The 72,089-nt window shown below is 36.8% G+C and overlaps 3 protein-coding genes across 3 annotated transcripts; 2 read left to right on the top strand and 1 right to left on the bottom strand.

The window, feature by feature from the left end:
- Window positions 1-24,272: 24,272 nt before the first annotated feature.
- On the bottom strand, window positions 24,273-25,146 carry LOC142532268 (uncharacterized). Its single transcript, XM_075638586.1, has 2 exons — window positions 25,054-25,146; window positions 24,273-24,974 (listed from the first exon to the last, which is right to left on the bottom strand). The coding sequence occupies exons 1-2, from the start codon at window positions 25,144-25,146 to the stop codon at window positions 24,273-24,275; spliced, it is 795 nt and encodes a 264-aa protein (XP_075494701.1).
- Window positions 25,147-28,844: 3,698 nt separating this feature from the next.
- Window positions 28,845-31,114, top strand: LOC142533918 (uncharacterized). Its single transcript, XM_075640852.1, has 3 exons — window positions 28,845-29,221; window positions 29,738-29,814; window positions 30,839-31,114. The coding sequence occupies exons 1-3, from the start codon at window positions 29,002-29,004 to the stop codon at window positions 30,923-30,925; spliced, it is 384 nt and encodes a 127-aa protein (XP_075496967.1). The 5' UTR covers window positions 28,845-29,001; the 3' UTR covers window positions 30,926-31,114.
- A 22,903-nt stretch (window positions 31,115-54,017) lies between these two features.
- Window positions 54,018-70,925, top strand: LOC142532267 (uncharacterized). The gene is made up of 7 exons (XM_075638585.1): window positions 54,018-54,191; window positions 69,087-69,155; window positions 69,221-69,277; window positions 69,385-69,592; window positions 69,687-69,833; window positions 69,877-70,286; window positions 70,373-70,925. Exons 1-7 carry the CDS (start codon window positions 54,018-54,020, stop codon window positions 70,910-70,912), a joined length of 1,605 nt encoding a protein of 534 aa, XP_075494700.1. The 3' UTR covers window positions 70,913-70,925.
- The last annotated feature ends 1,164 nt before the right edge of the window (window positions 70,926-72,089 follow it).

The following is a 72,089-nucleotide window of genomic DNA, read 5'->3' as shown; positions in this document are numbered from 1 at the left end:
TAAAGGGTTGTGCAACCATCAGCGCCAGAAAGATCAGTCGTCAAGCCTCAAATTGTAATTTTGCATGCTTTATATGATTTTATGATGTTATATGCTTAATTATATGAATATGTTTACGTCACATGTTTAATAGCTCTATGAGGATATATGATTTACATGCTTTAGAATTTTTATACGCGATACGATGTGAAATAAGAAATTATTTGATTTCAACGCATGTGGGCTTCGTGGTGGAATTGGACTATGTTGATTTTTGGGTTTTACTATTGACGTTCTACTTTTTGGGCTATAAGTTAATCGTGAATTTTATGAATGCTTTGGGACATGTAGATCTTCTAAGAAAATATTTATGATTCGTTATTACTAGTTGAATTAATTTTTGGGAATTACTCATAAGAAATAATGATTCGAGGATTACAACGACTTTGGGAATAAGAAAATGTATAAATTGAGATTTTAAGTTTTGATGAAAAGTAAGATTGGTTATATGAATTGTTTTTTTTTGGGTAAATAAGTTTAAATTTATTGAAATTATATTATGGGAAACCTGTAGAAGAAAATTAAGAATGCCAAAAAACTTATAGGTTAATCATATGATTTTTGAAATTAAAGACCAATTAAGATAATTCTTGGGGAAATTAAGAATTAATTTTGAGATTTTAAGGAATTTGGGGACTAATTTAGCAATAAGCGATAATTTGATGGTTTAATTGATAGGAATTTTGAGGATTTAGACTTTTAAGAATATTTGAAACCTTGGGATATATTTGGTTACAATGTTATGAGGAATTTTAATCAAGGGTTTTTAAGAATGAATCGATAATAGGCTTGAAAATCTAAGCGCCAGCGGATGCGTTTGGGATTTTAAGACTGAAATATGATAAGTTGATGAATATTTTGGGTATAAAATAAGGAAAATAATATACGATAAGTATGACCATCCATCTTTTAACTTTGGGAATTTTAAGGAAAATGGAAATTCGAGGTTATAATAGTATAGCACTAAGTCATTATGGGTTTTTCTAATTTACAATTCACGAATAAGGATTTAGAAGGAAAATTTATTTGGGATCAAGCAGACGTAAGGACTTTCTAGAATTTAAGTTTGATCAGAGTGGCGTAGCGGAAGCGTGGATTTTTGGGATACTAGAACTAAGTCTAAACTTTGGGTTATTAAGGGTAAGCGAATTTCGAGGATGAAATTCAATTTAAGGGGGGAAGATTGTAACGCCCCGAAAATTTTAAGGTTCACGCAAACCACATGCATATAAATTATTAAATTCCTTGTGTATTTTAATTAAATGTTTTAATTGCATGAATTATTTATGTTGTGCATATTTGCATGTTTAAAATATATTTTTCTACATGGTTGCATTAAAATACATTTTTAAAAGGTTATTCGAGTTGCGATCGAGGAACGAAGACCGATGGCTAAAAAATGGAAAATAATTTTATTAAATAAATGTTTTTAATTATTTAAAATATGGGTGATGCTTTTTATTAGTTTTGAAAATATGGGGTTTTGAGGTGATTTTATACGCCGGGATATAATTTTTATCGGTGTTGGATTTTCAACAAAAATACGAACGTTTTGGCAACCCGGCTAATAAATTCACAAACTTTATTAAACAAAATTATTTTTAATATTTTAATTAAGTACTAATGAGCTTAATTGGGCTTAATTAACTACCTAATGGGCCTAAGCTTGGTTAGTGCTTTATTTAGCTATTTAAAGTGCAATTTCTCCCCATTATTTCCACAACTATACACGGCCACACAATTTTAATCAACTCAAACTCTCCCCACCCCCCCCCCCCCCCCTTGTACACGATACACACACACAATAATTTGAAGAAAAGTTCAAAAGTTGCAAAGGGTTTCAAGCCATCGTCTTCTCTCCGCCGTTCTTCGATTTGTCAACGTAAAATCGTGCGTTAAAAACGCAAAGGCACGCCATACATCTCCTTTTCTCGTTCATCACATCATATTATTCTTTAAATTATATTTGAATGAAAAGCATGAGGTTTTTATGAATATTTTCGAAATATTGCATGTACATGAGGTAAACTTGTGAATTGTTGTTCCAAAAACATGAATATTATGTTGATTAGGGGCTGCCATGATTAGGATAGGTTGAGGGATGTTTTTACATGTTTTATGGAGTCCTTAATCACCCTAAAACGCTGCAACAAGGAGTAGAGGAAAGCTAGAACCGTAGGATGGGATTAGACAAGAAGGGCCGTGAGTTGTGTGTCTTTCATGGGTGTGGTTTTGATGCATGGGGTCAAGGGACTCGATCAGGGCTGGGTCAGGGTCAGGGGTGGTCTCGATCTAGAGCTGGGTTGGGTCCTAGGATGGCTAGGGTTCGAGTTTAGGCTTGGGGAAGGAGTCCACCCGAAGTGGGACTCCTCCCATAATCACGCACAGGAGCTGTCGAGGAAGAAGAGGGGCACTCGGCTGGCCTGGGGGCGAGCCAGGGTGGTTCATCAGGGTCCAAGGGTCATGGGCATGGGTCGGGCTAGGGTTTGGTGCGGCTGGCTCGCTGCTGGCTCGACCAAAACAAGGAAAACGTGAGGAAACTAGCAAGGGAACGCGCAGGCTGCTTTTCTGGTTCAGAAGCTTCGCTGCTGGGTTGTATGGGTTGGATTGGTCTGGGCATGGTCTGGGTGTGGTCCAGGTAGGGTTAGGGTGTGCTAGGCTCGGTAGTGGCTCAGCTGGTAGAGTCTTAGGATAATTAGGAGTCCTAGAGCAACTATGAAACTCACACACACATGTACAGATTTGGGGTCAAGTTTCAGGAAGGTTTTGAGCGGGCCATGGGTTTTTTTCGGGCTGGGCTTGTTCAATAGGGTCCCTAGATGAGTTGGCTAGGTTTTGGTTCAAGGTGGCTCGGGCGTGGCTCGAGTAAATTAGGAGATGGCTCAGGTGTGTTCGTCGAAGGTTCAAAAAAGAGATTAATTAAGCCAAAATTGATTCCATGGGTCCACGGGGGTGGCTCATGACATAGAAAGGTAGAATAAATAATAAAAAGGCTATGTTAAAAATTTGGGATCAAAATAACGAGTTTTGGATTTATTCGTAATTTAATCGCCGCACGAAACGCTAATTAACGAGTTAATTGAAACGCCTAGTTTTAAGCTTTATAAAATCATGAAAAATTAGGTTTAAGCTTAAATAATTATTAGAAGTCTAATTTTTGAATTTGGTAATTTTATAATAAGTTTTGGTTTAATTCGGGGTTAAAACGCAATAATACGTCTTATTTAAAGATTAATTTAAAAGTTATCGAATTAAGCTAAATAAAAATATGAAAAAATTAATGTAGGCTTAAATAATTATTTGGGACATGTTAGAGTCATGAAATCAAGATAAAAGTCGAAAACGTAAAATGTCGAGTCTAGGGGTAAAACGGTCTTTTTACACCAAAAAAAATAGTAAACGTCATGGCAGTGCCCTGAATGCTGTTTTATGTGCTAATATGATTATTTTTTTATAGTTATGGATGTTTGTGGAATTTTTATGTTAAAACGGGTATTTTAGATGTTTATGAGATTTTATATGTTAAAATGATATTTTAAATGTTTATGGAATTTTAGATGGTTATGATTTAATATGTAAAAATGTTATTTTAAATGTTTTGAGGTTAAAATATCATTTGAAATGTTTATGATTAAATTATGATTTTAAAATGTCTATTTGATTTTTATGATTTAAGGAAGACATTTAAAAGACATGTTGCATGCTTGGTTTCAAAAAAATAAAATGTTATGATATGCATGATTTTTATAAAGTGGTGAGAATATAAGTATTGAAGGAAGTGAAGTGATTGTGACTAATTCGTTAATGATGGCGACGTCGTGAGGGTTATGGTCCCAGTGGGAGCCCGACGATAGTGTTTCCATTATTACGAATATGAGGTTATGAGGTTATGAGGTTTGAGGTAAGAATGGGAATATCATGAGGGGAGAAGGCCTCAGAGGGAGCCCATTCATGGGAGAAGGCCCCAGAGGGAGCCCCGACGATCGTATTTCTATTCGATCATGTTAGGCCAGGGCCCAGTTGACCGGTGAGAGTGTTGCTGGTGTCCCCCGCAGCCCAGTACTGTGGTTTTATGTAGATGGATCCATCGTCATGTCATGTCATGTCAGGAAAGTCACAATTAACGATCTGAATTCAACAAAGGAAAAGGAAAAGGAAAATGTTTATGATCATGTTAAAGGTTTTATGTCATGTTGAGGAAAAAGGAAAAAGATTAAGGTTTATTTATGCATGTCATGAAAATGCTTATGTTTAAAGTTGATGCATCATTATAAAGATATTTTTATTTAAAGTTTTATGCATCATGAAAATGTTTACGAAAATGTTTATGTTTATGCATCTTCATGAAATCGATATTTTAAGTACAAATATTTTTCACCGTTATATGTTGACTGTATTACGTATTATTCGTTATAAAGATTATGGTGTGTTGAGTCTTTAGACTCACTAGGTGTGATGGATGCAGGTGGTATTGAGGGTGGACTTGATGAGTGATTTGACTGGGCTGAAGGCGCACACAACCCGAGGACCAGCGCTTCTACTCTTTCCGCATTATGACTTTTGACTCATGCTTTATGATTAAAGATTTTTAAGATTATTTATTTATGCATTTGAGAGATTTTTGAGAGGTTTAGTATGGGCTATTCTTTTCAAATTATTGCTTTTTAGGTTTGGTAAAATGTTTGACGATTCTATGCTTTAAAATATTTTCCTTTGGATTTTTAAATAGCAGTTGGATGTTTATTTTTAAAATGATGTCAAAAATATTTTATGGTTCGGCCGATGTTAAGTGAGGTTTAAAAAAAAAATTTCTAGTACTTTTAAAGCAATAAAAAGGGCAGGACGTTTCATATGTACTTTTGGTTGGACTTTTCACTTGAATTGGAATTCTGTCGCTGTCTCAGCATTGCAAATTGAGCCGAACTTGATATCGAAAATAAGAAAGGCCCAACGAAGCGATGGTCAGATCCAAAAGTCGAAAGAACTTGTATCTGCAGGACATCAGTCTGGATTTCAGATTTCGTCTGATGGTTCTTTACGACTTAATGGTCGGCTGGTAGTTCCTGACGACTCTGAGTTGAAATCTGCCCTTCTTCGAGAAGCACATTGTAGCAAATACAGTATTCACCCTGGAGGTCGGAAGATATATTTGACATTGAGACCTCAATTCTGGTGGAAACGTATGAAGAAGGACATTGCTGAGTTTATTTCGAAATGTCTTGTCTGCCAGCAAGTAAAAGCCGAGAGAATGAAACCGGGAGGATTGCTCCATAGTCTTGAAATCCCGAAATGGAATTGGGAACATATCGCTATGGATTTTGTGACTCATTAACCTCGTTCGCCCAAGGGCTATGATGCTATTTGGGTTATTATCGATCGGCTTTCCAAATCTGCGCATTTTATTCCGTATGAACGGACTTATCCTTATAAGAGAATGGCTCGTTTATACATTGAGAATGTTGTGAGACTGCATGGTGTGCCAGTCTCGATTGTATCTGATTGTGAACCCAGATTTGCTTCTAAATTCTGGGGTAGTTTTCAGGAGGCGATGGGTACGCGTTTGGCTATGAGTACTGCTTATCATCCTCAAACTGATGGCCAAACTGAGCGTACGATTCAGACTCTAGAGGATATGTTGCGTGCGATTGTGATGGACTTCAGAATGGGATGGCAAGATGCCTTACCATTGGTCGAATTTTCTTATAATAATAGCTTTCAGACGAGTATCGGTATGGCACCGTTTGAAGCTCTATATGGGAGACAATGTAGATCACCGTTATTCTCGGATGAGATTGGTGAGAGACAATTGACTGGACCTGAAATGATACAGGAAATGAACGATAAGGTTAAGTTGATTCGGCAACGGATGAAAGCTGCTCAGGATCATCAAACGAGTTATGCGAATAAACGAAGACGACCCTTGGAATTCCATAAAGGTGACAGAGTGTTTTTGAAAATATCTCCCTTTAGAGGCACTGTTCGATTTGGCATGCGAGGGAAGTTATCACCTCGATATGCTGGTCCATACGAGATCCTTGATCGAGTTGGTGATCTTGCGTATCGATTGGCATTGCCACCAGCTCTATCTGCCATTCACGATGTATTTCATGTTTCTATGTTGAGGAAATATGAACCGGATCCATCACATGTACTTGCACCTGATGAGGTGGAACTTGATCCTTCTCTTTCCTATGTCGAACAACCTGTTCGAATTATGGATCGAAAGGAAAAGATATTGAGAAATAAATCGATTCCTTTAGTACGAGTGCAATGGACACGACATGGTGTTGAAGAATCAACGTGGGAATTGGAGAGCAAGATGCGAGATTCGTATCCGCATTTGTTTGATTCTATGACATCTGTTCCATTGTATTCAATGTATTCTGATCCTTTTACTGATTTTAGTTTTGATATATACTATAACTGGTGACATATGTATGGTTGCCAATCTTAGGTATATAGAGATGTTTGAGATTTCGAGGACGAAATCTTTTAAGAGGGGGAGAAATGTAAGGACCGTGTATCGTATTATCGTAAATCTTATATGATTATCGATAATTCAGGAATTTGATATGTGATTATACATTTGATGTATATTATGAAAATGAAATTGAGAAAATGAATATTGAATATGAATTGACGTTGTAAGAGCTCGAGGGGAGAGGCCGGACGCCAATAAGTACGAAAATTAAATATTTGTACAGAACGTGTGGTGCCCGGGCGGTAGAAAATGACCGCCCGAGCGCCAGGATATGTAAAATGAATATGCGGGCAGAACACTTCGCGTCCGAGCGGTAGTTTGTGACCGCCCGAGCGCGATGTAAGTAATGTTCTCGGACAGAACATGCCGCGCCCGAGCGGTAGTTTGTGACCGCCCGAGCGCGGTACAAGTGAAAGCCGGGGGCAGAATGTCTTGCGCTCGGGCGCGAGAATTCTACCGCCCGAGCGCCTAAGCGGTGAGGATAAGAATGCTTTCTTTTCTTCTTTCTTTCTTCATTTTCTTTCATAGAGTTCGAGGGGCTTCGAGAGAATTCGAAATTCTTTCTTCCAAATCGACTTCGAAACGCTGTCTAGACGCGAAACAAATTATATATTTGTAATCGTCGCGTCGAGGGCTTCTGACTGAGGTAATTTTCTTCTAGTTTCAGCAGCTCTAAATATCAAAGTGCTGGAATAGCATGTATTTGAAGTTGAATTTCCTATATGTAGTAGAATAACCGACAAGAAACTCATATTCGAAGTCGGAATTGAATTATGATATGATTTGGATTTGATATGAATTTTTGGAGTTTCAAATGATATTTGAAACTCATATTAATGATTTTGGAGTATGTTATTGATGTAGATAAAATGTAATATCAATATCTTCAGGCTACATCAACTGGAAACGAAGAATTGAGGTATGTTGCGACCGGGTAACATACGACAGGTATCTGTATTATATGATATATGTCGGATTGATTTGATTGATTGGAATGAGATTATGTGTCTATATGCCTTATTTGTTGATTGATGTGGCATACATGATATTGAGATTGAGATATCGATGTATAAAATAAATGTTTTGTTAACACACATCATTTTATGCATACATCGATACATGACATGCACGTTGAGCTATGATCCTTGGATACCTTGATATGATTGGATTTGATTCCGGGGTTTGTGAACACAATCGCTATGCCGGTATTATATGACCCGTAAAACATAGACAATTGTGGCCCCATATGATTGGATATGAGATTTGGGATTTGATGGCGCTTTGCCGACGCTATCATACGCGTATCCCATATTGGCCGGTGTGCCAGCTCGAGCATTGATTTGATAGCGATTTGATTGATTCTGTCATGTGCTCAGTGGATTGGCATTTGACCTGATACCTCCACGACATACATGCATTGCATACCATATATCATTGTTTAGATACTTGTGGTATATATGATTGGTTGTTCTATACGGAGCTTTGCTCACCCCCAAGGGGGGTTGTTGTTGTCTTTGTGTGTGGACAATGGCAGGTACTCCAGGATATCAGGAGACCGGAGAGGGTACCTCTGGAGGGAGTCACAGTTTGAGTTGAGGTTTATGTTTTGTTCCCAGTATATATGTATATGTATCTATATACCGGGGCATGCCCCGAGGATATGAGTTGTTTGTATGCGATTAGTTTTGATTACGTGTGGGCATGTTTTATGATTTGAGATGAAATACTATTTTCAGTATTCAAATTATAAAAAAGATATTTTTGGGCTCATTGTAAAGAAAATTTAAACTCGTTTTTCGCTGTAATTAGTTAACCCTAATCAGATTGCATTGTAATAACGATTAGGAGCTAAGGGCCCCACAAATTATCTCATTCTATTATCAAATATGTTTATTCTTTTATTTCTTCTTCAGATTTGTTTTTGTTCTATCGTTTTTCATCAGTTTCTTGAATTTTGGTTTTTTTTTCTTGGGATTTTCGAGTTGCACTCAGCATTGTGCAAGAGGGAAAATACAAAAATTTCGAAAATTTGCCATAATTTGGTTTTGATATTTTGTTCTATTTTTTTTTGTGATTCATATTCAATTGCCTCTCGCGGTCAATTATTTTATTTTCAAATTTCTAGTCTCCGCAGTCCAAGTGAGTCGATCACAATTGTTTACGAGTGAACTTGATTGTTTGATACATACAAATACAAAGCTTGAGCACCTTGAGGGAATTCTCGAATTTGAGTTGAAATACTTGACTTCAAGTGAATCTTCTTTGGAGCGACTAGTGAGTATTTGTTGTGAGCAAAAAAAATATAGAGCAGAGACGAGTGCAATTTTATTTGGAGTGACCGTGAGAATTTGTGGTGAGGAATATATTTTGTTTCTACTAATGTTTTTTTGCATGAACAATGTCTGAAAGAAAAATTGAGAAGGAGGTAGGAGATAGTTCAAACCAAGGGTTGTCTAAGGTACAAATTGAGGCGTTGTTCGGTCATTTGAATAGGATGATGAGGACCGAGTTGGAGCCATTACATGAGAGATTGAGTAGGCTTGAAGGTAGTACTGGTGGAAATAAATCTAAGCCAAAAGATTTGGGTAGAAGAGAAGAATAGGAGGAATATGATTTGGAAGGAGAAAAGGAGAGCCAAAACAAAAATTGGGGTAGGAACGGACGAGGTAGAGGATTTGGTAGAGGAAGAAGAGAAGCCGTACGGGGTAGATAAGATGATGGTAATAGGGGAGATGGTAACAAGGGTAGTATTAAGATGAAAATTCCATCGTTCCATGGGAAATCTGACCCGTAGGCATACTAAGAATGGGAAAAGAGTGTAGAGTTTGAATTTGAATGTCACCACTACTCCGAACAAAAAAAGGTTAGGTTAGAGGAGGTTGAATTTTTAGACAACGCTCTCATTTGGTGGGATCAACTAGTGACCACTTGGAGGAGATATAATGAGAGAACCATTGAAACTTGGGATGAGATGAAGAGGGTCATGAGGAAGAGGTTTGTGCCCAATCACTACAATAGAGAGATGTTTAAGAGACTACAGACTTTGAAACAAGGGGTAAAGAGTGTCGATGACTACTATAAAGAGTTGGAAGTAGTCATGATTAGGGAAAATATAGAGGAGGATAGTGAGGCGATGATGGCTCGTTTTCTTTGTGGTTTGAACAGGGAGATTCAAGATCAAGTGGAGTTTAGACACTACTTGGATCTAGACGAGATGGTGTAAATGGCCATAAAGGTGGAGCAACACTCAAGAGGTGAGGAGTTGGCCGCACCAATCAAATTGGGAGTTCATCATCTTCTTGGCGACCGAATGTTGTGAAACATGAGGAGAGTATGGTGATGTCCAAGCTCAAGATTAAGACAAAGAAAGAGACGCCTAAACAAGGGGTGCAAGATAAATTTGAAACTTCTCTTAATCGTTCTAGAGATATTAAATGTTTTAGGTGTCAAGGGGTTGTTCATATTGCTAGCCAATGTCCTACTAATAGGGTAATGATATTGAATGGCTATGGTGAATATGAGTCTCAAAGTTAGGGTGGTGACGAGGGTGATGATGATGAGATGCCCGCGTTAGAAGATCCTGATGAGGTATATGAGGCGGTTGTAGGTGAAGCACTAGTGACTAGGCGTATTCATGAGCGCCCAAGTCGAGGAGGAGGATACTAACCAAAGAGAGAACTTATTCCATACTAGGTGTTTCGTAAATCAAAAGGTTTGCAACCTTATCATAGATGTGGGAAGTTGTACTAGTGTGGCTAGTGTTGAGATGGTGGAGAAGTTGGGTTTAGCTACCTTGAAGCACCCTAAACCATATAGGCTTCAATGGTTGAATGATTGTGCGGAAATGAAAGTTAACATGCAAGTTTTAGTTGCATTTTCAATTGGGAAGCATGTTGATGAGGTATTGTGTGATGTGGTGACAATGCATTCTTGTTATATTTTGCTAGGTAGACCATGACAATATGATAGCCAAGTGACTCACGACAGGTTCAAGAATAGGTATTCATTTGTATTGAAGAAGGAACCCATTGTATTGCTTCCATTGTCCCCAAAGCAAGTGTTGGAGGACCAATTGAAAAAAAAAAGAGATGAGGCCGAAAAAAAGATTGAACGAAAAAGTGAGATGGCCTTTGAGAGCAAAAATGAAATTGCTGAATAAAAAGAGAGATCAAAGAGTGAGATGGCCATACAAAAGAAAAAAGAAAGTGAGAAGAAAGAAAATGAGAGGAAAGAGGCCAAAAAGAAAACATATATGGCCCAAAAGAGTGAGTTGAAGCAAATTTTTTACACACATGAACCACTTGTGTTGATTCTTTACAAGGAGACCCTCCTTAACACAAGTGATATAGTCGGGTCCCTTCCGAGCATTGTTGTTTCACTCTTGCAGGAATTTGAAGATGTATTTCTGGAATAGCTACCTCAAGAACTACCACCATTGAGGGGGATTGAGCACCAAATTGAATTTTTGCCTGAAAGTTCATTGCCAAATCTTCCAGCTTATAGAAGCAATCCGGAGGAGACTAAGGAGCTTCAAAGGCAGGTAAGTGAGTTGTTAGATAAGGGTTTTGTGCGTGAGTCCATGTCTCCTTGTGCTATACCTGTTTTATTAGTTCCTAAGAAAGATGGCTCATGGCGTATGTGTGTGGATTGTAGGGAAATTAATAATATAACCATCAAGTATAGGCATCCCATACCTAGACTAGATGATATGTTAGATGAATTGTATGGTGCATGTATATTTATCAAGATTGACTTGAAGAATGGCTATCACCAAATAAGGATGAGGGAAGGTGATGAGTTAAAAACTGCATTTAAAACCAAATATGGGTTGTATGAGTGGATGGTCATGACTTTGGTTTAACTAACGCTCCTAGCACCTTTATGAGGTTAATGAATCATGTCTTGCATGCACACAAAGGAAAGTTTGTTGTGGTTTATTTTGATGATATCCTTGTGTATAACAAAAATCAAGAAGAGCATGTTGATCACTTGAGAATTGTGCTAATCACACTAAGGGCTGAAAATTTATATGCTAACTTAAAGAAATGTGATTTTTGTACAAGAAAACTTGTCTTTCTTGGTTTCGTTGTAAGTTCACAAGGCATACAAGTGGATGAAGACAAGTTAAGTGATATTCGAGATTGGCCAACGCCTACTAATGTTGGTCAAGTCTGAAGCTTTCATGGCCTTACAAGTTTCTATAGGAGGTTTGTACAGGATTTTAGCACATTGACAACACCGATGACGGCTGTTATAAAGAAGAACGCTCCATTCCATTGGGACGAGGAGCAAGAGAAGTCCTTTAATATTATTAAGCAAAAATTAATTAATGCTCATTTACTTTTTTTGCCTGACTTTGCTAATACCTTTTAAATTGAATGTGATGAATCAGGTACAGGTATTGACAGAGTTTTGATGCAAAGAGGATTGCCGGTGGCGTACTTTAGCGAGAAGCTCAATGGATCAGCGCTGAACTATCCGACGTATGACAAGGAGTTGTACGCACTTGTGAGGATGCTAGAGACGTGGCAGCACTACTTGAGGCCTAGGGAGTTTGTGATTCATACTGATCATGAATCCTTAAAGCATATTAAGGGACAACAAAAGTTTAACAAGAGACATGCCAAGTGGGTGGAATTTGTGGAGACGTTCCGCTACATGATAAAATATAAGCAAGGTAACGAAAACGTAGAGGCCGACATGTTATCACAAAGGTACATACTATTCTCTACTTTGGAATCTAAAATTTTGGGGTTTGAGCATGTCAGGGAGTTATAGGTGCAAGATGACAATTTTAAAAGTGTGTTTGAAACATGTATGCATGGTCCACATGACAAATTTTATTTTCATCGTGGTTTCTTATTCAGAGAAGATAGGTCGTGCATCCATAAATCATCAATTCGTGAATTACTTGTTAGGGAGGCACATGGGGGTGGTTTGATGGGGCATTTTGGTGTGGCTAAAACATTGAGTGCTTTGCAAGAACATTTCCATTGGCCACATATGAAACGTGATGTTGAGCGTGTATGTAAAAAGTGCATAACATGTAGACAAGCTAAGTCTAGAACACAACCACATGGATTGTATACACCACTTCCTGTCCCTAGTGAACCTTGGATTGACATATCTATGGATTTTGTTTTGGGTTTTCCTAGGACTAAGAAGGGGAGGGAATCAATAATTGTTGTTGTTTATAGATTCCCTAAAATGGCACATTTTATTGCTTGTCATAAAACTGATGATGCATCTAACATTGCGGATTTGTTCTTTAGAGAAGTTGTTAGGTTGCATGGCATGCCTAGGACTATTGTTTTTGATCGTGATGTTAAGTTTTTGAGTTATTTCTGGAAAACGTTATGGGTTAAACTTGGCACTAAATTATTGTTTTCTACGACTTGTCATCCTCAAACTGATGGACAAACAGAGGTTGTTAAAAGGACATTAGGAATTTTATTACGTTTTGTTCTTAAAAAAAATTAAAGAATTGGGAAGAATGTTTAACATTTGTTGAGTTTGCTTATAATCGTAGCATGCATTTTACTACAAGTTATTCGCAATTTGAGATCGTGTATGGTTTTAATCCTTCTCTGTCGGATTTGATGTTTTTACCTGTGAGTGAAATGTTAAACATGGATGACAAGAAAAAGGCTGAATTTGTTAGGAGTTTGCACGGGAGGGTCAAGGCAGACATAGGAAAAAAAATGAGCAATACACCAAGCAAACCAACAAGGGGAAGAAAAAAGTGGTGTTTGAAAAGGGTGATTGGGTGTGACTACACTTGCGAAAGGAAAGGTTCCCAGAGAAGAGACGTTCGAAATTATTTCCTAGGAGTGATGGGCCATTTCATGTCCTTGAAAGGATCAATGACAACGCCTACAAGCTCGATTTTCCAGGTGAGTACAACGTGAGTTCTACATTTAATGTTAGTGATCTTTCGTTGTTTGATGTAGGCGATGAAAAAGATTTGTGGACAAATCTTTTTCAAGAAGGGGAGGATGATGAGATCAAGGGAGGCCAAGCTCCGAGGAAGGCATGGGATCCTTTAGAGTTGCCAGAGCGACCAATCACGAGGGGGCGAATGAAAAAATTCAAGTACGCATTGAATGGACTCGTAAGCAATCGGGGAGAGCTTCCAAACAAGGTTATGAGCCCAGGAGGAGTCATGATGCATGGGAGTAATCTTGGAGGCCTAATGGATGTTATTATGTGCAGAGTAATGTGGGTGGAGCAGCGCAACGGCGTCCGATAAGAAGCTCCGTAGCGCTAGGCAAAGCTGCCTAGCGCCTAGGCGGTACATGGTTCTAAACTGTAGCGCCTATGCGCTACTGAGAGGCGCATAGGCGCTGCCTCTGCTGTAGGTTCATCGCCTAGGCACTTCTGGATCAATGCCGCGGCGCTTGGAACGCGGAAAAATATTTTTTTACCTTATTTTTAGCACTAGATTTTACAAGCGAGACACCGTTGCAGATTCTACCACCGAAGCTTAATACATTGCTGCATCTGCTGCAGCCAAAGAGACAGTTTGGATGAGGAATTTTGTCCAAGAGTTGGGCGTTATTCCTAATGGAATTGATCCAGTCCCGGTGTACTGCGACAACACTAGTGCAGTTGTGCAAGAAAAGGAACCAAGGTTTCATCAGCGATCCAAACATGTACTGAGAAAATTCCACATCATCCGGGAGATTGTGGGAAGAGGAGATCTATCTGTAGAAACCGAAAAAAAAAAAACCAATATGCGTAGATATGTGCATATTTTCTATTATTTAATTTTAAATGGTTATTACTTTAAGAAATTGTTGATTTAATTGCATTTAAATCATTTACGTTATTTTTAAGGATTTTAAATCGCGTATTTCAAATTTTAGCTTTTTAGATATATACGCGAGACCGGACCGGAGATAGGAAATCGGAGATGAATTTTATGATCCAAACATATTCCTAAATTTATTCGGAGCTAAGAAATAATTTATTTTAATGAAATCAAGTGGATTTAAGTCTACTTTAATTAATTAATCACCAATTTAATTGTAGGCTTCTTAATTCATCAAGATTATGCTTAATTAACCTTTTAATCAAGCTTATCAAGCCTAGGATTCTACTTAGCAAAACTTAAACAAATCCTACACTAATTGGCAGCCTACTCTCGATCATATTCTACTCCACACAATCCCAACTTGACACCATTTAACTCCCCCAACAAAAAGAAAACAAATGACAACCATTCAACATGCATGTCCCCCCAACTTGACATCAATAACTCACCCATGCACCACCTTATTTGACCACAAGCATTCACCACCTCCTTCATTATCCCTAGCACGAAATATTAGAGATTTAGAAGCTCCCATTCTCACCCAAGACAGCAACAATAGCAAGGTGTCTTCATTTCCGTTGCCGTGTCTCCCGATCCGACGTATTGTGTTGTTTATTGTAAAAACAACTTAAGGCATGTATATATGGTTTCTTTGCTCTTCAATCAAATCATATACTGATTTTTAAACATCACATGTACATGATTTAAAGGTAAAAACCGAAATTATGGCAGCAACATTTCACAAAATTCGGCACAGATTTTCTCGGCTACCTTCATGCTTCACGTTTGATATTGTTTTGTGATTTCAGGGGGCTGGTTTGATTCCAGGCACCCAAGGCTGCATCTAGGCATGTACTAGGGTGAGTTAGGATCATGTTGGTCCATTAGTTTAAGCCCCAAACTCGCTGGATTCAAGATTTGACAGCAACTCCTCCATAGTTGCAAGTTGAGTCTCGAAATTCTGGTTTTTGGTTGTTCAAGGAGGTTCGAATCTTGGTTGGCTTTTGGGCATGTAACCACGGTTAAGACCCTTACTTAGCATGTCTAGGACATGACCAAGATGACCTTTCATGGCTTGGTTCATGGCCCCATCGGTTTTTAAAGCAAAACAACACAAGTGTCCCTCGGTTTCTATTTCTGATTTTTTGTGAGTGAGTTTCGGCTCTTGAAGTTTTGGATGAATCTTGGTTAGCTTTTAGCCCTTAACCTTGGTTCATACAACACTTCATCATGTCTAGATCGAGCCATGGTTGATCATATGACCACTGGAACTACACATGACAGCAAGCGATTCAAACAATCGCATGGTACAGAATTTTTCTTTGTGTTCTCGGTTTGAGCTTTGAGTTGTCCTAGGTGTTTGGGTGGATTGTGGTTGGCCTAGTGCCCTTTTCCATGGTTCAAGCCACTCCTTAGGATGTTGGTAAGAGGCTCTGGTTGGTGGTTCAAGCCCCAATGGCTGATAGCCTCGTTAATGAAGCGATGCAAGCACAAGTGCTGCTGCTGCATTTTTTTGACAGCAACTTGAGCTTCGGTTCAGGAGGCTTGTTTGAGTTCTTGGTTGGCTTTTAGCCCTTAGCCATGGTTCAAGCCATACCTTAGGATGTTGGTAAGAGGTTTTGGTCGGTGATTCAAGCCCCAATGACCATTAGCCTTGTAATCAATGCGAAGCAAGCACAGCTGCTGCCGCTGGAATTTTACAGCAGCTTTGCTGCGGTTCAGAGGTCACGTACGAGTTCTTGGTTGGCTTTTAGCCTATGGCCTTGGACTGAACAGTACCTTATTGAGTTATGAAGGTGAGGTTTTTGGCCGTTTGTTATTTGGTTAAGTTTAGAGGTCGTACGAGAATTTACGGTGCAATGTGCCAAAGTGACTCTCGAAAGAGCGTTTCATGATTTTGGCCTCCATGCACAATTTTCGTATATTACAGCCCTTGGTATATATTTTCCAGTATTTTAGGTGTATTTTAATCATGACTAAATGATGGTTAGATGTTGGTTCGGGTTGGTACGGAGTCATGGTTAGATACTAAGTTTGTTGGGCGTAATTTTCTCGTTTTTAGTTCAATTATGAGATGTTGGTCAAATTGAGATTATTTTCATGTGTCTCATGTTAAAATTATGTCGCAGCGAGCCTGGGAACGATCCAACTCAATTGGTAAATTAAAACAAGATAATAATTATATTAAGTGCATAAAAATATAAATGATTTATTTTTGAGATATATGCGATATGTCTTGTGGCCACCTTACGCTTATGGGATTGCTTCACCCGGTGACTTACGACCGGTTTACGATTATGTATGGGTACGGATATCCAGTCCAAGGGCTGTGATGATCACTACCGCCCAGTATAATGTGGTTTAGTCTAATCAGACGTGCATGTTATGTTATGGGCCACTTGCGTAGAAACATTATCTCTACCAAAAAATTACGATATGATATGTTATGACAGAGCTCTATCGAGCAAAGCTTTTACGTATGATTTTCAGATATGCACATATTTATAATTACTCACGATACGATTTTCACGTTACGCTTTACGATACGATATTTTTACGTTGCATGCGATTTTATAATATATTTACTTGTTATTCACGATATATGCATGCTGGGTCTTTAGACTCACTAGACTTGATTAATGTAGGTACAGACGATGCAGAGGCTGAGGGCGGGGACCAGTGAGTTAGCTCGGATCAGCGGTAGTACGAACCCGAGGACCTCACGTTTAATTATTCAGTTTTATGTTCAAACTCTTGTTATAACTTTTATATATTTTAAGTTATTGTTTAAAACATTATTCAGTTTCCGCTGCTATGTTTATGTTAAACCATTGGGTTATTTTACGAAAGTTTTTATACGTTGCAAGTTTATTTATTTAAAGGGAAAATTTTTAATAAATCCGAAAAAATTATGAATACGAAATACGTGCCCTCACAGTGCATGTGAGGCCCGGGGACGAAGAGGGCGGGGGGTGATCGCCGGTGCCATGAGGTTGCACGGACAATGAGCGACTCCTGGCAGGCTTCTAGGTGGAGGGAACATGAATGAACCGATCCCACACCGGAATGAGAGGGATTCCAAGACTGTTCAATGTAATGGACTGTACAGTTGAAGAAGGCTTAAAAGATTTGATTGGTAATACTCATATCACGAAGGTGCATCTTCTTTTCGGTAGCTCATCTCATAAGAACTCCAAAGTTAAGCGTGCTTGATTTGGGGAAATTTTGGGATGGGTGACCTCCTGGGAAGTTTTCTAGGGTGCGTGTGAGCGAGGACATAAGCACGCTGGAAAGACTCATCTTGGTACAGTGAGGACAGTCGTCGAATCTGGAGCGTTACAGTTGGTATCAGAGCCGACCTCTCTTAGTACGGTGTGGTTCGGGGACGAACCAAGTGGAAGCTGGTGGGCATGTGAGGCCCGGGGCCGAAGAGGGCGGGGGTTGATCGCCGGTGCCATGAGGTTGCACGGACAATGAGCGGCTCCTGGCAGGCTTCTAGGTGAAGGGAACATGAATGAACCGATCCCACACCGGAATGAGAGGGATTCCGAGACTGTTCAATGTAATGGACTGTACAGTTGAAGATGGTACTACTCATATCACGAATGTGCATCTTCTTTTCGATAGCTCATCACATAAGAACTCCAAAGTTAAGCGTGCTTGACTTGTGGAAATTTTGGGATAGGTGACCTCCTGGGAAGTTTTCTAGGGTGCGTGTGAGTGAGGACATAAGCACGCTGGAAAGACTCGTCTTGGTACAGTGAGGACAGTCGTCGAATCTGGGGCGTTACACTATCAGTCGAAAAGAGTCACTTTTGCAGATAACGTTGCTGATCCACTTACAAAGCTCTTGCCAGAACCATTTTTTGAGAAGCATCGCGAAGCAATGAGATTAAAGTTTATGGGTAGTTGGCTCTATGGCAAGTGGGAGATTGTTAGAGTAGATACCCCGTAAGCCAACGGTTGGTTAGGGAATTTATTGAGTCAAGTGAAATAAACAATCTTTATTTTAATATAATTTAACCTTTCATGGTTTCATTTTACTTTATCTGTATACACATGCAATCAGTATAGATAAAGTCCTTGATTATACTTAATGAACAGTAATTCGATCTTGAAACTCATTTGTAAACACTGTATATTCTAAATTCGTTCCTAGTAGATACATCTGCCTAAAAACAAGGATAAAGGCCGCATGAAACTGAGACTTGTATCTGTGATGTTGTGTATCGTGTTTCATGGTAAGGAAATAAAGATGTCCAATCATACAGATGGGTAATCATACAATGATTGTACCGAACAACCCTCCCTCGGACTTTCCAAGTGTTTATCATTCATCGAGAACAAAAGTCTGTGGTTGTGATTGTACATGATTAATCCTTAAGACCCGGGACAATACTGAGGCTCTATATAGTAGGATTGTGCTTTGACTCGTTTACCGACTCCGCGAGGGTCACAAGGTGGCGAGGTTGGATGCAATTGTGAAATGTGTAGGAGCCTTTGAATTGTAGTCAGAAATTCACCGCTCACCTACGGGTGTGGATATCCTATGTGATATAACGAAATTATAGTGTATGAAATATCTGGCCATAGTGTGAGATGTACATTAGGGAAAGGGTTCTCTAGTTGTACATACAATGACACTATGAATATTTCATGATTGTATCACATAGCTATCGAATTTATATGCAACTTTCGATGAACCAATGGTTGAAGATTCTATCGGGATATATGAGATGAAGGGACTGTACTGTACGTTAATCATAAATCGACTGGTTCTTGCAGGCACTATCAGTGATACCTAGGGAATAGTGGGGCGATGCTACTAGATGCTCTTACCATGATTGGATGGGTTTAATCAGAAATTGATTTCAGACATTCTCATAATCAAATGTTGGAGAATGGAATGTGGGCAAATGAGGGTAAGCCCGAATAAAGAAAATTATCCTGAATCACAATGACTTGTAAACCCACGACTAGCTATATCCCTGAACCATTGAGGGTCACACAAGTACTGGTTTACTTGTTCCCGTTGAGATAATGAATTCAATGAGTTGAATTTATAAAAATAAGTTTGATTTGATCAATCGATAAGCTTATAAATAAAGTTTATTAAAGCTTATAGAGATTTTCAGAGCATGACTGCTAAAGACAGTCAAAGGGAGTGCACATGTCCTATTTAGATATTAGTGGTCTCGAAATTATGGTGTGCATCATAATAACAAACACGATAAAATTGTCACATTGATGATATTTGATTGTCAATTGGGATTATGATGAGATTGATGTAATGAGAGCATGGATCATGGGCTTGTAAGAGTATAAGCCCATAATGTTAATTTATTAAATTTCAAATGGGCTTTAATAATCAAATTATATTTTAATTGATTTAAAATATAGCCCATTAAGTTTTTATAAAATATGGTATTAATTTATGTAATATGAAAATATTCATGATACCATAATTTTATAAAACTTGCACACAAAGTAAAATAACATTAATACATGATATTCTCAAATATAAATGTGTATTAAAAAACTGAGATTGGCTATGATATGACAAGAATTTAGAATCTTTAACTAACTTAACTAATTAGATTAATTAAGTAAATTATAAATTAGAAATAAAATAATGATTTTGATTATTATTTAAAGATAGCATCCGAAAGTTTTAAGATTTAGATTGCCTCTTCCCAATTTCAAAAGGGCTGTTCTCGAAATCTCTCTTCTTATGCAAGAAAAATTCGGCTTGTGCTAATTAATAGTATTGAGTCAATTTCATCTTTGAATTCTATCTCTACGCAAAATATCTTCTATACTTTCTGGTCTAAGTTGGAAGAGGAACAAGTAATTCGGTCGTGGACCTGATTCGGAGATCGATGAAAGTTCGTAGGGAAATTCAATAAGAGCAATATCCGTCAATACCGGAATAGTTTGAGCCAAGTGAAAATTTCACTAAAGATAAAATTTTCTAATTCCCTATTAATGTTTATTCAATTTAAATCATACGAGTGTCCAAATATTTGATTTTCAAAATAAAACCTTTAAACTTCCGCTGTGATTTTGACACGAGAAAAACGATAATCTCAACATGTCCTTACCAAAAAACGCGGTACACAACATCACATATGCTAGTCTCGAGCTCAAGCGATCTTTATCAATGTTTTAGGCGGTTGAATTGACTAGGAACAAATTTAGATTATACAGTTTTTATAAATGAGTTTCAACATCGAATTATGATTCATTTGTATTAAAATATAATCAAGGTCTTTATCTATGTTGATTATATGGGTATACAGATAAAGAAATAACAAACCATGAAATAATGAATTACATTAAAATAAAGATTGTTTATTACAACTGAGCCAATAAATTATCTAACCAACAGTAGGCTTACATAACATCTACTCTCATATCACAAGTTATAACGTTTGGTAACTTGACGAACGTTTAGTCCTACAATGCTCAAACGGTTATATATTGATTAATTTTACTATATTTTTGTAGAAAGGGAAGAGTTCGCCCTATTCATCTCTGGTTGATTTTTCATATGAAATTTATGAACCTTATAGAGCAGTTACAAAAGACGAAATGAAAAATTCTACTTCACTTCGTAGTACAATTCCGGTTATGTAAATATAAATATAGTATAAATTAATCCTATTATTTCACCAATAAATCTTTATTTAATCGAAATTATTATAAAGTGATACTCAGAGAAAATTTAGGGTCCGATTCCAACAAGTGTCACTAGTCCAGACGCATGTTTCAAAATTGCCCTGAGCCTGAAATTACGAATAATTCCGTTAAAAGGGGGCCATGAGGGTGTTTCGGCGTATCTCCTCCGACGCTCAAGTCAAAGACAGAGGATATAAGTGGAGAGCAGCTAAGGGTGCTGCTGAAAAATAATATAATGAATCCATAAATCGTACGCTCAAACCTGGTATTTATAGGAGAATACTTAGGCCTTTCATGGGTTCTCCACCTGTGTTAGGGATGGATCGGTAGTTTGTGTCTGATTTTGATGTGCCATCCATGTGATATCAATATTATATATTTGATTTAATCAGATATGTCAACATGTACATCAGTTTGATAGAAATAATTTTCATTATTTAGAAAAGTTATTTGTGCTTCGTTTTATCAATGAAATTATTATTATTTTGCATATAAAATAGAAGGAGAGCGATCTAAATTGAATTTATTTATAGGAAATTAGAGCTATTGTCTCTCTTTTTACTTTTTTTTAAAAAAAATAAAAAATAAATAAAATTCATAAGAATGTTAAAAGGGTAAATCCCAAAATTGTCTTTCTTCTCACTCAATATTACTTGAAACTATATTTTTTATATCCCAAAATAATCAAAATTGAGTCTTAAAAAAGTAAATCAAGTATATGTGAAATCAAATTAGATACTATTTGTACCAATTTAGGTAACACATTTTTTATTCACAAATCTCATCATCAAAAAATATTCAATATTATCTTCAAATTATATATTTTGACATACTCAATTGAATTTGAGTATTTAAAAGGTAAAATCAAGTGTTTGTGAACTCGAATTATGTATTATTTGTATTAATTTAGGTATCACATTTTTGCTACACGAATATCATCATCGATGTCACTTAACATTAACTTAAAATTATATTTTGTCCATCCTCAAATAATTTGATATGAGTATTTACGGGGTAAAATCATGTATTTATATACTCTAATTAGATACTGTGTGTACCAATTTAAGTATCACACTTTAACTTCACAAATGACACAATCAAAAGTCACTTAATATTACTTGAAATTTAAGTATTTTCTTACACATTTGAAGTATTCAAATAGCCAAATCAAATATTTGGAACCCGAAAATAGGTATTTTATCGATCAAAATAAGTAATTTTTCTAATTCAAAAATGAGTGAGAAACTATGTTTTTTCAAAAATTAGATGACATGAATAAGTCATCTTAATGTATTTTCAATTAAAATACCAACAATTATTGAATTTATTGTGATAGCTTGAAGATCCAGTATTTTCTTACACATTTGGAGTATTTAAAGAGTAAAATCAAGTATTTGGAACTCCAAAATAGGTATTTTATTGGTCAAAATAAATACTTAATCTTATTTCATGATGAATAATGACCTATCTTTTTAAAAAAATAAAAATAAAATCATGACATGGATAAGTCATCTTAATGTATTTTTCATGAAAAGACCAACAATGACTGAATTTATGATTAATGCTCGAAAATATAGTATTTTCTTATATATTTGGAGTATTCAAAGAGCAAAATCAAGTATCTGAAACCTCATAATAGGTATTTTGTATGTCGAAATAAGTATTTATTTTTATTCCATGATAATTGAGAAACAATATTTTTTTAAAATTATATTTTAAATGGAAAAAAATGATATAATTTTTGTTGATAAAATAATATATTTACTTAAATAATAAAAAGGTATAAACGTAAAGTTTGCTTTATGGATAGATAAAACTAAATGTATAGATTTGTCAGGTACTGATTTCTAAAAAATTGTGGCTAGGTACTGAATTTTAATTGAAACATCGACATGGGTATTTTTTTGAAATTTACCGTTTTATCAATGAAATTATTATTATTTTGCATATAAAATAGAAAGAGAGCAATCTAAATTGAATTTATTTATAGGAAATTAGAGCTATTGTCTCTCTTCTTACCTTTTTTTTTTTAAATAAAAAATAAATAAAATTCATAAGAATGTTAAAATGCAATTCCATCAATAGGACAAAAAAGAAATTTTTTAAAAAATAAAATAAATAAAATTCACAAGAATGTTAAAATGCAATTTCATCAATAGGACAAAAGAGAATTGAACTTAACCCAAAAAGGTATTTGCCTTTAATTTTTCTTTTCCCTTTACTTCCTGACGGAAAAGAACTTTGGCGTAAAATATACGTCAGGCTTTATGTATTTCACTCATTTTGATTTCTATTATCAATAATATATTTAAATTCATAAAATTTCTTTATATGTTCTAATCTACTATGCAACTTGATTACATCTCTTGTCAGATTATTTTACGGATTTTTATTTGTGAGACGAGTCAATCCTACATTCATAAAATTTCTTTATCTGTTCTAATCTACGATGCAACTTGATTAGATCTCTTATCAGATTATTTTACGAATTTTTATTTGTAATACGAGTCAATCCTACCGATATTTAAAATAAGAAGTAATACTTTTTTAGCATAAAAATTAATATTTTTCATTAATTACCCAAATAAGATATCCGTCTAACAAAATACGACCTGTGAGATCGTCTCACACAAGTTTTTGCCTACAATCTTTATGCATCTTATTGTGAGATACTGATTTCAAGTTTTGTACATCTAAACCGCCTAAGTCACAATTAACAAAGATTTTCTATGTAGAATAATCGACTCAATTATTATTCTATCAATTTGCCATAGTGTATCGGATCATAATTCTACCTTTTCCTTTCTAGATTTATCGATAAAGTGTCAACAATTTGGCGCAGAGGAGAAGCCCAATGGCGCTGTGTTTGGGTCTTTTTTTTATTTTTTTTTAAATTTTTTTATTGTTTTTTAATTAATATAAATATATATTAAATATTTTTAATAATAATATTATATAATTCATAATAAAAATTAAAACACAAAAAATTTAATTATAATTATATTAAAAAATTTATAAAAATATTTCAAGTTTTTTATTATTTTTGACATTTTGAACTCTCGTAAATATATAATTGATAAATTATCAGAAAAACCAACAGCAAAATTTTGAAATTAAAATTACAATACCCAATTGAAATACAAAATACAAAATACAAAGATACTACATAATTGGAATACAAATTCGAAGATAATACATAATTGAAAATTACAAAGATAACAATGCGAATAAAAACATTAAAATGACAAACAATGTAGATGATCAATAATCTCCTAAATTAGATCTCGATCCTCCAAAATCACCAAAATATTTCCCAAATGTGTCATTTTCGTGTTGTCCATGTTCTTCATTTCTTTTTTTCAAAATTTTGGCTCGTTCCTTTGGAACAATTTCGCGCATTTCAGGATCATCTATCGTGCTTAGATCCATGTACAAAACTTTATTCTCCTCTTGAAGGGTTGCTAATGCTATTTGTTGTTGTCTAGTTTCAATTTTTTTTTGTTGATTTGCTAATTTGAGCTGCTCATTTTGCAATGCTAGGAGTTTCATCTCATAACTTTGTTGAAGTTCAGTGGATCCTTTTTGTAATACATTTATAAGATCGCGATGCCCTTCTTTCATTGTAGATATCAATTCCAACACATTGTCGTCCCTTTTTTTCTTTAGTTTAGATTTTTTAACACTAAGAGGTCGCTGGGATGAAGTGCCGCCTGCATTTTCATCACTACTTAAATTAATTGAAAACGGAGGTAATCCAGGAGAACCTGATATTGGAGTATTTGGTGTTTGGCTATCTGACTGTGACGAGTCCAAACTTGTGACATGCATTCTTGCTGGTGCGCTCATTGGATTGATGTCACTCGAGAATTTCTCCATATCTTTCATAATATACCACACATGATCATATTTGAAGCCTTTACTAAAATCAGCATCTTGCATGAACAAATTTTTTGCTCGATTTAACTGTACGAAAATATCCAACTATTATCTTATAAGAAATTAAACTTGTAATTTAATAAATAGTTGAATAAGAAATACTTACAATATCCTCTTCTGATGCGCCACTTGGGCGGAGAGTTTCAATTTGACGAATGCATCCCCTTAGTTTTCCAACTTCACGGAGTATATTTCTCATGCGACACTGCAATGATCTTTTGTTACGTACTTGTAGATTGTTTGGTTTGCTGATATTGTAAGCTTCTTCGATACGAGTCCAAAACTGATCTTTGGATTGATTGATACCTATTATAGGATTTTGGGATATATCAAGATACATATGACATAAGACTCTGTCTTCTTCGAAATTGTATGAAGCAGTTCTAGAATTTGAAGCCATTGAATTGCTTGGAATAAAGATTTGATTGGAATGAAAATTAAAGATGTGATGATCTCATGAATCGGATATATTTTACTTATAGTAGAAAAAAGATAAGATTGCAATCTTATCCAACGGGCAAGATCAGATGTAATCTCATCCAACGGTCATAATACTGATAAGGTTGTAGATAGCACAATCCAATCCAACGGCCAGATTGTAGATAAGGCAATCTCATCCAACGGTCAAGATGATGATAAGATTTTAATCTCATCCAATGGGCAAGATCAGATGTAATCTCATCCAACGATCATAATACTGATAAGGTTGTAGATAGCACAATCCAATCCAACGGCCAGATTGTAGATAAGGCAATCTCATCCAACGGTCAAGATGATGATAAGATTGTAATCTCATCCAACGGGCAAGATTAGATGTAATCTCATCCAACGGTCATAATACTGATAAGGCAATCTCATCCAACGGTGATATTTTTTGATAAATTATTATATAATGCGACGCAATATCCAACTCTCTCACAAACTTGAAAATGAATTCTCATTTCCAATTTAACGCATCATCCTCTAGTTCATCTTCATTGTCTGATAATGAAGATGAAACACCTATTAATTGGATGGATGATTTTGAGAATTTGGATAATACACGAAATGCAATATTGAATATTGTAGCACAAGATCAACAGTTGGTTGCTACCTACATTATCCACCAAGAGCAAGAAGTCACACACGGAGGTTCAATACCAGGTCATATAGTAATTCACCGTGATCGGGAAATTGCCGACAGTAATCTGTTCAACGATTACTTTGCCGATAACCCAAGATATAACGAAGCAATGTTCCGACGGAGATTTCGAATGTCTCGAAATCTTTTTCTTCGTATAGTTGATGAAGTAAAGAATCATGATATTTACTTCACACAAAGAAGTGATAGTGTGGGGCATCTCGGGCTATCGACTATTCAAAAAACAACTGCTGCTTTGCGAATTTTTGCTTATGCATTACCTGCGGATGCTACGGATGAATATATCAAAATTGGAGAGTCCACTGCAATTCAATGCATGCAACGCTTTTGTCGAGCCGTGGTGGAAGTTTTTGCTGAGCGATACTTGAGATCTCCTACTGCCCATGATGTTGCCAGGTTACTTTATATTGGTAAACAATGCGGATTCCCTGGAATGTTGGGAAGTCTTGATTGCATGCATTGGAAGTGGAAAAATTGTCCAACGGCTTGGGCGAGTCAATATGCAAGTCGTAGTGGTTCTCCAACAATAATTTTAGAAGCAGTAGCTGACTACTACCTTTGGATCTGGCATGCATATTTTGGTATGCCCGGATCCAATAATGACATAAATGTTTTGGGATCGTCCAATCTATTTTCCAATATCGCACAAGGTATTGCCCCTCGAGCTCATTATACAATTGGAGCAAAAGAATATGATACAGGATATTACTTGGCTGATGGAATTTATCCTAAATGGTCAACTATTGTACAATCTATCCACGATCCACGCGGTCCAAAAAATAAATATTTTGCAATGAAACAAGAATCCTGTAGAAAAGACGTGGAGCGTGCATTTGGTGTTCTCCAATCTCGATTTGCGATTGTGGCATCTCCAGCACGTGCTTGGAAGAAACATCATTTACATGATATAATGACAGCATGTATTATAATGCATAATATGATTATCGAAGATGAACGTGACCTTAGCGCACCCATTGAAAATATGAGAGAAGCACCAACTCCGGATGTAGAAATAGTTGTCGATGAGAATATCAGATTTCAAGAATTTCTCGCTCGATATAAAAGAATAAAAGACAAAGATGCTCACTATGCACTACGAAATGCTTTAGTTGATCATTTGTGGGAGGAATATAGTTGTTCAGATGTTTGAATTTGGATTCATATTAAGTTCTAAAAATAAATTATCTGTATTAAAATTATGTCAAGTTTAATAATGAAGCATTTGTATTAATTCGTATTATAAATATTAGAGTTAATATATATAAGAATCAAATAAATAAATTTAGCTATTAATAAAAATAAAATTATAATTATAATACTAATGTTAACATTAATTATAATTATATTGTTAAATTTATAAATAAATAGTAAACAAAAAGAATATTCTAGGAATATACTTTTTAGTGTAAGATTTGAAGTAAATGGGCTGGAGATGAATGTTATATTTGGTGCAGAAACTGCACTATTTTGGTGCAGAAACTGCACCAAAACAGATTTATGGGTTGGAGATAGGCCTAATATAGTCGGAATTTTTCAATTTTAATTTCATAAGTTGGTTTGTTTGTAATTTAGTTAAAAAATTTGTTAAAATTCAGTAATTTGGATTTTTTTTGGTTTTTTCTAATAAATCCATCGAATATGATTTTTTCGGCAAAGATTTTTTCTTACATGTCACATATAATGAGAATTAAAATCATATTACTCAAAATAAAACTAATATGACCAAAACTAAATGAAAATAAAGCAAAACGACTTTCAATACCTAAAAATTAGAGAAAACAAGTTTCTCGTTTCCAATTTCCTCTAATATAGTAAAAAAGACATGAGATTACATCATTAATGTATAATGTAAAACCCATAAAAATACGAAATCCATGGAATCCAATGATTTTTGGGATTTCAAATCAAAGTAAAAGACAATCCGAGAGAACTTGACTCACGTACAATTTGAATTGTCTTGGAAAATAAGGCAAACAACGAGGTCATTTAGGTAACCACAACACAAAAATATCAAATAATCCTAAATGGATAACATCACTATCTTCTTTATAGAAAAAGGTTCGGATATTTTTTTTAAAAAAATTATTATGATTGGATTTAATAATAATCATATTGTTGTGTAAGGAATAATTATTCAATCTGTCACACACTATGAACAAAATATCTTTTCATGTACTAGTAAGATATTTTCACCTCTGCTTCAATTGGCCTACTTGCGCTAGTAGTAGCTGGTACCCATACGCGCCACTAGTTAGATATTTTTGCCCACTTTCGTAATAATTTTACTTAATATTAATATCTTGATACATGATCAATGTAATAAATTAAATACTAATATAGAATACTTTTTTTTCATTTTTTTGTTGTAAAATGCGATAATTTTATTAATTTTTATGTTAAAATAATAATATTATTTAATTAGTGTAAAAATCTGAAATTTTATAATTCAGATAATATAGATGAGAAAAATATATTTTCTGGTTGTAGCACTCATAGTCTACGATACGACAGATTGCGACATTTATATATAAAGATAATTGAAACTAAATAAATATATAAACTTGAGTTCTTGCATAATTATTAAAGCTTGATATTAAAGTTTGAACGTAAATAGTGATTAATACGTTTTTCTTTGAATAAAGTTTTTTTAAAAAAATTGTTTATAAAAACAGCACGCGCTAAAAGAGAGAGTGGACACGAACAGTAGTTTCACGAATAAATATCAACATATGGAGAATAGGATGAAATTGTTGACAAAGGCAACCGCCACCTTCAAATCATCCTATAAAGCCAGGGAACACTCGAATCTTACCATCTTGTATTAGCCATCTATGTATTAACCATCGAAAACTCTTGACCCACCGGAAACCACCACCACCTCGGCGGCACGTACGGAAGTTCCATCGGCGGTCGATGTCGGAAAACAATAACAAGAAAGCGATGGATTGGAACAAGTCGCATTGGACAAATGAGAGGCATGTGCATTTCCTGAATTCCATGGAGGACACCTTTGTCCGAACAATGTTCGAGAGTAACAGTCGTTATAACCCACGCCTCGATCGCTATTTGCCGGACAGCTTGGAGTCGACCGAGGATTTGGTCAGAGAAAGAAGGAGAAGACATTCCACTTCAGGTATATCGATTTCACGTGCGATTGAATTGTTCGAGAGGCTTTTTTTTTTTTTTTTTTTTTTTTTTCATTCAAAGGCATATTAAAAACAACTTCAATGGTTTTGATTTCCTTTTCCTTTTGTTTATTAATTTTTTTTTTTGGGCTTGATTTGTGTTATTTATATATATATATATACAATTAATCATTTTAAACAAAAAATTATTCAGGTAAATATATAATACAAAATTAAGACACCTTGATATTATTTTTAGTTACCCACCCGAATCTCTTTCTTTCGTCCTTCTAAATTTAATTTTTAATTAATTGTATCTGTAATTTGTATTATATGTTTACATGAAAAAGTTAACGATGATTAGTGAGATATTTATATAAATTAATTGAATATCCAAATATAAAATGGAAAATTCTTTTAATAAGATGTTATATAAGAAATTATTTATTAAAAACCCATGATATATATATATGTTTAATTTGTCATGATAAATAATATTATCATGTTTGTATATTCGGTTGTAGATATTGTTGAGTCCAGTGGGAAAAAGACAGAGAAGAAATCCAAATTACTATCGGCCCATATTTCTTCACAAGATCAGGTTTGTCTCACTACATATCTGCAATAATATGTCACACACGTAAGGTTGATTTTCTGTAACATTAAATTATCTTTTTTACTTTTGAAAAATGGTTCGATTCATGATATCATACATATTAAGGAAAATTTTTAAATGGTCTATATGATTTTTGACCTCTGAATAATCAAAATTTGTATTATTCCAATAATGTAGTTCATTTTTATTCCAATTTTTTTGCTAGAAGTTGACGTCATTGGATATATTAACAATGTGAAGCATCATGCCAGGAAATTTTGGAGTTATTTAACCAATGTATGGCATTTTATTAGCACTTGACGAAAATCCACACTTGAATATGCCAAATAAACCAATGACTAAAACCAAATTCGGAAAAAATTGTCAAATTTCTTCTCTAAGTTTGTTTATGTTTTTTTATTGGTGTTTTAAGTGATCTTATAAGTTACCCAATTTTGTTACTCATGTTCCGCAGAAGCGATGATGTCACACCCGAAAACGCTTACGTAGTATCGAAAATTGTCGATAAATATCTATAATGGCTGATCTGTCCTTTAATATACTCAAACCCAACCTTCAAATTAAAGACTCAATGTCTTTAACTATTTAGGGGATCAAATCCCCCTACTGATAAGTAAAATTTTTAATTATATTGTCATTTTAAGTATGTATAGTTTTCTCTCCCTCATAATATTTAGCTTTCTCTCTCTCAAAGAGTATATCACGCAATTGTTATTATAAATTTAAATAATTTAGGCTGCATTATGATTTTGTTTTAAAAAAAAAGATAAAAACTTTAGTGGGTCGGTCTCACAGATCAATTTTGTGGGTCAAATATCTTATTTTGGTAATATATGATTTTTTTTATTTTTTATTGTTAATAGGATTGATCCGTTTTACAGGATAAAGATCGGTGAAATTGTGTTATAAAAATACTTATTCAAATGAGATATTCAAGCATGTTTAACATTAACTAACACTGTATATACATCAATTATATGGACTAATCACATGTTGCCACGTGTTACAGGTGGTCCCACAATTTCAGAAATGGAGCGATAATAAAGATAAAGATGATAAAGACCATCTTGATGTTCCCCTCGGAAGACCAAATTAACAAAATATTATTATCAACTGTGATTAACTATTATTATTGTTATAATGGAGTTTTAATATGTATTTGTCAATTAGTTTATGGTGTATTTTTATATGTATTGTAACGAATAAAAATGTACTCTTGCTAATGTAATTTTACGTGTATGAGATTATAGAGTTTAAAATATTTTTTAAATTAGTTTATGGTGTATTTTTATAATTAAGCAACTGTAATGGATAAAAATGTACTCTTGCTAATATAAAATATAAGTGTTATTATATTGTCCATCACATGTATGATAAAATATAGTTTTTTTTTTTAATTATATTGAACCGTAGAAAAATTGAAACGTCCGCTATTTTTTAATTTTGAAACCTAATAATTTTTTTTTGCATACATACTTTAGAAATTCACCATTTAAAATAACTTAACATTTCCATAACTCGAAATAATTTAACATTTAAAATCTCAACTGAATAAAATTCTCTAAATCGTCAATTAACATTCGACTTCAGCCTTTAACATGATAAAACTAAATTCAAAATAAAGCATAAAAATCTCTAATAAATTTATTAACAAAAATCTTTAAATCTTTTAACTATCAAGCTAATGCGAAAAATAAAATCCCTCGGGAGTGTACTAACGGACTCGATCCGCTCAAACGTCAGCACCTTCTTGAATATCATTATCACCTGCAACATTCAAACCTAGTGAGTCTAATGACTCCGCACGTTCTAAACAGGAGTAACAAAAAATACATATACAGTCTCATGCATTAAAATCATACTTTTATTAAAATAAACTTGTAAGCAAAAATAAATCGTAAATCGCAAAGTTTTCACTCATTATCCTTTTGGGTCAAGTTTGATCATTGAAAGTGACTAGCCTTTATCCTCTGTTCGACTAATCAGTCTTAGCTCACCATTGCGCATGGCGACGAGGCACCGACGTAAAATAGAAATACGATCGTTGGGCTCCCTCTTTGTCTTTCTCCCGTAAACGGGCTCCCTCAAGGGCCTTCTCCATCACGATATTCTCAAAAATTATATATCATATCTTTTATGTCACAGACAATTCACATACTCAAAATATTTTCTTTTTTTAAATCATAAAATATCGTGTCCTTTACACATTTGTATAATAGCATTTTTAACAGTAAAAATTACACAGCTTTACCATAAACGATAAAATCTCATATTTTCATCATAAACATTATAAAATATCATTTAGCACGCGTTATGATCCCTCGGGACACTGCCAACTCATTTCGTACTATCCAGTGTAAAATGATTGTTTTGCCCTTGGACTTAATATTTTTCAATTTTGACTTTTTCTCACTTTTATTGACTTGGGACTATCCCAAATAATCATTTAAGTTTAAATTTAATTTTTAATATTTTTATTTGACGTAAACTCGAGCTTTTTGATTTAATTCTTTAATTAATAATTCGTAAAGCATTTAATTCCCGAATTAATTCAAACTTAAATATTTTCTTCTCAAATTTTAAACATAATCTTTTTATACCTAATATACCATCGTGAACAATGAACCGATCCACATGGACCATGGTTCGAACCACTTACGTATTCCTTAGCCTATTCGAACCGTAGCCTAACTACCAAGCCACGGCTCCCCCTAAACCCGAGCCACCCTCGAGCCACCGTGGACCACACCTAGCCCTGACCCTCCTAGGCTTCCCCTAGGCCACGCTCGAGCCCCCAGCTCACGCGAGGAGTCCGTACGCACGACCCCGAGCCCTACTCCCTTTTTCCTTTGAATCACGACCCTCAACCTATCGAGCCACCATGAGCCATGCTGAACCAGCCCCTATCCCGACCCTTGACCATCCTCACTAGACCCTACTGGACCAGCTTAGCCCCCACAACCAAGCCACGCACCGTCCTTCTGAATCCACCCCTACACGTGCATGGGAAGAGTCCTTGCACGCGTGGGCTCTTACCCTACCGGCTGTACAAGAGTCCTAGTCATGCTAGGACTCTTCTTAGCACTGAACTAAATCCAGCATGGCCTCTACCCAAGCCCTGGCCGAGCCGCATGCAGCCATGAACCAAGCCGAGCCTTCTCCCTTAAATAAACCCTCGAAAACCCTAGGTGGGTTGCCTCCCGTGCCAAGCTTGGTTCCAGCATGTATTTTGCACCCCTTACGACTTTTTTCTCATCCCTTAGAAACCTCCTAATGGCAGCGTGTCCTTAGGAATCATAATTTTTCTAAACGAGCGTAAAATCATCAAAATTTTGAAAATAATCGTCATGACGATAAACAATTCAAACTCTAAAATTTTTCATGCAAAAATATATAAAACATGCATAATATGGATTGAATGATGTGTCAAGAGAATTTAGAAACATGCCTTTGTGTTTTAGAACGCTCGACTATACGATCGTTGGCGTGGGGTGCGAAGAAGGATGAACGGGCGACGAAGACTCCTTGATTTCTCCTCCTTCTTATTTTCGAAAATTGTGTGTGTAGTGTGTGTGTGTTTTCAGGCTGATAGAGGCTTCGAAGCCCTAGGTTTCTATTTTATAGATTTTAATTTGCATGTTAATGAGCTTAGATTTTGGGCCTTAGGGTTTAGGAGCAATTAGGCCTACTCAACATGGGTAAATTAGGCTCAATGACACCTATTTAGTTGAAAAATAAATGTTTATAAAAATTAGTTTTCAAAAATAATGATTTTGATCTTTTAAAAATCTCTTGTTTGATCAAAACCGACTTCCCGGATAAAATCGAGCTCGTCTCGTAAAATAATTTGAACTCTATCATTTTTAGAAAAATTTAATCATATTTGATCATGTTAATAAGCCTTGGAAATATTTATTGAAAAATAATTATTTTATATTGGTCATCATCGGTCTTTTTTCTCCCGCCTATTATCGAATATTCGGATAATATCTTCAATTCTCATGAAATCATGTCATCTAATCAGTTAATCATGCAATCAGGCCTTTAATCATATAATATGTGTAAGGACCTCGTATCTTATTATCGTAAATCATATTTGATTATCGATATTTCATGAATTTGTTATGTTATTAAATGTATGAATTATATAATTGACAACGAAAGTGATAAAAGATGTTGTTGATTGTATTAGTAATTGATTGGGTTTAAGAAGTACGCTGAACCGCAATAGAGAAATGACACATGTTACGGTTTTCAGCATAATTATCTGAGTATTAGTTCAAATGAAATGAAACCAATTTCATTAGAAATCTCATACATAGTATTAAAACTTTCAAATTTTGAGCTTTGTCCAAATCCATTTGGAAATAAGGGCAAAATCATCCCGAAGTGTATCACGTGGATCGAAGTTCCTGAACTGACACATTTTGGGAGAATTAGTATAACTCTCGCGTCAAAAATCCAAATCGAGTGAGGTTAGTGGCAAATGAAAGCTAAGACATAGATCTACAACTTTCATGTTGACCACTTGTGCAAATTTGAAACTTAGTGTTTCGGACAGAGCATGGCGCGATAGGGTGCCAATTCTTGTCTGCCCCAGCGCGGCACGATAAAATTTCTGGGGACAGAACTCGACGCACTAGCGCGACATTACTTTATCGCCTCAGCACAGTACCGTCTGATTGCACACAATTTAAGGTTGATAAGCTTGGTTTCGATATTATGTTTCTTTCATTTCCCCTACAAATTTCGAAAGACAAAGTTAGAAATCAAATTCTATCATTCAAATTTATTTCGAAACGTTTTGGAAACTCAAAACAAATTATATATTTGAAATCCTCGCGTTGAGAACGTTCTTTTGAGGTAACTTTCATCACTGTTATTTCTTGAATCGCTGGAATAGCATGTATTTGAATTTGATTTCAATATATGCGACAGAATAACAGACAAGAAACTAACTTTCAAAGATAGAATTGAATTATATCAAGATTTCAATGTTATATGAATTTTCAAAGTTTCAAAGGATTTTGAAACTTGAAACGTTGATTTTAAATGAATTCATTGATTGAAATGAATATGTTGATGATGTAGATTGATTATCTATATTGAAATCCTAATATTGGATAGATCTACAGTGACTTGGCAACGAAGAATTGAGGTATGTTGTCAACGAGTAACATTCGACAGGTATCTGTGTCATATGATATATGTTTGATTGATTGACTTGAGAATATGTGTCTATATACCTTATTTGCTGAATTGATGTGGCATACATAACATTATGATTGAAATATCGATGAATAAAATAAATATTTTGTTAACACACATCATTTTATTCATACATCGATACATGACATGTACGTTGAGCTATGATCCTTGGATATCTTGATATGATTGGATTTGATTCCAGGGTTTGTGAACATGATGCTATGTTTGGCATTATGTGGCCCTTAAAACATAGTCATTCAGTGGCCCCGATGATTGGTTGAGATTTGTGATTTGATGGCGCTTTGTCAACGGTATCATACAGAGATTCCCTTATCTTTGACTGAGGCCGGTGTGACAGCTCGAGCATTGATTTGATAGCGATTCGATTGATTCTTTTACATTCTCAGTGGATGGGAATTTGACCTGATATCTCCACGACATACATGTATTGCATATCATATATCATTGTATAGATATTTGTTGTATATATTATGGTTGTTCTATACAGAGCTTTAGCTCACCCCCAAGAGGGGCTGTTGTTGTTTTTGTGTGTGGACAATGGGAGGTACTCCACGATATCAGGAGACCGGAGATGGTACTTTTGGATGGAGTCACAGTTGAGTTAATGTTTAGTAGTTTATCTCAGTATATATATGTATCTATATAACAAGGCATGTCCCAAGGATATGAGTTGTTGTATGTTGTTGATTTTGATTATGTGTGAGCATATTTTATGATGTGATATGATATATTATTTTAGTATTATAATTATAATTGACACCTCTTGGGCTCATTGTAAAGAAAATTTTTATTTGTTTTCCGCTGTACTTAATTAAAACTAATCAAATTGCATTGTAAGAATAATTAGGAGTTAAGGGCCCCACACGGTATGGTATCAGAGCATAGCTGAGAATGCTCGATTGAGTCTTGTGTACACTTGAACAGGCACAAATTAAGTGTTCGTTTGTGTTTGATGTGTTTGTATTACTTGCTCTTGTTTGATCTAGTTTAAGTAAGTTGTTGATGAGATTAATGATATGAGATGATGATGATGTTTCATTGATATTTATTTGTGGTATTCATACTTTACAAAAACTCTTTATAACAGCCCACTCCAATCAGGACTTATTACACTGCCTGTTTTAGAACTCTTAGTGATCACTTTATAATTCTGGATTTTAAGAACACTCGGTTCACCAGACACCACAACTTAAAAAAATAATTGAAAGGTTACTGATATAAGTAAAAAAATTGATTTTGGTAGTACGGAGATGATCCTTGAATGATCAGATTTCTTTCTGTTCAGTTCTTGCTTAAGAGAGATGAAGTGTGTAGACTTTTCAGTGCGCTCTGAATCTTTGAAGTATGCAAGCTTGTGATGATTTCATTGTTGTGAAATTGATAACGTATTGTGTGTGTTCTTGCACACTTCAATCTCTGTTAATGTAGGCGATTATTCCAACGGTCGAAAGGATTGGGTAACGTTAACTTGTAACATAGAGAAGCTGTGTCACTATCAGCTGCAACTGCATTTAATGTTCTTCAGATATGCATTAAATGTTCTCTTTACTGATATTGCCTTGAGTCTCGTGCTTTGAAGAGTTGCTGCAGAGTCACCGTTTATGGCAACTGCTTTTATCCTCAGACCTTTGTAAGATAAATGATCTTTCCTTTCCAGATCATTTTCAGGACTGATGTAGGGATAAGTTAACTTTGAAGTGGTGCAAACTATTGAATGTCTTGAACTGGTCAGATAATGTCTTTCATTAAGTAGGTAATAAATAACCCTCTCTAATGATGTCTTCGAATCAGCCGGTTGAGAAGTTCATCTTCTTTTACTTTAAGCGGTTGAATTATCAGCGGTCTGAAATTCAAGCGGTCAGACTTCTTTAGTATCTCCTTTGTTTAAGCGGTTAAACTCTTTTGTTGTAGCCGATAGTGAAGCAATCCGGTTGCTAGGCTGGACTGTTGAACTAATACCCGTTACACATAAGATATGCATCTATTTCCTGAAATAGCGAAGTGCTATCTTGATTTTGTCGATCACCAAAACTTTTGGGTAATAATAATTTCTTAACATGATCTTAAATAGACCTGATCTTGTATACTTATATGAGTGTTAGTCCAATATTCTCAATTTGATATATTCAATCTATTGAGTCTTTTGAAGTACCTTTTTGATATGAATCTTAGTTGACCTTTTTGATATGAATCCTTAGGTTTTCTGATATGTTTAGAGAGACTTTTTGTTGATATAGACTTCTAGTCTTCTTATTTTAAAGACTCTTTATATTTTTATTGTTTTCATCTGGTAACCTCATTTTCGAATCTGGACTGTACAAATCTTGTCTTGATCATTTGATAGATTTTTCTGCTCTTAATCTTTTGTTCTTAAGATTATTGTAGTGTCCAAAAAACCAGTACACGTAAATCACATACATAATTTAATAAGTTAATTAATTTAAATGATTAAATGGATTGAATGATGCATTCAACATGTTTAATTTATTTTAAATATTTATATGTTTATTTTCTTGGGATTTAATTGTATTTCTCAAGTTTAAGATTTTCAGACGAATATTCGATGCTTAAACATGAATTTGCATGCTGAAATTTTTCTGTGCAAGATCCTTCAAGTTTTCATGAGTTTTTGAAGCATAGGATTCGTGTGAATCATCCGGGTTGTTGCTGTTATGTAGATGATGTATTAGGATGTCTTTAGATGTTATTTATCAGTCCTTGAAGGGTCGGAAGTGGTCTGGTTTCGCGAAAGAAAAGACGCTCCGCGCAAGCTGCCGTCGTGTGCGGGTGGGGGTTGTTTTCGGCGTTCGGCTTGTTGAGCAGATTCAGACTGGGTTAGGATCGTGGCTAGGGTCTAGACTGTGTCTTATGGTGTTTAGGTAGGTCTGGTCTTGGTTGTTTATGGGCTGGTCGGGTAGGAAAGTCGCTTGAGACAAAAAGGGGTAGCACACTTAGCACGTGCAAGGGCATGTCACGACCGGTTGCTCCACGACGTCCATGTGGGACCTGAGTTGGTAAGAACCATACCAGTGGCTTGGTTAGGGTCTAAGGTCATGGTCTAGGTCTTGGTTAAGGCTTGGTTTGAGTCGTGGTAATTTTGGAGCCATATAGAACCTGAACATATGAAAAAAAGGTCGATGTAGAGCCTAGAGTATCTCGTCTTGTTTCGGGATGGTTTGGGGTTGTTCCAGAGGCGATTATAAGGCTATGGACAGTGTGTTAGGTCTTTGGTAAAGGTTGAGTCGAGTTCTGAGTCATGGAGGTAAGTCGCAAGTCGTTTTATTTTATTTGAGAGTCGTACATGTAAGATGCAAGTTTATGAGATGCTTTGAATTGTAAGTTTTAAGTGGTGGAAGCTGGTTCATGTGTCGATCCAACGAGGTCCACAGCGTTCTTAAATTAATATAACTGTGAAAAAAATTTATTTTGAGGTATGTAAATTGTCTTATGTCCAAGTTACGCATGTATGGGTCTGAAAGTCAGAAAACGTGTCCGAGGACCTTTCCGACTTATCTTATGATTGGTAGTGGATATCCAGTCCAACGGCTCTGGTGATCTTTGCCAGCCAAGTGTTGTGGTGTTAGTTTGATGAAACTAATTATTTTATGATGTCACATTTCAATGAGCATAACTTTACGCAAAATGTTTAAGTTTATGTTATATTAAGCGAAACATGTTTTATGAAAATGTCTATGCAAGAAAGTCAAGTCATATTTATTTATCCTCAAGTAATTTACGTATCAAGTATCTTTAAATTGCATGAAATTTTATTATGTACTATTCATTATTCACGGTTTATGAATGCTGAATCTTTAGACTTACTAGACTTGATTGATGTAGATGACATTGTTGAGGGGACTGGAGGTGATGATCAGTTAGCAGGCTCGGACCCTAGGCAGTGCACGCCTGATGACCTTGCAGTTTATGAGCTTTCTGCATGTTAAAACTTATTTAATACTCTGATTTATTTTATTGCATTTTGGTTCGAAAATAAATTATTTTTTTGGATGTTTTAAAATATTTTATGGATGTCAACGTTGATTATTTTTTTTCGGACTCAAAATATTCATAATTTGAATTGTTTATATTTTTTTTAATTTCGAATTTTAGGTTTATTGCAATCGAATTTTCGAAAATGATGTATAGGTTTTTATTGAGTTTAAAAGTTAAGAGTTATGGATTTAATTAGATAGAAAAATTTTATTTTCCACATATTTTAAGTAATAAGTGATGGTCGTTAACATTAGAGTATTTCAAACTTCTATTCTGTTTTCATAATGAAGAATTTGGACTTTATGAGTTATTACTCTTTCATTTGCTCTGATCTGATGAAAATACTTAACCTCTGAATGGCTTGAGCACTTTTCTTTTATCTAGTTAAGATGCAACAAAAAGTTTAGTTCACTAAGATTTACGTATTGTCATTCTTCAAAACTGATCTTATATACTGATCTTACACAAATTATACTCACGGGGCATTAATGTCAGACGCTCCACTTGCTGCATCAATACCATTTGCATAATCTGCCATAGAATCACATAACAACCACAACAGCTTCAAAGGGACAGAGGTCAAGCCCTTGTACAAAAATCGAAAGCACAACACATATAAATGACATGTAATATTACAAAAGTAATTCATTCTCCTGAACAAAATAAGCTATCGATTGAATCTCGGTTTCAAGAGAATCATCTGGTCAACGTATACCCGAAGGGAAGAGATCCCCGACATCAATTACCTAATCCTTCACTTGGGGTGGCGCGTGGCGAACTAGAGTACCTAGAATATGGTGAACCTATAGAGAGTATTCATGTCATAGTAGTAACCTTTGATACACTATGCCACTCAAATATAGCCCCATACATGATCAATCCAGGAGATCTCCGCCAAATCAAATCTTAATTGAATGAGGCTCAAGATGCAATGCTATAATGTCATGTTCAATATCTAAGTAGAAATAATATAATCAATCATGCCTCGATCGAAATTAACTCATCCATTAATTCATAATGCATATCTAAACGTAACAGTGAAGATCAACACGTACATTACGTAGCTCGATGAATCATATAAGTAAGCAATGAGGTAAAACAATATATTTACCTCGCATATGTTATTACGTCAAAAAATAAGATGTGTGATGTCACTACGCCCTAGACTCTAATGTTTATAATAACTCATCAAAGAGTTAACTATAATGTTGGTAATAAAGACATGACTCTATTAGAGTAGGTGCCCGTCAAGCCAACTTGTGGCTCGGGCTTTATTGACTCAATATAAAACAATCTTTATTTTAATAATATTTTAAGATTTTATTCGATTATAACATTATACTTTATCTGTATACTCATGCAAGCTGCATAGATAAAGTCCTTGAATATACAATAGGTACCATGAGATCTGCGTCGCAACGTAAGATCATAAAACTCATTAGGAAGTGTACCGTATTTTAAACAGGTTCCTAGTCGAATCAGCCACCTAAAACAAGGATAAAGGTCGCTCGAGCTTGAGACTAGCAACTGTGATGTAAACGTCATGTTTCATTGGCAAGAGTATGGAGATGTCCATTCACACAGATGAGTGATCATATGATTATGCACTGAACAACCCCTCCTCGGACTATCCAAGTGGTTCTCACTTATCGAATGGAATAGTCCGCAGTTATGGTTGTACACCAATAGTCCATTGACCCGGGAAAATATAGGGGCTATACGTACTAGCATGCACTTTGATCCGTTTACCGACTCCATCGAGGGTCATCAGGTGGCGAGGTTGGGTGCAATTTCAAAATACGTATGAGCAAATGCATTATAGTCGGGGATTCACCGTTCGCCTACGGGTGAAGATATCCTATGTAATCTGATGAGTTAATAGTGCAAGGAGTCTCTGACCAGAGCAAGAAATGTGCTTTAGGGAAAGGTGTTTTCCTAGTTGCACATGCCATGCCACTATTAGTACTCAAAGATAAATTGCATCATTATCAAATTCATATAAAACTCTCGATATACCAATGGTTGCAGATTCGATCGGGATATATGTGTTGAAGGGACCGTACTGTACGCTAACCATGACTAAAGGTTCTTGCAGGCACTATCACTGATACCTAGGGGATCATGGGGCGATGCTAGATGCTCTTACCATGTTCCGATGAGTGCTATCAGAAATGAGTTCTAACATTCTTGATCAAAGAGTTGATGAAAAGAATGATGTTAACTAGGGTAAACCCGAATAAAATAAATGTTATTCTGAATCACCTGGAGATGTAAACCCACGACTAGCTATATCCCTGAACCATTGAGGGTCACATAAGTATCAGATTCTGTGTTCCCGTTGAGATAGCCAAATTTCAAGGAGTTGGAATTTGGCGACTATAGTTTGATGAAGATCAAGCATGAATCTTGTAAAGGAGTTTATGAGCTGATTTCATAGGATGAAAGAAATGAAAGTTAGCATAATTGCTAAATAAGGAAGGAGAGTGGAACTGTCTGTTTTGTGAATAAGTTCACTAATACTGGTAGCTGCCCAATATGGTAAGTGAAAATTTTGATCTTCGAAATTTTCGATTTTCATTATATGAACAAGACTTGTATCCTTGATACATCGGCGCTCTTGGATCGTCGATAGGGGTTATAATGAGTTCGGAATCATTAATATAGTGAATTTGAAATTTACTAATTAAATGATGTTGCTAGTAGTAGTGACTACTAGTACAAATTCTCATAAATATTCTAGAGGAGTCTAGAATTAAATTAACCAAAGATTTAATTTATAAATTAAATAATGGTTATTTAATTTAATATACATATACATGTATATACTTTATATGATGATATAAAATATGTGTATATGATATTATTATATCATGTATTATTAAATGTTAATAAATAAGTTATATATTAATAATATGAGAATTTAATTATAATGAAAATATATAGTCATTGTAGAAGAGAGACTCCTATTAGATTAGGAGTTTCACTATATAAATATACCATAAGAAGACATCATCCATGAGAGATTTTGTTTCCATAAAAAATACACAAAATTCCTTCCCAATTGAAAGAATACCCACGGCCACTCTTGAAAGATGGGAAGAGAATTTTGGCCAAAAAGCAAATTAGATTTGCTTAATTATTGATTAAGAATCAATAAGTATTTGGTTAATTATTGATTAAGAATCAATAAGCAAAAATTTAAAAAATCTTCCCACCTTTTGAAAGCAAACTCTCGGCCATCTCTTGGAAATTGAAGGGAAAATTTTGGCCACTTTTGTGTCTTCCATCGTCGCGCCGCTTCGTCTCCAGATTTTGGAAATTCGGACATTGTAATCTCAATGCACAAATCACTTGCGATTTCTAGTGAAATTCAAGCGAGGAACAAAGCTTTCGATCGTGGACCTAATTAGGTGATCAAAGGAGAAGAGCCGTTCGTAGGAATTTACAAGAAGGACTATCTCCACGTAAAAATCGGAATAGTTTGGAGTCCAAGCGTTAAGAATGCAAAGTTATAATTCTGAACACCCTATGAATGTTTTTAAACACACGACGCTCAAGAACAAAATTTTTAAACTTTCGCTGCGTTTTGGGTACGAGAAAACAATGTCCTAACAGACTCAATTTGAGTACATGTTAATAAATGCATAAAATCAACATATTATTTAAATGTATCTTAAAATCATATCATATTTTATTTTATAAAATAATGTGTAATCTTTTATTTCTATGCATAAATCTCAAACTCAATAATAAATGCCCAAATAAGAGCACATAATCATGTAACACATAAATAAGCCACTACCCCAACCCGGTTGATTCCATCCTACATGTAGGGGCATTACCCCCATGATAAAATCAAGGGCCCAAATTTAACCACACATACATGGGGTCCACTAATCTTATTAAAATCACATATGTATGTGAATATTGTCCATCCAAATCATGTACATGTAGCATCGAAGCTACCCCAATACCCACATTACACATCTCTATAGATTCCGTAATGACAATCAATCCGCACCCGACACCTCAACAGTGAGCCAAAAATACCACAATAATTTTTAAGAAGCTCCATATGCTTTTTGGTTGCCAAATAGGTGGCAAATAATTTCTTTCTATTAAATTCTCATCAATTTCATCAAATTTTTTCAACTTACCAATTGAGTTAAATAATTTGCTAACGATTAATTTTTAAACCTTAAATCATTAAAATTAATTAGGGATTTCGAATTTCCCAATTATTCACAATAGTTAAATTAGTCTATTTCTTAGCTCGAATGATCACAACACAATTCCATAATTATCGAAATATCTTTAAATTCACAAATAATCGCATTACTCATTCAATAATAATTTTTAAATTCACCAACATATTGTTGTGAATCATGTTTTCTCATGCCCAAACGTAGCGGAGTTTTTAAAAAAATTTAAATCTTGACATTCAAGATATAGTTTTGAACACTCGTATGCTTTTAATAAACAAACATTTATAGGATGTTTAGTATATACCTTTAGTGAACAATTTTCATTTGGCTCCAACTACTCCGGTATAAGCGGACGTAGCTCTTGTTGTATATCCCTACGAACTTTTTTCAAACATTTTTTCTTCAATTTCTTAATCCGATCCACGACTTGATTATTTGTTCCTCTTACAACTTGCACTAGAAAGTATAGAAGGATTTTACGTCGAGATGATGGCCGAAAACAAGAAGAATGGGAGGAGGTGTTTTTCGAAAATCCCTTGGCTTGGAGGCTAGGGTTTTGAAAATTGAGAGTGAATTATTGTGTTTAACCCCAAGCTTAATACACATATATATAAGCTGTTAAGAAATTATTATTACCCAAGACTTTTGGTGTATGACAAAATCAAGACAGCACTTCACTGTTTCAGGAAACAACTGTATTTCATATATATAACAGGTATCAGTTCAACCATCCACCTCAGCATCTGGAATATATTTCAACCGGCTAAAGAACAAGAAGTCTAACCGCTTGAATTTCAGACTGGTGGCAAATTCAACCGTCTGGATAAAAAGAAATTTGGACATAAATGATCTTTCTCAGAACCAGATCATTAAAGAGAGCTATTTATTGCTCATTTATTCAAAGACATTCTCTGACCGGCTCTAGACATTCAAAGTGTTACACCGCCTCAAAATAAACTTATCTTTACACCAGTTCCAAAAATGATCTGTATTTATGTCTATATCCTAGAAAAGAAAGATCAAATATGGACTACAAAGTTCTGATGCTGAAAACAGTTACCATGAAGGGAACTCCTCTAGTAAAGTGTTTCAGAACTACGCTGAGCAAAAATAACATTAAATGCGTCGATTGAAGAACAATTAATGCTCATAAAGACGACAGTGACACATCCGCTCAGGGGCTCAGGTTAATGTTGCTTGTCCTTCCCGACCGTTAGGAAAATCGGCTATATTAACAGAGAAGTATGAAAGATGAAAACACCGAAAAATATCACTCTATTCACAGCTGAAAAATTATCATTAGCTTGCATACTCTAAAGATCCCGAGAGCTATCAAAAGTCTACATACTTCATCATTCAATCAGCACGCTTTGAAAAGAAATACACTCGATCATCTAAGGATCATCTTCGTGCTACATAAACCAAATTGTTTATTTATATCAACAACCTTTTGGTTATTCGATTAAGTCTTGGTGTCTGGTGAACTAAGTGTTCTTAAAATCCAGAAGTGTAAAGTTATCACTAAGAGTTCCAAAACAGGCAGTGTGATAAGTCCTAATTGGAGTGAGCTGTTGCAAAAAGTTTGTAAAGCCAAAGTCTTTTAGTGGAATCCTTCTTGAAAATGAAGAAGGGGTGACGTAGGAGTAATAAATCTCCGAACATCCATAAAAAACCTTGTGTCGTTTTATTTCTCAGTAAGAACTTACTTTTTCAGCCTCAATTTGTTGTTAAGCCTGTTAACGTGTTAAGCTGTCTTGGGAAATTGTGAACCGTTTTCCGCACTTAATAGTGGCTCACATTTCCAACCGTTTGAGAAGAATTTTCAACCGCCTCAAAAAAGGTTGAAATCAATGTTTTAAAAGAGAAGATTTTGAAAGAGTTCATTCACCCCCCTCTAAATTCTTTCTCGATCCCAACAAGTGGTATCAGAGCGAGGTTCTCTCAAACACTGATATCTTTTAAATACTTATGGCATCTTTCAACAAAATTCCTATGTTTTATAAAGAAGATTATGATGATTGGAAAATTCGTATGCAGGCACATTTGGCAGCCCAAGATGACGATATGTGGTATGTTATCACTGATGGGCCGATGAAAATCTTGATAGTAAATACAGCTGCCACCACAACCAAAGGGTGCTCATCAGATGGTAAAAAAGCACAGATCCGAATGGACAGCTGAGGATAAAAAGAAGGAAAATCTGTACAACGTTGCAAAGGACATCCTCTACAAGATACTGGACAAAAATATGTTCGTCAAAATCAAGACTTGCACTACTGCAAAGGAAATATGGGAAAAATTCACTCAACTATGCGAAGGCAATGATCAGACAAAAGAAAACAAGTTGACTGTTGCTATCCAAAAGTTTGACAATGCAAAGATGAAGCCAGGAGAAACTCTTGCAGAATTTGATGAACGGTTCACCGGTGTTATCATTGAACTCATTTCATTAGGAAAAAAATATTCTAACCGTGAAATTGCTTTAAAGGTTATGCGAGCTTTTCCCAGAGAATGGGACATAAAAACTATAGCAATGCGAGAATCCAAAGATTGAACAAGCTGGAACTTCATGATCTCTTCGCTGACCTTAAAGCGTATGAGTTCGAACTTGGAATACGAACTGAAGAGGAACCATCCACCTCTCAACAAACGAAAGCCTTGGCAGCTACCACAGTGACTCTTCCGGTCGAAGAGTCCACAAGTAAGAAATCAGCCGAGTAATTAAGCAATGAAGCCATGTCTCTATTTGTTAAAAAATTCAGCAAGTTCATGCGTAAAAATCAATCACAAATGAGTAAGCCTCACTTCAAAAAGGACCATACTGATGATAGTCAAGCTTGCTTTAAGTATGGAAAGAAAGGAAATTTTATTGTAGAATGCAACAGACCAAGAAAAGATGAAAAGAAATCAGGTGACAAAAGACATGTTAAAGACAACAAAAAATTAATCAAAAAGAAGAAACAGCGAGTCTTAGTTGCAGAAGAAGATAAAGGCAAATGGGCTGAATCAGAGTCGGAAAGATCCATCTCTGAAGAATCCTCAAGTGAAAGCGAAGATTAGACAGTAGAATGTCTCATGGCCAAAGAAGATCAAGAATCTACATATGAGATGGTATTTGATTTTAACTATGATGAATTTACACGAGAAGATCTTGTCACCGCACTACAAGACATGGTAAATGAGTTTAAAGGGCTATCACAGCAGTTCAATGAAGCTAAACTAGAAAAACAAAACTTGAAAAACAAGTTGACTCTCTCTAGCTGCTCGCAGCAAAAGGAGGTTGACAATTTAAAAGTAAAGCTAAGTCTGCTAGCAGCTGAGAACGATGACCTGCGAAGATTGTTCCATGCCACGTTAAAAGAAAATAAACGGTTGATAAACACAATCAACACTTTGAACAAGTCCTCTGTTTCTCTTAACAGGATGCTTGAGATGCAAAAACCGGCCGGAGACAGAACCAGACTAGGTTAGCATTAATGAATGCAGCACCTCTGGAGCACCAACTCAACCGCTACTAGAAAAAAAACAGATTAAAACCAATTAAATTTGTCAGATCTAGTACGGTATATGAACATGATAAGTCTGAAGATCAAGGAACTCAGAATGTAAATCTTGAAAATAACAGAAGGCGATGTGGTTTAGGATACGTTGAAATTGAGAATGCTAAATCCAACCGATCATGGCTCAGACGCATGGCAAATAAAACCATTCACAATGGTTCAGGTTGGGTCAGCAGAAAGTCAGGTTCAACCAGATATCATTCAAAAACTAGACCTAACCATTACCACAACAGCCGACCTGTTCAAAAGAGGTACAGGTTGAGTGACAATGACAGATGGTCAAAACAACATACTGAAAAAGAAAAGACACTGCATACACCACCTGATTATGCACATAACAACACTCACCTTAGGACTCATCATGAAAAATCCTTCAGGATAATTCAAGTGTGGATTTCTAAGGGTCTAATAAGCTCAGGACTTAAATAGGAAAGTGTACCAATCTCTTATTTCAATAATGTTAGGCATTAAAGAAAAAGGACTTGGAGGAATCCATCTGGTTCCTGGATAGTGGTTGTTCCAGACACATGACTGGAAGCAAAAATCTTTTGTCAGAAGTAGTCAACTACAGAGGTCCAACAATCACCTTTGGTGATAATTCTAAAGGTAGAGCTGTGGGAAAAAAGTAAGATTATCCACGGCAAAATTATCATTAAAGATGTACTTTTTATAGAAAATCTATGTTATAACCTGATAATCATAAGCCAACTATGTGACAATGAGTACACCGTTGAGTTTCAAAAACTCATATGCACTGTTAAAACTGCCGCTGGTAATATCGTGATAACTGGTCATAGAGAGCAAAGTACATATAAAGTAAAATGGAATCATGATTGTCTTAATGCACCTACTTGCTTTATCGCCTTAAATGGAAATAAAAATTGGCTTTGGCATAAGCGACTCAATCATCTTAATTTCAAATTCATTGCTACCATTAGCAAACTTAAACTAGTATCTAGCTTGCCTAACACTGACTTTGCCAAAGATAGAATTTTCAATGCCTGTCAATTAGGTAAACAAGTCCATTCAACATTCAAGAGAAAATGAAGAAACTCATCAGCAAGATGTCTAGAACTTCTTCATATGGATTTGTTTGGACCGATACCGGTGAAGATCAGACCACGGCCACTAAAAAGATCAGACCACGGCCCAACTAATCAAGCTGCTCAAAAGACTTCAAAATGAGAAAAAAGAAGCAGTTGACAGGATCAGGAGTGACAGAGAGACTGAATTTCTGAACCAATTCCTGCCATCTTAACTTCAAGATCATGGCATAAAACATGAACTGTCAGCTGCAAGATCACCTCAACAGAACGGAGTAGCTGAAAGGAGAAACCGTACATTGAAGGAAGCAGCTAGAACCATGCTGGCCGAATCCAGTATTTCACAAAGGTTTTGGGCAGAATCCATTAACACAGCCTGTTATACTCAAAATCGGTCCATGATCAATAAGAATCATGAAAAGACTCCATATGAAATCTGGACCGGCAAGCAGCCATAAGTTGCATACATACTTTCACATTTTCGGTTGTAAGTGTTTCATTCATATTAATGGCAAGACACATCTCACCACATTTAATGTAAAAACTGATAATTGTATCTTTTTAGGATATTCAGCAGTGAGCAAAGCATACAAAGTTTATAACCAAAGAACTCTCACTGTTGAAGAATCCATACATATTATATTTGATGAATCGTCTATATGTCATGACAATAGTAGTAGCAGCATAAATGATTTAATAAATAATCTTGACACTACTAACCTTGAAGCCAGCAGTGATGATGAGATAAATCTGAGAAAAACAGGTGAAAACATCTCAAAGGAAAACCCAACCGTTCAAGAACAAAATCAATAGATGAATGAACCAGAGGACAACCAACAACCGCAAAATATACAAATAGAAGAAGGGGCACTGGAGCAAGAAGATGATATCATTCAACCAATCGAGAAAAATCCATATGGACCATGTCTCCAGTGGAAAAAGGATCATCCACTCAAGCTGGTCATCGGTAACCCTACTGCTCCTCTTAGAACTAGAAATCAAATGATCAGTGAATTTATGCATGCTGCGTTTCTTTATCAGATAGAACCTAAGAAAATCAGTGATGCATTACTCGACACAAATTGGATAGAGGCCATGCATGAGGAACTTAATAAGTTTGAAATAAGTAAAGTTTGGCATCTAGTCCCTCGGCCTGATAATACTCATGTGATTGGAACTAGATGGGTATTTAGAAACAAAATGAATGAAAACGGTTTAATCATAAGAAACAAGGCTAGACTAGTAGCTCAAGGCTATAGACAGGAGGAAGGTATAGACTTTGATGAATCATTTGCCCCTGTAGCCAGGTTAGAAGCTATTAGAATATTTCTGGCATTTGCAGCATTTAAGGATTCAAAGTATATCAAATGGATGTTAAATCTGCATTCTTGAATGAGTTATTAAATGAGGAAGTTCATGTAGAACAACCACCTGGATTTGTTAATCACACTCACCCTGATTATGTTTACAAACTTAACAAAGCACTGTATGGACTAAAGCAAGCCCCGAGAGCATGGTATGACACATTAACTAAATTCTTGCTTGAGCATGATTTCTCAATTGGAATGGTCGATAAAACCTTGTTTAAATTTTCAAAAAATGATAGCTCACTATTTGTAAAAATATATGTTTTCAAAAAATGATAGCTCACTATTTGTACAAATATATGTGGACGATATTATTTTCGGATCAAATAACCCTAAATTATGTGAGAGATTCTCTAAGATGATGCAGAAGCAGTTTGAAATGAGCATGATGGGTGAATTAAATTACTTTTTAGGATTGCAAGTCAAGCAGTACGAAAATGGTATATTTATCAATCAAGCCAAATACACTCGAGATATGCTAAAGAAATTCTGCATGGAAAATTGCTCTCAAGCCACCACCCCGATGAGTTCATCAATCAAACTGAAAAAAGATGAAGGGGAAATATCTGTGGATACAAAAATGTACAGAGGGTTAATTGGTTCTTTACTATATTTGATTGCAAGTCGACCATATATTATGTTTGTTTATTTGCACGGTTTCAAGCTAAACCTATGCAATCTCATTTTATTGCTGCTAAACGCATACTTAAATATCTTAAAGGTACTACTAATGTGGGTCTTTGGTATCCCAAAGATTCAAGTATTAATCTTGTAGGCTATTCAGACGTAGATTATGCTGGATGCAAAATCGACAGAAAAAGTACGAGCGGTTCATGTCAGTTCTTAGGCGAAAGACTAATATCATGGCTTAGTAAGAAACATACGTCAATTGCTACATCAACCGCCGAAGCAGAATACCTTGCGGATAGAAATTGTTGTGCTCAGATTCTGTGGATACAACAACAATTGAAAGACTATGGCATCCAAGCTACTGAATCTCCTATCCTCTGCGACAACATTAGTGCAATAGCAATCACATACAACCCTGTTATGCACTCTCGGACAAAACACATTGACATCAGACATCATTTCATCCGAGAACATGTCATGAAAAAAGAGATTCGGCTTGAATATGTTCATACAGATCAACAAACAGCCGATATTTTCACGAAAACATTACCAGAAGCTAAGTTTTCACATTTTCGAAATATGCTTGGATTAATCGATTTATCTTGGTATGATTATTTCTTGTGTGTGTTCAGTTTGTAATGCAAGAAATAAAAGAGATAGACAAAAAGACAACCAGTAATACATAATAAGAAATTTTATTAATTCAGGCGGACCCGTACAACAGATATTTCTTTTTTAACCGCCCTTCTCTAGAAGGCCAACCAGTTGGTCAGCCCTCCGATGGAGGTGCACATAAAGTCCTCTGAGATGGCAATCCCTCTAAGAGCCCTATGCTCCTTTAGGAGCACGAGGAGGTAGACGCCGTCCTTAGAGAAGACGTCTGCAGCATCAGCATCGCGGAGGTGTCGCTGATACTTCATCAGAGTTGCCACCCCTTTGGGATTAGCAACCAGCTCGTCCCCGAGGGAGGACTGAAGCTCCTGGACCTTAGTCCAGGTTGATAGCGTCTTATCGAAGACGCTGTCTTCCAGAGCTGCTTTGCGAGAGGCCACAATAGAATCCATGAACGCATTTGCTAAGTCTGCTTTGCTTGAACTGCTTTCTTTATCATTCATGCTCTTATCTGCTTTGTATTTCAAGTTTGTGTAGCTAAACCTGTATTTATAGATAAGAACCATACAAAGAGTCTTTCTCATTATGACTGAGATGGGGATTTGAAGAGTTTTCTGTCAAGCTACCGCCAGTTCATCTCCCAATAATATTTTAAATCCACACATTTAGGGAGAATATCGGTTAAGTCAATAATTAAATAGACTTCTCAACCACTTCCTCTCTAATCATATTATTTATCCGGTTCATTTTTTTTGGGGGCACGATACTCCGATGTCATTTCGTAAAATTTACTCAAACTTTTCATTTGCCCCTGATTGACATGACAATTATATTTTTGAAATTTGAAATTAATCATTTTACCACCGTCCAAATTTTTTTTTAAATTTTCAAAAATTCCTCCACTAATAGTCCTCCACGTGGACTGATTTGTGATTCTCTGAACGAAAAATACATACTCAAAATTTGCAGCATTCTTAGTCTTACATCGCTATTATCATACAAGATTGCACTTAAGCTCATCTTGCAGGTGTTTATCTCGATCTTTCTCCTTCAATCAAGACAATGGCTGCCTCCATTGCTCAAAACACAGTTGCTGTCAACTTCGCATCAGTATTTGCCATGCTCAACAAGCCTATGCAAGCCATGTTTCGTATGCTAGAATCGTCTGGGCTTCGATCTTTTCTGGGTTGCAGTAACAAATATTCCGACACCTTATTGAAGGAATTCTTCGATTCTGCATACGTTAAGAACAGAAAAATTGTTCGTGTTGTTCAAGACAAAAACCTCCAATTCACCGAGAAGATGTTTGCTGATTTGTTCAGCTTACCCGCAGCTTGGAATTACTGATTTCTCCATACTTCCAGAAGGAAATATTGAAAGTTGGCGAAATAATTTCTCAATCATAGACTCTCCGATTTCATCTCCAACCTGTCAAAAATGCGATTTGAAGATCGAATTCAGACTGTTGGATCATATTGTGGTAAAAGGAGTTCTTGCCAAGGCTGGTGCATATGACAAGATAACTTTAGAGAAATTTCTTGTTATGGCCACCATCTCATCTAATCTGCAGATCAACTAGTCTGATGTTCTATCAAGACATTGGTAGCTATGGTCAAGAAAGAAAACCAATCACAAGGCTTTGCGGTTCAAATCTGTCACATGCTGATTGATGCAAGGGTTCAACCGCTTGATATGACTGAAGTTGGAAAGACCAAGCTATTCAACTAGGTAACGGTTGAAAAATTCATCAAGAAAAATCGACTGGCTGATGAGGAGATAGTCTCCATCAAAACAGAGACTAGGGTAGAATTTGTGAAACAAAAGAAGCAATCAAAGACTGTTTCTACTCCCAAAGAAACCAAGAGGAACCTTATCTTAAAATCCAGCTCCGATTATGAATCCAGAGACGAAATTTCTGTCTCCAAAGTCTTCAAGAAGAAACGGACTGACAAGCCAAAATCGACTAAGATGAAGATGATTAAGCATCTCTGTGCACCATTGGTTCCTCCACCAATACATGAGATCCCCACCATCAAGCTCAAAGGCATTCAGATTCGCTGAACCCAACATTGAATCATCCTTCTCCGGAGTTCCAATCCTTCATCCCACAAACAAGGGAAAGAATATTCTAATTGAAGAACCGCCAAAGACTAACTCAATTCATATCGCTATCGTTTTTCACAGTGAACGAGTTAATGAAATTGTTCAGAAGAAAATGACGATGTTCGATCGATGGATTGAATTTCGTACAACCACCACCTTTGACTCATTAATTAAAACTGGTAAGATCAAAGCTGCTGCTAAGCTTGAGCGGTCCATCTTGGAATGGACAGAAACATCTGAAATACCAACCGCTTTGGGCCGTCGCGAGTTTTTAGAGATTCAGATGAAAGAAAGTGTTCTCCAAGCATTTATCCAGTTAAGACGAAACAACTTTGTTCCCACTTTTCCAACTGCAAAAAATGACTCAGCTGTCATCTCCCACTTTGAAATGGATGCTCTCTCGCTATCAATGATAGTTGCTCAGCTGAGGAAAGATCTTAAACTTCCAGTCGATGAAGCACAGAGTAAGCAGAACTCCAAACTCAAGCTGTACGAAGAATTAAGTTCTGCAACGTTGAAAGCACAATCCAAAGATCAGACTCACCCAACTTCTTCCTCTGGCCAGCAGACTAAATCAACCTCATCAGAAGTTACGATTGAAACCATTTCGGTAAGGGATGAGGAGAACACTTTACCTCCCTCTGAAAGGATCACAACGGAGGACATTCCCAGTGCTGAACAACAATTCCATCAGAATGTTCCAGACCTCCTATCTGTTTCGCACACAATCTCTAGCACTAATGCATCTGCTCAACCGCCTCCGGTTGGTTCTTCAGAGGCTCAAACTCTTTTTGTTGACGAGATAGTAAAATTTTTATCGAACTTTGATGAAGCTGCCACATTTAAAGAGAAATTCGATTTACCCAAAAACCTCTTTTACTGATGATAATCATCAAGCCGCTCTCCAAGAAATGTTGATGACTTCTCCCAAAGAGTTACAGGAAGCCGAGCTGACGACTTTATCAATGCCTACTCATTCTCCACCATCAACAAAACCAGATGAACCAGAAGTCACCGACTCTAAAACCTCTGCTTCGACTGAAGATATCAAACAAATCATTGAGAACATAATGGCTGAACTCCATGAGCCCGAGCCGTTAAAATGTGCTGGTAAAGCATCCTCTTCTCAACTGGTCTCTTTTAAGAACAAGTTATTATCTGATCAAGGTGAACCTGAAGAACAAGAATTCCTAGAAGAAAACTGCCAACAGGATATTCTGACCAGACTTATCACTATGGATCAATCCATTCTGGCTCTAAATCGAAAACAATTTGATCTAAAGGAGGCCTTTCAAACACTGAAGTCTGATCTCCGCAAAGATTTTTCCACCATGGAAAAAAGTGTTTCCCTCCGGCAGGATAGACATAATTCTGCACACCTTAACATGTGCCTTGGCCTATCGAAATAAATTACTCGTCTTCAAACAAACTTTGAACAACATATCGATGCCCAAGATGCTCAGCTTGCAGAAATTATGGCGTTCCTTGTTCATAGTGATGTCAAAAAAGGGGAAAGAGAGCGACAAAGAGGTAATTCAAGAAGCAGAATTATCTGTAATGAAAGAATTGCACGAGTTGAAAGTAAAGGAAGACAGGGCCAAACAGCAGAACAAAGTTCAGGTCAAAAGACACATTAAGTTGGTTATTTTGAAGATTGTAATTTCATCTACTTAATGAAATACAATATTTCTTTTTGCTCTTATATATCTCTTTAAATAATATTGTGTTATATAGTCTTCCAGCTGGGTTTTGTCATCACCAAAAAGGGAGAAATTGTTAAGAAATTATTATTACCCAAGAATTTTTGTGTATGAAAAAATTAAGACAACACTTCACTGTTTCGCGAAACAGCTGTATTTCATATATAGAACATGTATCAGTTCGACCTCCCAGCTCAGCATCAGGAATATATTTCAACCGACTAAAGCACAAGAAGTCTAACTGCTTGAATTTCAGACCGCTAGCAAATTCAACCGTCTGGATAAAAAGAAATTTGGACTTAAATGATCTTCCTCATAACCGGATCATTAAAGAGAGCTATTTATTGCTCATTTATTCAAAGACATTCTCTGACCGACTCTAGACATTCAAAGTGTTACACCGCCTCAAAATCAACTTATCTTTACACCAGTCCCAAGAATGATATGCATTTATGTCTATATCCCAGAAAAGGAAGATCAAATATGGAATACAAAGTTCTGATGCTGAAAACAGTTACCGTAAAAGGAACTCCTCAAGAAAAAAGTTTCAGAACTACGCTGAGCAAAAAGAACATTAAATGCGTCGATTGAAGAATAATTAATGCTCATAAAGACGTCAGCGACACATCCGTTCAGGGGCTCAGGTTAACGTTGCTTGTCCTTCCCGACCGTTAGGAAAATCGGCTATATTAACAGATAAGAATTAAAGATGAAAACACCGAAAAATATCACTTTATTCATAGCTGAAAATCATCATGAGATTGCATACTCTAAAGATCCAGAGCGCTATCAAAAGTCTACATGCTTCATCGCTCAATCAGCAGCGCTTTGAATAGAAATACACTCGATCATCTAAGGATCATCTTCGTGCTACATAAACCAAATTGTTTATTTATATAAGTAAACTTTTGGTTATTCGATTAAATCTTTGTGTCTAGTGAATGAAGTGTTCTTAAAATCCAGAAGTGTAAAGTGATCACTAAGAGTTCCAAAACAGGCAGTATGATAAGTCCTGATTGCAGTGGGCTGTTGCAAAAAGTTTGTAAAGCCAAAGTCTTTTAGTGAAATCCTTCCGGAAGAAATAGAAGGGGTGAAGTAGGAGTATTCAATCTCCGAACATCCATGAAAACCTTGTGTCGTTTTATTTCTTGCAAGCACTTACTTTTTCAGCCTCAACTTGTTGTTAAGCCTGTTAACGTGTTTAAGCTGTCATTGAAAATTGTGAACCGTTTTCCGCACTTAATAGTGTCTAACATTTCCAACCGTTTGAGAATAATTTTCAACCGCCTCAAAAAAAGTTGAAATCAACGTTTTAAAAGAGAAGATTTTGAAAGAGTTCATTCACCCCCCCTCTAAACTCTTTATCGATCCCAACAAGTGGTATCAGAGCGGGGTTTTCTCAAACACTGATATCTTTTAAATACTTATGGCATCTTTCAACAAAATTCTTACGTTTTATAAAGAAGATTATGATGATTGAAAAATTCGTATGCAGGCACATCTAACAATCTCCCACTTACCCTAGAGCCAACTACCCATAAACTTTAATCTCATTGCTTCGTGATGCTTCTCAAACAATGGTCCTGGCAAGGGCTTTGTAAGTGGATCAGCAACATTATCTGCAGAAGGGACTCTTTCGACGGATATATCTCCTCTTCCAACAATCTCCCGGATGATGTGGAACTTCCTTAATACATGTTTGGATCGCTGATGAGACCTTGGTTCTTTTGCTTGCGCAACATCACCAGTGTTGTCGCAGTACACCGGGACTGGATCAACTCCATTTGGAATAACGCCCAACTCTTGGACAAAATTCCTCATCCAAACTGCCTCTTTGCCTGCAACAAATGCATCAATGTATTCAGTTTCAGTGGTGGAATCCGCAACAGTGTCAAATTCTGGAACCTTTTCAAGAGACACCCGCACCGTTTAGAATGAATACAAAACCAGATGTCGATTTCGAATCATGTATGTCACATTGGAAGCTAGAATTAGTATAGCCTTTCAATTTCAATCCTCCATCCCCATAGAACATGAATAAGTTTTTAGTCCTTCTTAAGTACTTAAGAATATCTTTCACGGCCTTCCAATTTCATTGGACCAGGGTTCACGTGATATCTGCTTGTAACACTCAGAGCGTAAGGAACATCAGGACGTGTCAATATAATATCATACATGATACTACCTATGGCTGACGCATATGGAATACGTGTCATCATCTCTATCTCTTCATCAGTTTTGGGACAATAGCTTTAGATAGAGTAACACCATGACACATTGGTAAGTATCCTCTTTCGGACTCTTCCATAGAGAATCGTTTAAAATCATATCGATATAAGTGGCTTGGGTGAGCCCCAACATCCTTTTTTTTATCTATCTCTATAGATTTGAATTCTAAATACATAGGATGCTTCATCCATGTCTTTCATGGATAATTTACTTGTTAACCATACTTTAGTTGATTGCAGTAATCCTACATCATCGCTAATGAGTAGGATGTCATTAACATAAAGTACTAGGAATGTCATTTCACTCCCACTACCTTTCTTGTTCACGCATGGTTCCTCAGGATTTTTAGCGAAACCAAATTCCTTGATAGTGCTACCAAGTCTGAGGTTCCAATTCCTTGATGCCGGCTTGAGACCATATATTGATATCTGATGTTTGCATACCTTATGCTCACTTCCTACTGATATATATCCCTCAGGCTGAGGCATATAAATTTTTTATTGGATGTCTCCATTGAAGAATGCAGTCTTTACATCCATTTTTCATATCTCATAGTCATACTATGCTACTATGGCTAGTAGTATTACGAAGGATTTAAACATAGAAACTGATGAAAAAGTTTCCTCATAGTCAATTCCTTGTCTTTGAGTATAACCTTTTGCAACTAGTCTTGCTTTGAAGGTCAATACCTTCCCATCTGCCACAAGCTTTCTTTTGTAGATCCATTTGCATCATAAGGGAATGATTCCCTCAAGTGGATCCACCAATGTCCAGAATTAGTTTGAATACGTAGAGTCAATTTCAGACTGCATGGCTTCAAGCCAATTGGTTGAATCAGTATCATATATTGCTTCTTTGAAGTTCATTGGATCACATACAACACAAGGCTCATCACGGCCTTGTTCATGAAGAAGCGTGTATCTCGCAGGTGGTCTGATAACCCTATCAGACCTTCTAGGAGTGTGTACTTCAACTACTGGTTGTTGGGGATTAGGTTCAACTTCTATATTTGAGGGAGTATCGTGAATTTCTTCAAGTTCTATCATCTTGCCTTTTCTATCTAATAGAAAGTCTCTTTCCAAAAAGATGGCGTTTCTTGAAACAAACACTTTTGTTTCATTGGGGGTGATAGAAATAATATCCAACATAATTCTTTGGATATCCTACAAAGTAGCACAAAGTGAATCTACTATCTAATTTGTCTCCCACTGTCTGCTTCACATAAGCAGGACATCTCCATATTCTCAAATAAGAATATTTGGGAGTTTTTCCCATCCATATATCATATGGTGTTTTATCCACTGCTTTAGTATGGATATTATTCAACAACATTGCCGTAGTTTCAAGCGCAAATCCACAAAACGATATAGGCAATTCACTGAATCCCATCATGGATCGAACCATGTCAATCAAGGTTCGATTACGACGATCAGAAACACCATTCAATTGTAGTGTTGCTGGTGGAGTCCACTGTGAGAAAATCTCATTCTCTTTTAGATAACCCAAAAATTCAGCACTCAAGTATTCTCCACCTCGATCAGCTCGAAGTGTCGTAATACTCCTTTCCAGTTGTTTTTCTGCTTCAGATCTGAATTATTTGAACTTTTCAAATGCTTCAGATTTGTGTTTCATCAAATAAACATACACATACCTCGAATGGTCATCAGTAAAGGTAATGAAGTAGGATTGCCCATATTTAATGCAGACAATTAGCGGGCCACAAACATCTGTGTGGATCAAATACAGTAGACCATGTGCACGTTCCACGTTTCCATTGAATGGACTCTTGGTCATTTTTTCTTTTAGATAGGACTTACAAGTCAGTAGAAAATTTACGTCTGACAAGTCAAACATGCCTTCTCCCACTACTTTGTGCATCATTCTTTGAGAAATATGACATAGTCTAGCGTGCCATATTTGTTCGGGATTTGGATCATCTAACTTTTTTGTTGTTGTTGAAATCCAGTTTACTTGGACATTCACTTATCATTTCTAGAACATTTCTGGCGCATATAATTTCTTATGTCCAGACTTCTTGCATTCAAATAAATATGTTCTGATTATCGGGCTTTGTAGGCCTTTTAAATGTCCTTCAGAGTTTGCCTCTTACTGGGTTTTTTTTTTCTTGTGAGGGGCAGAAAATTTCTTTCCCTTAGTTTGTGGGCCATTTTTCGTCCAGACGAGAGGCCTATTAGAAAAACAATATTTTTCTGTTTTATGGTGATCTCATAAGTCGTAAGCGTATTGACTAGCTATTCAAGGCTATCATTTATCTCATTCAAATAGAAATAACCCCGTCAAATGAGGAAGAGAAAGACAACAAATTGATGTTATAAAGTAACTCATCAGGAAACACATATTCCAGGCCCACCACATTATCAATAAGCCCAGTAATATGTACACCAAGCTTATGGTCAGAGCCCCATCTTGCATGTGTGTAGTCATGAGCTCCTTGAAAGTGGTGTCCATCATTGTATAAGTTTCATGTACCATGCAACTCTTGCACGTGCATTTGAATGTCAGAAGCATTCAGCATTTCTTCAAACTGTCCCTACAGTTCATTTGACATAGAAGCGAGATGTTACATTTTAGCTTGCATACTACGATCCTACCATCTTGCATGCTTTGTCAGTTCAGCAGAATTGACATTAATGTGTATGCAAATTTCTCCGAATTCAGAACAATTTCCCAACTAGTCTTGAAAATTAAGTTTGGTTAGCTTGTTAATAAAAGAAATGGATTACGTTACGAAATCGAAAATATACTGATATGAAAACAGAATAATGATTATTGATTATTTTAAAATAATTTTAAGATATAAAATATGGATTTTTATTTTATAATTTCCCCTCCCACTATTTTGACATTTCCACATCTCTCTAATGTAAAAGAGAAAATAGTATTTCCTAAGTGGGCACGTAGAGCCCAATTAGACAATTATAATCCCGAATAATATCAACCAATTAAAATTTCTAAAAGGTAGAATCCAATTGAATCTCAATACAACCTCCGCGTGTTTCGCCTCACGTTTAAAAAGGACCCAATAATATGACGCCGTTTATTTTCACGTGTCAAACCGACCCATTAATATTGAATTGTAATGAATGATCTCCATGAGTTCCCCCAATAATATGAGCTTATTCATGAGAGTTCTTCTCAATTCACATCATATGTCCGGTGGAAGTTACAGCTTTCCGGAGTTCAGGCCTCCCAATAATATGGGCCAGACACTCTCCGCGGATAGCATTTAACATGCAACCACGGTTGATGGAAGGTAAGAATAAATTAAACTCTTTTTAATTTTACTTTTGTAGTTTGAAATAAATTTTGAATCTTATTCAAAATGAGGATTTTAATTTTAAAACTGTCTCAACATTTTAATTTAAAATCGCGTGCCATAAGTTTATATGTTTGTCGGATTCATGTAACTATATTATTTAATAATTTACATACATGCATACTACTATATATCGCATATTTATCATGATATGACATTCAACAATAAATAAGGATGATCGATCCTCAACACTATTAGATCCATGTGAGCCAGACATGGATCCAGGCCCAAAAATTTAGGTGAATGCAGGGATGCAAATGCAACTTATTACAAGAGCTTCAAATATTTTACATGTCTTTATCTTGTGTATCAGGCCCACCATCTTCCAGTCTTGATTTCCCACTATTTCTAATAATTACATTTAAATAGTCATGACACATAAGGGATACATCTCATGGGGTGTGAACGGGCCATAAACTAGGTCCACTTTAATAATATCAAATATTAACACAATGAATAAAACAGTAAAATATCATAACATATACTTAACACATTGGTCAAAACTCTCGATCATCCTTCATTGATTTAATATCAAATATTAACATCAATTAATTAAACAAATTTAATTAATTGATAAATCATGTATCTAATAATTTTATTACTAACCACCACAATTATTAAAGAATTTAATAAATTAAATAAACACATATATATAATTTCCAATTAATTCAATTATAATTGATTTATTGTAAAACTCATTTTTACTATAAATAATTAAAATCATATTCTAATTATTTATTTTACAAGAAAATTAGTAATTTTGCAAAAATTATTTAATATTTTTCAAAAGAAAAATTGAACCAATTTTCATAAAATATAGATTTTGTCCGAAGTTCTGAAAAATCAAAAAATCGCACCCTAGACCCAAAAAATTTAAGCTCATCAATTAGCACAGTGCCCAAGACATTCCCGGGCAACCGCCTGTGCTGCCCGCTACCCGATAATTTCTGCCCGCTGCACGTTCTCTGCGCGCTGGCGTGCGGATGGCACGCATGAGCTGCACGCTGGGCAAATTCGATTTTTTTTAATTTCTGATAAAATTAAAATTTTTATTGTGCATCAATTTTCTGAAAAAAATTTTGTGTGGTTAAAAATATTATTCAACATGATTAAGAACCATATGATATAGAGAACCTAGCTCTGATACCACTGTCGTGAATCGTGTTTTCTCATGTCCAAATGTAGTGGAAGTTTTAAAAATTTTTAAATCTTGACATTTAGATATTTTTTTGAGCACTCGTATGGTTTTAATAAATAAATATTCATAGGATGTTTAGTATACACCTTTATTGAACAATTTTCACTTGGCTCCAACTACTCCGGTATAAGCGAACATAGCTCTTATTGTATATCCCTATGAACTTTCTTCAAACCTTTTTTCTTCAATCTAATAATCCGGTCCACGACTGGATTAGTTGTGAGGTCCGTGCTCTTAATTAATATTTAATTACAAAACAACAAGGATTAATTGATGTAAACAGCGAAAACAACTTTAAAATGTTCATTTGGGCCTACAAAAATTTCGGCATGACCTCCCCGTAAGTAAAACATCCCAACAAATTCAAAACACAACAACTATCAATATACGTTCGAAAATAAAATCAAGTTCACAATCAATCAAACAAATATCCTATAGTCGCACTAACCACAACTAGACACAACTGACCACAAATAAAATCCAAAACAACATAAAAACATCACCATACATCTACACAGGACATCTCCCTGGCAAATGTATCAAATTAATATAATATATATATCTGGGAACTCTAACACAAACCAGCTGATACTGGGTACCACTCGCTGACGCTCCACCAGACGCGTCAAATCCCCTGGAATGACCTGCTATGGAATCAAAAACAACCACACCATAAAAAGAAAACAGGGGTCGGACCTCAGTACGACAAACTAGTAAAATTACGACATAAATAAAAGACATGTAATAATATAAAGTAAATGCAATGATATGCGATGCATGAATGGTAACAATGGAACAACGGATACCAAACGGAGTCCAAACAAATAGCAACATCAACAGTAACAGTGGCCACCTGTGCCAGGAACGCAACATCAAATCGCCGCTCGTCCATGCACGTAACATCGGGAATGCGAGTAGCTAAGTCGCTCGTCCCTAGCTTGTCATCTGGGAATGTGGCTAATTCTAACCCACTCGTCGCTCTGATGACTCAATATATCTCAACAGAATCAACATAAATCACCGTCAAAGGAGTCAAGGCTCAATATGTTATGTCAATACAATTAATTCATCTGGATAAGCATTCAAGGCACATAATAGCAAACTACATTCACTGAATATTCTTACACGTCAATATAAGCATCATAATGATATAGGTTTTAGCATACCTCAACTACAACTTACAATATCACAGTAATTTCTTGAGGACTTTCTGATGAACTCGCCCAATGATATAACCTACAATATAAATTAGCTATATACTTCAATATACTGCATTTTAACCGAATAAAACAAATTAAATTGGCTCGGTTAAAATTCAAATTCCGGGCAGCCTATAAAACCCATTTAAAATCTGAAATTTCAAGCTTAATACCTCAAGAATCAAGGCTTAAACGCACAATGGTGATCTCGCAGAGGTGGTTCGTCGGAAAATGACGCCGGAATTACTGCTCATGGTCAGAAAACAAGTTGGATAATAGGGAAAAGATTAATAATTCACTTATATAAAATAATCCACCAAAAATAACTAAGAATCGAAGTCAAAACCTTACCTAAAACAGATCAAATCTCACACGTACATTTGCTGGAAAACAAGTCGATCGAGCTCAATAACTTCTGATTCATGGCAGGAAAAAAACTAATAGACTGGACAAAGAAGGTTGCTGAGTTGCGCTACTCTTTCGGCTGCTGAAGACGCTACGCGAGGACATCATAAAACAGAAGGGAGAGGCGACAGGGTGCAAGGCAGGGGAAAGCTTCCTTTCTGGATTTGAGCGATCTATTGGTTCTTCTATCAAATGGGTTTAAGTAATTAAATGGAAATGGGATGGGCCCAAAATGGTTATTGGGCTCTCACATTCTCTCCCACTAATAAAAGATTTCTTCCTCGAAATCTAACATACACAACACTGATATCCAAAATATTACGACTGATAATACATAGGAAATTCTTAATACATCGCGTAATTCATTACATTCTCAAACAAATGAGGTCCATTCTTGTCGCATCTTTGCATCTAATTCCCATGTAGATTCTTCCCTTCTATGTCTACTCCATTGTACCTAAAACCAATGGAATCATCTTGCTCCTGAGTTGTTTTTCCTTGCGGTCCAAAATTTGTACTGGATGTTCAACATAGCTAAGGGAACTGTCCAACTCCACATCCTCGACATTCAAGATATGAGATGGATCTGGCTCATACTTCTGAAACATAGATAAATGAAACACATTATGTATCAAAGACAAACTCGACGGCAAGTCTAAACGATAAGACAATGTGCCAATCATCTCAACAATCACATAGGGACAGATATAACGCGGAGCTAACTTACCTTTATGTCCAAATCTCATAGTACCTTGGAATGGTGATACTTTCAAGAAAATATAATTACCCACTTGGAACTCTCAAGGTCTCACTACTATAAAAATGCAAAATGACAACAGATAAAGTCGTAAGCCATTTAAAACTGTTGTAACTGAGGGTATTGTTGAAAGTGCGGTAAACTGAAAACGGTTTAAAATCATTGTCTTTTCTATCATTTGCGACAAATTAGTGCATTAGCGACGGATTTTACCGTCTAAAATTAGCGCGACGGTTTACTGAAAAACCGTCGCAAAAATTAGCGACGGGTTTTTATAGAGTCCATCGCTACTTTTAGCGACGGTTTAACATGATGTCCGTCACTAATTTTTTCAGTAAAATAAAAAAATTACTTCTAATAATTTAATAAATCTAAAAAAAACTTATGTTAACAATATTCATGATTCAAAATAACATTTAAAAATTTACAAAAAATTGAAGCAAAAAAATTTACCCTAAATCGAGACTAAAATATTCTAAGAGTGAAAAATTTTAAGTGTTGCGAAGTGGTGTGGAGGAAGATGGACCAAAAATACGAATATTTATAGATAATTTGCGACAATTTTTGGTGAAATCGTCGCTATTAGCGATGATAATTTGATAAACCGTAGGTTAAACAAACACCGTCACTAATTAATCTGTCGCAATTAGTGACGGTTAAGCAAAAACTGTCGCTATTAGCGGAAGATTTTATATTAAACCGTCGCTAATTTAAAAAATACGACAATTTTGTTTAAAACCGTCGTAATTTAAAATTTGTGACAATTTTGGTGAAACCGTCGCTAAATTTAGCGATGGTTTTGCTGGCAACAATTCAATAAAACCGTTGTTGTTTGTCCAAAAAACACGCTAATCGACAACGGTTTTCTCGATTGTCCAAAACACACGCTAATAGACAACGGTTTATAGAACCGTTGTCTTTCCAAAAGACAACGTTTTTCTAAAAACCGTTGTCGTTTGCTTAAAAAAACGCTATACGACAATGGTTTTCACTAAAACCTTTGTTAAAAAATTTAAGCAAAACCGTCGCTAAATATAGCAACAATTTAAACAAAATCGTTGTTGTTTGTCCAAAAAACACGTTAATCCACAACGGTTTTCTAAAATCGTTTTTGTTTATCCAAAAGAACACGCTAATAGACAACGGTTTATAAATTCGTTATCTTTGACCCCAAAAAACGCTAACTGTTGTCTTTGACCCCAAAAAAGGCTAAAAGACAACGGTTTAATAGACAACGGTTTATAAAATCGTTATCTTTGACCCCAAAAAAACGCTAACTGTTGTCTTTGACCCCAAAAAAAGGCCTAAAAGACAACGGTTTTCTAAAAAGCGTTGTCTTTTAGCGTTTTTTTGGAGGTCAAAGAGAAAATAATTGTCTTTTAGCGTTTTTTTGGAGGTCAAAGACAACGATTTTTAGGCAGGGAAAAAGGTTCCTTTCAGGATTTGAGCGATCTGCAGCTTCTTCTATCAAATGGGTTTAAGTAATTAAATGGAAATGGGCTGGGCCCAAAATGGTTATTAGGCTCTCACATTACTTGTTCCTCTTCCAACTTGCACTAGAAAGTATAGAAGGATTTTACGTTGAGACGGTGACCGAAAACAAGAAGAATGGGAGAAGGTGTTTTTCGAATATCCCTTGGCTTGGAGGCTAGGGTTTTGAAAATTGAGAGTGAATTATTGTGTTTAACCCTAAGCCTAATATACATATATATAAGTTTAGGGTCCATTAATTAAATTAAATACTTAATGGGCTCAATCAATTAATTATTCTAGTCCAACTAGTTTTATTAATTAATTATTCTTTTAAAATCCAATTAAGAACCTTAATAATATGTATGTTGGTCTTGTACTCCTTCAAGCCCTTTATATATATACCCATTACATTTAATTTAAATCCTTTATTAATTCAACGTTTGAATTTAATATTTAAACTATAAATTCAGCATCTTGAATTTATCACCTCCAAAATTTAAAATTCATAAATTCAACTCCTTGAATTTATTATCTCAATATTTTATATAAATTCAACTCCTTGAATTTTCAATATTTTATATAAGTTCATATTTTATATAAATTCAACTCTTTGAATTTTCAATATTTTATATAAGTTCAACTCCTTGAATTTATTATCTCAACTGGGGACAAAATTATCCAGTACTTGTGTGACCCTCAATGGTTCAGGGATACAGCTAGCCATATATGTTCACAACTCTTTGTGATTCAGGACATAATCCTTTATTTGGGCTTACACTAATTTGCCTCATTCTATACATCAACAATTGATCATGAGAATGTCAGAAATCACATTTCTGATTAAACCCATCAAATCATGATAAGAGCTTCTAGTAGCATCGCCCCATGATTCCCTAGGTATCACCGATAGTGCCTATAAGAACCATTCGATTATGATTAACGTACAGTAAGATCTCTTCATCTCATGTATCGTGAATCGAATTTGTATCCATTGGTTCATCGAGTGTTGCATAAGAATTCGATAACTATGTGACACATATTTGATAATAAATAGTGGCATCGTATGTACAATTGGAGAACTCCTTCTCTAACGTATATCATACTCTAGCCATATATTTCATGCACTATTATTTCATCAGATCACAGAGGATATCCACACTCGTAGGTGAGCGGTGAATTCTTGACTACAATGCACTGGCTCCTACATGCGTCACAACTATACCCAATCTCTCCACCTGATGACCCCTCATGGAGTCGGTAAACGAGTCAAAGCACAACCCTAGTATATAGAGCCTCAGTGTTGTCCCGGGACGTAAGGACTAATGGTGTACAATCATATCGACGGACTTATCTTCTCGATGAATGATAACCACGTGGAAAGTACTAGGAAGGGTAGTTCGATATAATCATCATATGACTACACATCTGCCTGTTTGGACATATCTATGCCCTTACCAAGAAACGTGGTACACAATATCACATATGCTAGTCTCGAGCTCAAGCGACCTTTATCCATGTTTTAGGCGGCTGAATCGACTAGGAACGAATTTAGATTATACAGTGTTTACAAATGAGTTTCAACATCGAATTACGATTCATTTGTATTAAAATATAATCAAGTTATTTATCTATGTTGATTATATGGGTATACAGATAAAGAAATAACAAACCATGAAATAATGAATTACATTAAAATAAAGATTGTTTATTACAACTGAGCCAATAAATTATCTAACCAACAGTAGGCTTACATAACATCTACTCTCATATCACAAGTTATAACGTTTGGTAAAAAAGATATAGATAATACATATAAGAATAAACAAGGTCATAAAAATACAATCAAACCAGTTCAATTATAATTTTTTCAATTCTACGAGTGTTCTCATCTATTTTGACTCAGCAAATTCTCGCTCAATGTATATAACCATGTCATTTTAAGAACTTCATTTTACATTTTACAGCAAAGTATGCCTTAACAAGATCCGTTGTTGAAAATGTTTTTTCTGCAGTGATACTCACGGGAAATTTAGGGTCCGATCCACGCAAGCGTCACTAATCCAGACACGGGCTCCAAAATTACCCTGGGCCTGAAATCACAAATAAGACCGTTAGGAGGAGGCCAGGAGGGTATCCTGGCGTAGCCCCTCCGACGCTCAAGTTAGAGACTGAGGATATATGGGGGGAGCAGCTAAGGGCGCTGCTGAAAATAATATAGTGAATAGCTTAACTGAAAAATCAAACCTGGTATTTATAGGAGAATACCTGGGCCCTTGGTGGGCTTGTTTTCCACTTGGGCTAGGGATGAGCCAAGAGTAGTGGGCCCATCCATGTCTTCCATCTGGGCTAGGCCCATCTATGGGGTATCACCAGTCTCCCCCTCCCGAGTCGAACTGAATCGTAGGTTCAAAGTTCGATTAGTTGTGTTGTCCTTGGTTTATCGGCGACGAGGACGTACCGTAACAGAAAAATTTATTTCGTTTGTCGTTAACGAATGATGCTTACCGCTGCGAAAATTACGGGGATCGACCTGCCCGATCAGGTCATGGGGGTGTGGGGGCAACGCCCCCATAATTTTTTCAGAAATAAGCACTCGCAAGGGTGATGCCGTGCATTTTTCCTGCCGTTCTTCAGTCTCCCAAGATTTGGAAACAAATCAAATCGCAATCCTGCTCTGAAAGGAAAAGATATCAAATCAAATCACAATCTTGGTAAGATTTGTGCTCCCCCTATAAATATAGGCTCCTTCCGCACTCCAATCCTCACTTCTCCCTGGAAAATTTTCTCTGCCCTCGCACCCACACCGGCTCGCGCCCCAGCACACACGCCGGCTCGCCACGCTGTCCTCGTCGAGCCGCAAGCCATTGCCTCGCTTGCGCGCCTCGCCATGCCAGCCCCCACCATCTGCGCGCTAGCCCCAACGCGAGCTCGCCCTGCCCCTGCGGGTCTGCTCGCCCAAGCGCGCCACGCCACGCCATGCTCCAGCGTCCGAGTACCTGAGCATCCCTGTGCTCGCCCGCGCACCGCCACGCTCGCCCGAGCGTCCAAGCATCCACGCTCGCCCGAGCATCCCTACGCTCGCCCGCGCATCGCCACGCCCGCCCCCACGTCTGAGCACCCGAGCACCGACGCTCGCTCGTACACCGCCACGTTCGCCCGATCGCCCACGCTCGCCCGAGCGCCCCCGCACAGCCCGATCGCCCACGCTCACCCAGCGCCCCCAGCTCGCCCAACGCCTGCTCGCCCGAGCGTCCAAGCATCCACGCTCGCCCGAGCATCCCTACGCTCGCCCGCGCATCGCCACGCCCGCCCCCACGTCTGAGCACCCGAGCACCGACGCTCGCCCGTACACCGCCACGTTCACCCGAGCGTCCGAGCACCCACGTTCGCCCAATCTCCCACGCTCGCCCGAGCGTCCCCGCACAGCCCGATCGCCCACGCTCGCCCAGCGCCCCCAGCTCGCCCAACGCCTGCTCGCCCGAGCCCTCAGCACGCCTCACCAGCGCGCCCCCGCCGCGCATCGCCTTCGCCGAGCGCCCAGCGCGCATGCTCGCCAGCGTACACGCTCGCCCAGCGACAGCGCCACGCTCACCCTCGCCCTCCGCCGCGTGCTCGCCCACGCCGTGCCACGCTCGCCCGAGCGTCATACGTTCGCCCATCACCCGAGCACCAGCTCGCCCGTCGCCCTTGCGCGCCATCCCTCACGTGCCATAACGCACCTCGCTCGGCCATCCTTGCGATTCTATTGCTTTGAGTATTTTCCCCTGCCTCATCCGGGTCAGTTCCCTCCTCTTCCTGTTTGATTATCCTTAGCACTTATGTCTTCTTCCGATTCCGATTCCGAGTCTAGTTCTTCGAGTGGTTCTTAGAGGTTTAGCGAGTCTAGCGAGTTCAGCAAGTCTAGCAGGTCTAGCAGGTCCAGCGAGTCTAGCCAGGGTAGGACTTCCCTAGCTGATCCTGATTTTACCCTTGATCCTCCTGAGAAGGAAGTCACCGCTCATAGTCGTCCGGGTAAGGAAGTTCGTCACGTGACCCAACAAATGAACATATCTGAGGCAGATAACTTATGGTATGGTCACTTGTCATCCCACATTCCTCCTGGTAGTGAGTCAAAAATTAGGACTCTGTGGCACATTCCTTCCTCCCACCAGATCATCATTCCTGGCCCAAAGGACCGACCTTATCTAGCCCCTAAGGGCTATTATACCTTTTTTCAGCATCATTTTGATGCCGGCCTTCGTTCCCCCTTGTGTGATTTCTTTCAAGAATTAAGCAAGTACTATCAGGTGCACTTAGGTTTACTCACGCCTAATGCCTTCCGTTTGATAAGCTGTTTCGCTGTGTTATTCAGAGCTTTAGGCCTCCCTTTGAATTGCACCACTTTTTCCTACTTCTTAGTTTTGTCCAGGTCAAAAGATGGACCTTTCTATGTAACCTCCCGGTCTAGCCACAAACTGTTCGATGGGGCCCCCAGTCATGTGAAGGACTTGGAAAAAATACTTCTTCTTTGTACAGCCACCCAAAGAATTGACTTGCTTTACCGATTGGTACCCTGTCTTCACTAAACCCAAACTTTCCAAGAGTTATAAGAAAGATGAGGAGTACCTGCAGATAATGAGTGTACTAGGAGATCGATGCTTTAACATTCCCAAACTTCTATCTGAGGATCTCTTATGTCATGCTGGGTTATGTCCCGCTAAAATTAAGCTGAAGGAGAATGCTGGTAGATATTCTCATCTGTCCATACTTCTTGTTTTTCTTTTATTTATTATGTTACTTGATAACATTCTCATTTGGTTCCTTGTCTCTGCTTGCAGGTACTAGAGTCATGAACGCCCTATTTCTCCGTGAACTTTCCAAGACAAAGGCCGGGGGTTCTTCGTCAGCTTCCCAGAAATCCATTACCCCGGCAGTCACGATGGGCCCAAAGGGAGATTGTTCTGCTGCTGAGAAAAAGAAAACAGGTTCCTGTTCTACTACCGCGAAGAAGCCTGCTAGCTCCCCTAGCTCCCCTACTGCTCCCTACTGCTGCGAAGAAGAAGAAGGCAGGCTCCTCCTCCTCCGCCTCAGAGCAAGCCTCCTCGCCACCTCCTCGCGCCAAGTCCCCTCCTCCGTCTGGTAAGCAAAATGCATCCACTGATCTTAGCCCGTCAGCCCCTCAGCATGGCAAGCGCAAGATTTCTGAGATTTCTGTCGTATCGGTCTCTTCTCCAGAGGGGTCCGAGCCCGATGAGGGGCCTCCCCTCGCATCGGCGGTGCATCCTCTATACACTTCGGATTCGGCCATCGTGGGGCGGGGTCCTACTCCTCTGGCTCAGAAGATAATGTATCAGCTTCCTTCCGACGCCGATGCAGCGTTCATGGGTTCACTGGGGTGGTCAGACCTCCTCCGCCGGACATGCAGCAGTGTCATCGAGGTATACTTCTCCTTATAACCTTTAGATTGATGTTTAATATACATTTTATCTTCTTATCGTCTTTTCACCCTTGTCTACTTATGCAGGGCATGATGTACGTCGGCGAGTTGGCTGAGCGCGCTCACGCCGCTCGATCTGACTCTTGTCAAGAATTACGCGAGGTTCAGGCTCTCCGCGAACAGCTCCAGGCTACTATTGATGAGATGAAAGTGTCGCATGCCGAGGAGCTTTCGGAGTCCCAAGCTCAATTGTCGGAGTCCCAAGCTCAATTGTCGGAGTCCCAGATCCAGTGCGGCGAGCTCTCAAAACAGAAGCAGGAGTCTCAGCGGCTGATAGAGGATCAAGCTAAAGAGATCAAGAAGCTGAAGAAAGAATTAAAGAACTCACAGGCTGAGCTTAAAGACGCCAAGGCACGACATGTTGCAGAAGCCTCCTCCTTCAAAGAGGAATTTCTCAAATCCAAAGAATTTGTCGAGATCTGTGGCCCGAAAGCTTTTCACAACCTGGGGGTGGGTTTCGAGGGTGCAGTCGGCCTTTTCCATGCTCAGGGCTATCCTCCGCCAGGCGCCCCTACTGACTTTATCGACTTCGAGGGCTTCATATCGAGTCTCCCCCCCGATTCCTAGATTGAGCCCCTTTATTTATGTTATTTTCTGCATTTTTTTATTTTCCATAGGATTATGCGCCTTTTGGGACGTTTACATTTAATTATTTCCTTTTTCGCACTTTTGACATGTACGAACTCGTTTTATTTATGCAACCTTGAGTATTTTGCATTTGAATTTACTGCTTCTCACGAGTTTGTCTCTGAAACTATTAACCTGTTAGGGCAAATAAAATCATCACCCTCTAACTCCTCTGCTAGATCATACCTTAGCAGGAAAATAAAAATCAACCACCTTCCCTTGCTAACTCCTCTGCTCGGTGACAGGAAAATAGAAATTCACCATCTCCACCCTCTAACTCCTCTGCTAGGCGATGCCTTAGCAGGAAAATAGAAATCAACACCATCACCCTCTAACTCCTCTGCTAGGTGACACCTTAGCAGGAAAATAGAAATCAACACCATCACCCTCTAATTCCTCTGCTAGGTCATACCTTAGCAGGAAAATAAAAATCAACCACCTCCCCCTTCTAACTCCTCTGCTAGGTGACACCTTAGCAGGAAAATAGAAATTCACCATCACCCTCTAACTCCTCTGCTAGGTGACACCTTAGCAGGAAAATAGAAATCAACACCATCACCCTCTAACTCCTCTGCTAGGTGACACCTTAGCAGGAAAATAGAAATCAACACCATCACCCTCTAACTCCCTGCTAGGTCATACCTTAGCAGGAAAATAAAAATCAACACCATCACCCTCTACTCCTCTACTAGGCGATACCTTAGCTGGAAAATATAAATCAACATCATCACCCTCTAACTCCTCTACTAGGTCATACCTTAGCAGGAAAATAAAAATCAACCACCTCCCCCTTCTAACTCCTCTGCTAGGTGACACCTTAGCAGGAAAATAGAAATCAACACCATCACCCTCTAACTCCTCTGCTAGGTGACACCTTAGCAGGAAAATAAAAATCAACACCATCACCCTCTAACTCCTCTGCTAGGTCATACATTAGCAGGAAAATAAAAATCAACACCATCACTCTCTACTCCTCTACTAGGCGATACCTTAGCAGGAAAATAGAAATCAACATCATCACCCTCTAACTCCTCTGCTAGGTCATACCTTAGCAGGAAAATAAAAATCAACACCATTACCCTCTACTCCTCTACTAGGCGATGCCTTAGCAGGAAAA

The sequence above is a fragment of the Primulina tabacum genome, chromosome 18, assembly GCF_025594145.1.
Source record: "Primulina tabacum isolate GXHZ01 chromosome 18, ASM2559414v2, whole genome shotgun sequence".
Taxonomy (NCBI): Eukaryota; Viridiplantae; Streptophyta; class Magnoliopsida; order Lamiales; family Gesneriaceae; genus Primulina; species Primulina tabacum.
Note: the sequence above shows the minus strand (reverse complement) of the source record. Positions and strands in the feature narration are given on the sequence as shown.

Excerpts from the sequence above, each read along its gene's own strand:
- LOC142532268 (XM_075638586.1), bottom strand. The coding sequence starts at position 25,146 with ATGAGAAATATACTCCGTGAAGTTGGAAAACTAAGGGGATGCATTCGT. Across the intron at positions 24,975-25,053 it reads GCGCATCAGAAGAGGATATT|TTAAATCGAGCAAAAAATTT; the intron begins GTAAGTATTTCT and ends ATTTTCGTACAG.
- LOC142533918 (XM_075640852.1), top strand. The coding sequence starts at position 29,002 with ATGTCGGAAAACAATAACAAGAAAGCGATGGATTGGAACAAGTCGCAT. Across the intron at positions 29,222-29,737 it reads GAGAAGACATTCCACTTCAG|ATATTGTTGAGTCCAGTGGG; the intron begins GTATATCGATTT and ends ATTCGGTTGTAG. Across the intron at positions 29,815-30,838 it reads ATATTTCTTCACAAGATCAG|GTGGTCCCACAATTTCAGAA; the intron begins GTTTGTCTCACT and ends CACGTGTTACAG.
- LOC142532267 (XM_075638585.1), top strand. The coding sequence starts at position 54,018 with ATGCCCAAGATGCTCAGCTTGCAGAAATTATGGCGTTCCTTGTTCATA. Across the intron at positions 54,192-69,086 it reads AACAGCAGAACAAAGTTCAG|CATCATTTTGATGCCGGCCT; the intron begins GTCAAAAGACAC and ends ACCTTTTTTCAG. Across the intron at positions 70,287-70,372 it reads CATGCAGCAGTGTCATCGAG|GGCATGATGTACGTCGGCGA; the intron begins GTATACTTCTCC and ends CTACTTATGCAG.